Source organism: Pyxicephalus adspersus, chromosome 7 (assembly GCF_032062135.1).
Source record: "Pyxicephalus adspersus chromosome 7, UCB_Pads_2.0, whole genome shotgun sequence".
NCBI lineage: Eukaryota > Metazoa > Chordata > Amphibia > Anura > Pyxicephalidae > Pyxicephalus > Pyxicephalus adspersus.
Genome location: NC_092864.1, coordinates 67,960,936 through 68,033,024, shown reverse-complemented (window position 1 = coordinate 68,033,024; position 72,089 = coordinate 67,960,936). Strand labels below are relative to the sequence as shown.

General features: G+C 38.8%; 4 protein-coding genes across 4 annotated transcripts in view; 2 read left to right on the top strand and 2 right to left on the bottom strand.

Annotated features, from left to right (window-relative positions):
- CPSF4 (cleavage and polyadenylation specific factor 4) overlaps positions 1-3,334 on the bottom strand; it is a gene marked incomplete in the record, with an annotated part of 10,563 nt that extends 7,229 nt beyond the window's left edge. The window contains 1 exon segment of the mRNA XM_072418860.1: positions 1,869-3,334. Coding sequence (XP_072274961.1) covers positions 1,869-1,986 — 118 coding nt within the window.
- A 481-nt stretch (positions 3,335-3,815) lies between these two features.
- On the top strand, positions 3,816-17,627 carry PTCD1 (pentatricopeptide repeat domain 1). The gene is made up of 8 exons (XM_072418859.1): positions 3,816-4,364; positions 7,954-8,094; positions 10,725-10,943; positions 11,659-11,760; positions 13,129-13,782; positions 14,577-14,693; positions 16,107-16,289; positions 17,333-17,627. Exons 1-8 carry the CDS (start codon positions 3,969-3,971, stop codon positions 17,495-17,497), a joined length of 1,977 nt encoding a protein of 658 aa, XP_072274960.1. The 5' UTR covers positions 3,816-3,968; the 3' UTR covers positions 17,498-17,627.
- An 18,478-nt stretch (positions 17,628-36,105) lies between these two features.
- Positions 36,106-42,832, bottom strand: BUD31 (BUD31 homolog). Its single transcript, XM_072418858.1, has 5 exons — positions 42,686-42,832; positions 40,828-40,933; positions 39,755-39,877; positions 38,073-38,239; positions 36,106-36,289 (listed from the first exon to the last, which is right to left on the bottom strand). The coding sequence occupies exons 2-5, from the start codon at positions 40,919-40,921 to the stop codon at positions 36,239-36,241; spliced, it is 435 nt and encodes a 144-aa protein (XP_072274959.1). The 5' UTR covers positions 40,922-40,933; positions 42,686-42,832; the 3' UTR covers positions 36,106-36,238.
- Positions 42,833-43,150: 318 nt separating this feature from the next.
- PDAP1 (PDGFA associated protein 1) lies at positions 43,151-54,206 on the top strand. The gene is made up of 6 exons (XM_072418857.1): positions 43,151-43,244; positions 45,255-45,346; positions 46,999-47,103; positions 50,055-50,176; positions 53,248-53,399; positions 53,887-54,206. Exons 1-6 carry the CDS (start codon positions 43,232-43,234, stop codon positions 53,943-53,945), a joined length of 543 nt encoding a protein of 180 aa, XP_072274958.1. The 5' UTR covers positions 43,151-43,231; the 3' UTR covers positions 53,946-54,206.
- Positions 54,207-72,089: the final 17,883 nt, after the last annotated feature.

The window sequence follows — 72,089 nt, the reverse complement described above, 5'->3', positions numbered from 1 at the left end:
CATGATTTTCACTGTGCCAAACAAACCTTGGCAGGAACTTAAGGCCTGGAGAACTTTTATTAAGTCTAAATTATTATACTACATTGATTACACTACTACACCCTAGAAGAGGTTGAGAACTAAAAAAATCCCTTCTAATTAAATTTATCAGTTTATAGTGCCATAAAGGACTAATACTATTAATGTATGTCATGAGAAAATATTAGCCTCATTGGCGACGTGTTTCACCTGCTTAGGCTTCTTCAGGTGAGTGTGAGATCGTTTCATTTGGAAACGACCTTGATTAGAAGGTATTTTCAAAGGGAAAGTATATTGTGCCATGCCTAATATGTTTATGCTATTGGATATGTACTAGAACAGGGGTCGGCCAAATACGGCCTAGCCGGTAGTCCGTTCTGGCCTAACGCCCCCTGGCCGATCCGGCCTAATGCTGGCGGATAGGCCAGGGTCCATTTAGAACTACCAGAGCCACCCCCTTGCAGTTGATACTTCCTCCACCCCGGTAAATACGGAAAGCTCCCTGAAGGTAAATGCATTCGGAGGAGAGGGATTTAACTTCAGGGGGCTTTCCCTGGTGGTGGGCGGAGCCATTAGGGCGGGTCCGGCCCACTGTGCTCCCGCTCACCTCATAAATGGCCTAGTGGCCATAAAACTTTGCCGACCCCTGTTTTAGAATGAATGGTCTTTTGAACAAGCAAAGGAAAACATTCCTAATGTGGCAAGTGCTGAAAGCGTACCTAAACTCTTTTCACTTTACATAAAAGGGGAGATAATCTTTTATTTAAAGTAAAAATTTTGTTTGTGTTTTAAGTGCAACACCCTTTTTTCTTAACCTGTCACGCATCCCAGGAGGCTCTTGGCTGCTCCTTCAGCACATGCACAAGCATCTCAGGCATTCGTAGAAGGAGCCCTTTCATCAATAGGGAAACAAATTGCCGATCTTACACATGCACAATGAGATCAGCAAGTTTTTTTCCAATCTATGTCACCCGATCTCGCACCTGCACAGAGCGAGATCAGGTGATGTAGGAAGAAGAACATTAAAGAAAAGAAGAGAAGATGGCGGCGCCTGGCGCTCCCCCTGTGCTGGGCCGAAGAGAGATACTGGGTAACTAAGGAGTCAATGTTGGCCTGAGCCATGAATGATTCAAGCCTATGATTACACTTGTAGCAGTGAAGAGCTGTCCGCTGTTTTGCTGCTAGCTGTTGGAACGGTCATTCAGTAAACCAACTATATTAGGCAAAACACAATATATTTTCCTTCGTCCTTTAAAAATACCTTCTTATCAAGGGTGTTTCCAAAAGAAAATTATCTCACACTCCCCTGAAGAAGCCTAAGCAGGCGAAACGCGTCGGGAATTGAGTAATCTTTACTTATGATGTCCAATAACAGTATCAGTCCTATATGGAACTATGAACTGACAAATTTATTAGAAGGGTTTTGTTTAGTACTTGTTTGAAATGGTAATCACCTTAATTGTTACAAGGTGATTATTTATTGTTTGAATTGTATTTAAACACTTTCACTGAATACGTTGGCCAAAAAAAAAAAGTTTCTCTCTTTTTATTGTTTAAATATTTGAATATTTTTACTATATGAAGGGGTTGGCTTTGAGTTATCTATGATACTGTAAATAACGCTTAAGTACTTGGAGGTTACAAGCTTTCCCTAGTTTACATGTTATGGTATAGGCATTAGAAAGTTATAACATACTTTACAAGTAGTATAGAGGAAACAATTATTGGGCAGTTATGACACAAAGAACCGGAGCACTACATATGTTGAGTGTTGGCTGAAATAATGTTTCTGGGGAGAATATTGCTTGTATATCCTTATTTCACATAGGTTTCTACACAAACTTAATTACCTTTGCCACATGCTGATTTCAAGAAGAACTCACAAACAGCAGCCCCGGATTCTAAAAAGAAAAAAAAAAAAAAAATCACGTAATAAGTAAACGCCTCAAGTACAGTAAGTGGACCCATACCTAAATCTTAAAGGGCTGCTCTGATGAACACTTTGTTTTCTTTTGTCCAAGTATTACTTTCCAATGTCAGTGGTTTTGCACTCTAATGCAGAAATCATGATATAAAAATGTTAGCTATTTTGGTGACACTGGATGATGAAAGACAGCATAAACTACAATGCCCAGGCTTCAGGAAGTCCTAAGGTGTCAGTATTGGTATTCAATGAGCTGTGGTGGATCACATAGGACTATTTAATGTACAGCACTGCATAATATGTTGGCGCTTTAAAAAACCTGTTTGATAATAACTCACATCGACATGCACCTGTCACCATAAAGTGCAGGCAGCTAGAGGACTCTGAAATCAGACCAATACCCTCCCAGATCACTATAACAGACAGCCTCAGCAGCCAATAGGGCTGGACAAAAGCAAAGTCTGGAAATTACAATTTGGGTAATATAAGGTTTAACTGCAGTGTTCTCCCCAGCCCCTTTTAGCTGGGTGCACCGCCCGGCATTTTCAGTAACCGCCCGGCTGTTTTTGGGTGGTTATTGATGAGTTGGGTCATAATACAGGGCTGCCACCCACCTACAATTTCTTCCCACCCAACTTAAAAAAAAGTTGAAACACTGAACTGGATGTTATTTTGACACTTATGTGGCATTGAGGGGATTTTCTTTCATTTTCTGTCCTGTAGACAAAACCAGAAGTTCAAAAACATATCAGAAAAAAAGACTCCTTACACTTTTTCCTTAACAGCCTTGTGTCATTTAATGTGAATTTTGCACGGATTATATATGTCAGGTATATTATAGACGGCCCCTGGATTTCCAGGGATCCCAGAAGATCTACAAGGCAGCTTTGCTAGTGCGCTTTATAAATTTGTTATATACAAGGGTATTATTCATAAAACAAGGATTCACACATTCCCTGGTGGGAATCTTCCAGGTCTATGTGTTTCATTGATTCCTATCAGGAAATGTCAGATTCCTTGTGTTATACATACAGTGTTCTCCCCGGACCCTTTTAGCTGGGCGCACCTCCCGGAATTTTTTGGTCACCACCCGGCTGTTTTTAGGTGGTTACTGAAGAGTTAGGTAGGGCACAATAAAGTAGCTGCCACCTGCTTGCAATTTCTTACCACCCGGTTTAAAAAACATTTCTGGGTTCCACACTGTACATAGGGCCCCATATACATCTCCTGATTTTACTACAATTGCAGCAACTTGTTACCAGGAATGGCACACCATCCGATTAGCTGCAGTGTGCATGTAACAGCATTGGGACGTGTGTTATCCTGGCCAGGGTTCAACCCAGAGATTATTTTATAAGCCGGGGGGCAGCTCCCGTATTGTGACCCAACTCCTCAGAACCCAACAACAGCCAGGTGATAATACTGAGAAGTGCCGGGTAGTGCGCCCTGCTAAAAGGAGCCAGAGAGAACACCCCTATCTCGTTTGTAACCAGGGGACTAAATGTACATTAAAATGAGCAAAGCATAGGGATTGGAATGGCTGTGAGCACATATACAGGCAAATTGATGGGAATAATAGATGATAAATACACCGCACAGATACTTGTTGACATAGCATTAACATATATTTAGGACACCCAGGCTATAGAATGTTTTAATTGTTGTAAGTTCAAATAATCATTTTTTTTTAGCAGTAACAGTTGATTATATATATATATATATATATATATATATATATATCGTTCTCCCCAGGCCCTTTTAGCCGGGCGCACCACCTGGCCCCTTTTAGCACCCACCCGGCTGTTTTTGGGTGGTTACTGAAGAGTTTGGTCACAATACAGGGGCTGCCACCCACCTACAATTTCTTCCCACCCAGCTTAAAAAAATTTCTGGGTTGAGCACTGATATATATATAAAACAGTCAATATATAAAAGTTTATGAAATTACTTTTCACTTTATAATCTATTATTTTTATATTTTCATACTCCAGATTACATGAAGTGAAACATTAAGTGAAACCTCATCATGCTGAAGATCCTGTCCAAATTATCGCTGCGCTCTGTGGCTTCAGGATGTACTTTACACGTCCCGGCATACAGACAGATTTCTGTCAATCATCATCGGACTCATTCCGAGCACTGCCTTGTATTACACCAGCAGGGGACACATGTACAGACTAGAAATTATTCCGATAATAATAAAGCTGTCAGTGAACATTCAGAGGAAGATGTACATTTTGGGACATTGTCAGAAAAGTATTCTGCTAAAATATCATTTAAAAAATCTTCCCCTGACATTCAGGATTTGCAGTATGAGGACAACGAGGACAAGACAGCTAGAAATCAGAAAAAGTACATAGGAAGAAGGAACACTCCATACTGGTACTTCCTAAGGTGCAAGTCCAAAATAAAAGAAGGCAAGGTAACTGCTATTTGTTTGTTATTGTTTTCTCTGGCTAAATGAAAAACTTTTCAACAGAGAAAGGGCCTATTGCCCATTGGAACAAGAATCCCAAAATTGGATTTTCTTAGGTACTCGCTAAAGTATAGCGTTAGTCTCACAAACCTACAGATGAGTAGGTAGGAGTAACTCAATGCAAATTTGCCTAAGTATTTTAAATACCCCTTCACATGTTTCCAGACATTTTTTTTGCTGTGGTGTTTAACCTGGATGTGTTCCCCGCTTGGCCCACAGCCATGTGAGCTACCAATATTTATATATTCATTTGTGATGTATCTTGTTTATCTTCCTCTGCTTTGGGGATCTCTTACTTGTATGTTTATGGTTTTGTATGCACATCCTATATATATATATATTATATATATATTATATTATATATTATATATATATATATATAATTTTTGGTATTTATGTAGTCAATGTTCCTTTTTTTTAAATGTATACTATATCACCAAATTAGCTTTGCAGTACTCCTGAGGAAGCAGACTAGATCTGCGAAAACGCGTTGATGTACTAGGTTTGTGGGACAAAAGCTAAACTAGTGATAGTAGTAATTTTTCTAGTGGCCACTAACGGCCCGGGAGGCTCTGACTGCTCCAAGGTTAGGGCATGCGCAAAAGGGACATTTTTCCACCAAGGGGAAAGAGATGCCGATCTCACAAATGCGCAGTGAGATCCGCTCTTTTTTTTCCCTTTCACAGCGGCTATGTCACCTGATCATGCACCTGCACAGTGCGAGATCGGGACACGGAGCAAGAAGAAGACAGAAGAGAAGATAGAAGATGGCCCCCGGCGCTTCCTCTGCACCACGGGTGAAGAGGAATTCCAGGATGACGCGGGACCGGATCGTGGGAAAGGATCGGCGCCATGGAAGGAACTGCAGTATTAAAGGTAAGTGTAATTTTTTTAAATTTTATGCTAATAGTTTTGCCATCCGCCTACCTTTTTTGCAGCTGATTAAAGCGTACCTAAACTCAGGAAATTTCACTTTACGTAAACGGGTAGACAACCCTTTTAAGTAAGGTAATAATTCTGTTTTTTTTTTTTAGGGTGCAGCATGGCTCCCTAATTCTCGATCACCTAGACAATTGAGAATGAATGGGAGTGCAAAGCCTCCTGGGATACCTATGTCACACATCCCGGGAGGCTCTTAGGTGCTCCTTCTGCACATTCCCGAGCATCTAAGGCATGCGCAGAAGGAGCCTTTTCGTAAAAAGGGAAAAACAATTGCCAATCTCACACATGCGCAGTGAGATCGGCAATTGTTTTTTCCAAACTACGTCACCCGATCTCTCGCCTGCATCGGGTGAAGTAGGATGAAGAGGAGAAGATGGCAGTGCCTGGCGCCGGGACCTGATGGAAGACAGCTCAGGACCGAGCAACTGCTCTGCGGGATTAAAGGTAAGTGGATTTTTTTTTGTTCTGGGCACTTTTTATATTTTTATTAGCAACCAATAAAAACAGACATAAACAGAACTTAATCCATCAGAAATAGAAAACAGTATAAAATATAAACAAAAAGGAGGCATACATTCGGCCTGGACTCGGGACTATTCTCCCAAATGCTATCCCCGTAGGCAATGTGCCTACCTCCTACAGTTTTTAAATTGGAAGCCAATCTGGGTGATTTCTCTCTAAATTGCTCTTACGTTTGTACCCTCCAGAATTGCTAAAATTGTTCCTACTTGATTGCTGCATTGTTTCCAGAGCTGCAGTTCAGTAAGTTCTTACATTTGATAAGAGTGTGTGAAGGGTAAAAGTTTTGGGGCAGAGTGTACAAGATTATTTATAAAGTGACAAGGCTCACCATCCTTAAAGATCTGATTGAAGCTGTTATGAACAACCCAGGCAAGATGTGAAATCGATATGTATTGGTGTTGCACATTTTACTGAAGCTAGAAAGGTCATAGCAAAAGACTAGAGAACATCTTACTGTCTATAGTGGATGTTAAAAGTTAAGTTACGTTTACTTTGGTCTTTATTTGATCCAATCTAATACTTTGGCTAGATTTAAAAATAAAATTGACAGCCCTAAGTTGATAATTACTTAAATTTTCTCTTTGGGTCTGAATCTCTGACACTTTGGTTGGCTACTGATGATTTCTCGCTTTTGCTTGTCCAGAACGTTCCTCCTCCTCACATTTATCTTTACTTCCCTACCTCTGTTTTTTTCTATTTTCTTTTTTTTTTTTTGCTATAATATAATGTTAAACTCAATCACACATCAGCAGCTCAATAGAATAAAATAATATGAACTAAAAGAAAAAACTAATATAAAGTAGATATAAAAAACATAGCACTAAACATCTATAAAGTACACATGTACAAACATTAATCATATTTAGAATATCACTCTAAAGACCATAGGCACGTTAGCAACTACTTATAAGTAAGTATCAAACTGAACCATTGTGACCTTATCCAATTGGCCAGGCCCATGGGAATAGATGCAACAACACAACCTCCAGTACCTAGAGCATACAGAAAATACTTTGTTGGTAATATACCAGGTAGAGTATTGAAATGTTTCATGAATGGCAGACTTCTCAGGGGCGGCAAAGCCTTATCAATGAAGGCGTGCCATTTGCCCATAAAACCAGTGACAGCAGAATCTTCTCCCTGGTCTGCTTCCAGTAATTCCCTGTGCAAAATTTGTTTAAGAGCCTTTTGAACTTTGGTAATATGGATGGATGTGTGTAAATCCATGTCATTATGGGTCGTCTTGCCGCTAATAAACAGATACCAGCCTATCTTTTAGGTCCTCTCCCTATAGTGTTAGCATTGATATCATCCCAACTACCAAATATACGTAATAAAGGATTCTTTAGGAGTGTTAAGCCTGTGACTTTGTGTATAAATTGTAATGTTTTTTGCCAGAAAGGCGAAATCTGAGGATCGTGCCATAAATGTTGTTTCAAAGAAGGTCGATGTGCTCCGCATTTGTGACACTGAGGTTTAAACTGTTCCTTTGTATTTTCTAATGCGTCAGGAAAAATGTAACCACCTCATATGACCGATGTATATATGACAACTTAAAATTTTTGTTAATGATTGGTATCTATTTTAAAGCAGGAAAGGATGAGAAACTGATAAGCCATTGCATGGGCACATTTCCACAATATTATACAACATAGTATAAGATGGAAACATAGAGGATCTGAAATATTAAAGCTCTCCAAGGCTGGAGAGCATACACTTTAATGGGTGAAGCTGGGTGATTCAGCAAACATGGGATGGATTTCTTAGAAGTCATTTGCTATTTGTTAGCAAATGTTTTCAGCCCTAGACCAGATCCATTCCAGGTTTGCTGGATCATCTAGGTTAACTGATAAAAGTGTATCCTCTCCAGTCTTGGACAGCTTGAAAAATTCAAGCACAGAATAAGAAAACAGTCTATGAGATTCACCCATTTGTAAATTCTGCATGAGTTGTTTTTTTTAGCGATCAAGTGATTTTGGTTCTGTTGTGACATGAAGTAAGCTTAGGTCTATAATTTTCAGTTCCTACAGTTACTTTGTTAGGTAAATAGTATTTTCTTTTTTCTCTGCAGTTGGCGGAAGCCCTGGAGCTCTTTGAAGTAAAGATGTTACAGGAGGAGAAGTTACAGCCTGAAGAATATAACTACACTATACTTATTGGAGGATGTGGAAGAGTGGGATATGTCAAGAAAGCATTTCAGTTGTATTCAAATGTAGGTAGCACATTATTATTATTATTAATAAACAGGATTTATATAGCACCAACATATTACGCAGCGCTGTACAATAAATAGGGGTTGCAAATGACAGACAGATACAGACAGTGACACTGGAGGAGGAGAGGACGCTGCCCCAAAGAGCTTAAAATCTAAGAGGTGGGGAAAGTATCACACAATAGGAGAGGAGATATGGAATTATGGATGAGTAGTGAGGGTTTAGGAGACCGAAGATGTGTAGGGAAGTTTGAAAAGATGGGTTTTGAGTGTATTTATATATTTATATATTGTGTATATATAAGGCATAGTTCCTCCTTCCATGAAAAAGGTAAATTAAATTAAATTACACCTGGTGTCGACTATATCTGGTGCACTGTAAAACCGTGTAGAAAGGATTTGGAGATGCAAGTTTGGAGTTCTTGTCACGTTAATATGCATAATGATGCTGCTTAATTTGGTTTAGGCTTAAATAACCTCTGGCCAAGAAAGGATTAAGCAAATTTAAATGTTCTGTTTCTGTTGCTTTCTTATTTTGTTGTCAGCAAGAAGCAGATGAAAATATAGGGTCCACGCCTCCATTCATAATCTGGCAGTTGAATACTTTAAAAAGAATTACGAAAAGATTTCTAAGGGCAAAAATATTTCAAGCTGCATTCATGTTGATTGCCAAATGGAAGCAATATGTTTTGGAATTAAGTAGGTATACCACTCTGGTATATCCTTATCTGGTATAACACTGATGAGATTTAACCCCTTTGGAGAAAGCTTTGTTTCATTTGCATCTACCTTGAATAAATTGAAAACAATTTGAAACTAAAAGCTAAACTACAGAAAGAATATTTACCCATGAAGTAGGGTTCCTTTGTGGGCCCTCGGGATGATGAGGATGATATTAGTGTCTACATCTACAGGATAGCGCATAAAGAAAATAAGGTAAAAGGGCAGTGCAGGACAAGCTACACTTTAAAAGAAGTTTAAAGACTTGATGCCCATTTATTTTTTGCATCGACAACCTTTTTTTATATTTTTTGTAAAGCAGACCTAAACTTAAAATTTTTACTTTACAAAAAAAGGGTAGACAACCCTTTTATTTAAAGTAAAAATTGTGTTTATTTATTTTTAAGTTACCTCTTTATTTTTCTCCTTTCTGTCTTGATTGCCGAGGCGATCAAGACAGAATGGGAGCGCAGAGCCTCTCAGGATACTATGCAGATGTCACGCATCTCGGGAAGCTCTTGGCTACTCCTTCTGTACATGCCCTAATCTCGGGAATGAGCAAAAGGAGCCCTTTCATCAATGAAAAAAAAAATTGCTGATCTCAGTGAGATCGGCAATCTTTTTTCCACATCTATGTTACACGATCTCGCTCCTGCGTGGTGCGAGATCGGGTTCTTCTTCCTGCATCACCCTGAAGAAGAGAAAATAAGATGTCGGTGCCCGGCGCTTCCTATGCAGGGCTGAAGACAGATACTGGGATGATGCTGGCCCCCTCGGAGAAACTTCTTGACGCATAAACAAATCTGCAGGATTAAAGGTAAGAGTGTTTTTATTTTGGGTTTAGTTCCGCTTTAAATTTAAAGCTTTATTAGGTAAGTATAACATTCCCGAGATCCCCGGAACATTGTCCAGTAGAACCACCTTCGTCTGGTAGCTTTGTCTAGAGGGGTTCAAACCACTTGGCAATCCGAGGGGGCTCAAATTGTGCCACATGTGCCCTTTCTATGTCCATCAGTCTTATTAAGAGTGACCTTCAGTAAAGTTTACTCTTAAAGGTGTTATGATGGAGAAGGAAAAATCTGGCCTCAAGGGTTATCTGTTCATAAACATTTGGAGCAGTCTATGTACTTTCTTCCAAAAAGGACAAACCCTCGGATTGGAGATTCTAATAGAGATTACTTCACCCATTGTACTCTCCTTTCTTGTAAATGAAAACCATTTTTGTATGCACAAATTTGTATTTCTTAAAATGTACCTAAACCTAAAGAATTTTCACTTTACATAAAAGGGTAGACAACCCTTTTGTTTAAAATAAAAATTCTGTTTGTGTTTTTTTAAGTGCAACACCCTTTTTAAAAAAAAAACAAAAAAACGCATGCTCAGTGGGTTCGGCAAGGTTTTTCCCCAATCTCCGTCGCCCGATCCCACGCCTGCATAGTGTGACGTAGGAAGAAGCACCCAGAAGAAGAGGTGAAGATGGCGGTGCGGGATCCGATGGAAGAAACCTCCCGACGGATTGACTGTTCTGCGGGATTGAAGGTAAGTGTGAGTTTTTTAGTTTTGGGTTTACTTGCTCTTTATTCTGCAGACAGATATTTGCACCCTTCTCCAGCCTATCACAAACCAGATATATATTTTAAAATATATAATATTTATCTCAGTTAGTGTGTGCCCTTAGATACACTTCCAGCTGAAAGCTGATTAGTGTGTGTGGTTTTGCATTGTGAAAGTAAAGATGTGTTGGACATATTGAAAAGCTATTCAAGGGTATGACTGTTATGGATAGTGCATTTTTTTTATTAAACTGTCTAAATGTGATAACATGGATAAGATTGTGGTTATACTATACATAGTATAGTATTTCATATGCATATAGTATAGAATTTCATACATTGTTTTTTAAATGGTAGATGAAGAAGAGAGCTCTGATACCCACTGATGCCACCTATACAGCTCTTTTTAATGCATGTGCTGAATCACCATGGAAGGAGTCGGGTCTACAGTATGCTGCTAAACTGCAAAAAGAATTAATGGATAACAATATTCAGCTTAACCCAATAACATATCGAAGTTTACTTAAAGCATACTCAAAGTGCTCTGGATTTCAAAGTAGCTTGGAGATTTTTCAGGTAAGTCAGCTTAATGGAAAGCCATTTCTGTAAATTATCAACCAAACCTACCAAGTTTGGGATCGTGCAATCCTGCGCAGCTCCCGGCAGCAGGCAAGATTCTTAAAGAACCAGAGTCTACACATTTAGTAGCTTCTATAGTAATTCCTTCTACCTGACTAATCGCTCTGCATAACTGGAAAAAAAAGGTATGTCATCCTGACCTGGCCATTCGAGATGGGAGGGAACGGGGACATGAGTGTCATGGGTTTAGTTGTTCCACTTTAAATTAGAAATGACCATGTAAACTGTAAATTAAAGCTGAACCTTCCCCTAACCCCTTTCTAACTAATAGGCTTTATGGAAAAAAATAAAATGCCTGTCCCCTAATATGTCATATAATCAAATGACGTTTCAGACCTGACCCTTCTATCTTTTACTGTGTACAGAAGGAAGGGTGTTCATGTCACGCAAGCAGAGAAGGACCCTTCCACTTTCTTTTGGGTCATCCTAGCGTCCAGAGAAGATGTCAGCAAAAGGGGACCAGCCAGCAAATGCATTTTTTTTTGTCAATGTGCATGCACTGTGCTGACACTACTTTTGATCCAACTTATAATAATGAATACATTTCTTGAGATCACATTAGTGCTGGCCATGCTGATATCCCCCGACTTTAATCATTTTGTGTCTCTTGATTACCTAAAGACAATGAGCTAATATCCTTTGTGTTTTATAGGAAATTGTACAGAAATGTAAAATTACAAGTCCTGAAGCTTTCAATATCCTCCTCATGGGTTGTATAAAGGAAGAACAACTAGGTTTTCGTTTTGCCTTACAGGTACAGTGACTAAAGCTATTTTTCTATAATGGTGGCGTTCATTCAGGTGTGCCAGAAAGTTCTGAATATTGTATAATAGTAACATTATATTTTTCCACATTCTAACATCTAAAACTATATCAAGATAGTTAAAATGTTAATGTACAATATGATCACATCTTAAAAAATGTTTTTTTTTGCTCTATCTTATTTTATTGGCAAAATGTATTTACACTTCCCCTACTCTCCCTAATCACATATTCATATTTATTTAAATTAAAATATATATTTTGTTTGCTACAAGAGAGCAAGGATATGTAATAGCTCACTGGACAAATATCATAATAATGTTTACCACAAATTTCTGTACAAAGTGCACACAAAAGGAATTTTTCTCCTTGGTAGGTAATGCATATCAAACAATGTCATGTCCCTAAACAATCGGAGAAAAATAATAGTACTACTAGCCATAGGTGGACCCAAGCGTGAAATTACTGGCATACCCATATCAAAAGAATAAAAATTCTATTTTATTTCAAACATGTACTTATAAAAACACAATGTCAACATATACAACATACAATCAATAAAAATACCATCACATAGCTTTTTCTCGCAATTTGTGCACATATACAATAAAAGACTTTTCAAATTTATTTCCTCTGCATCACGACGCGTTTCGCGGCAGTAGCCGCTTTTTCAGGAGATTTGATTGCAGAACCACAAAGCAAACAGATATCCAAAGCACCAATGTCACAGTGTGGCTGTTGCAGGTATAATCCTCACTGTGACCCCTCCAGTGGGTCATATTAAATACTAGTCTCAGATTTTTTTTATTGCCCTCCTAATCCACACAATGCAGATAAAATAAAGTTGCTGTGAATTTGTAAGATGCTTTTCTTACCCTAGGAATCTGTAATTATTTTAGTATTATTAACCTAATCAACAAGTTAGTCTCTTGTACTCTTGTAGTAAAAATGTGTCTTAATGTTAGACTTCTGTAATCCTTTTCAGAAACTCTTATCCTGGGAATTAAAGGATGAGCATTATCGAGTCAGTGCATTGGGATGTCTTCATCTGTTTCCTGCTTTGTTTAGTCATAGACTGGGGCATGTCTAGGTTTTTTTTGCATGACTTAGGGGGTAATCTTCAGAATGGTCCAGTAGCTGCCTGGCAGTATTTGTCTTCTTGAATATAATTTCAATCTCTATGTCAGCTATAACTAACTATTCACAAACTTCAGCAATGCATGTCTGTAAAGCTTCTTGCACCTCAGGTGCACATTGCAGTTTGAGAGTAGCTTTTACATAATATGTTTTGTAATAATGTAACATACAGGGTAAAATGCTTTTTCAAAAAATATTATATCTGTTTATTCCTCTATGACAGGTATGGAGACAGATGCTGCGCCTAGGAATCAAGCCAGATCTTAACAGCTATAACTTGATACTTCGTACCACCAGAGACTGTGGCATTGGAGACCCTAATGAAGTGTTAAATATGCTGCAAAATTCAAATGACCTGAATGTGTTAAGGTTAAGTGCAGGCAAAACTCAGGAAGAGAAGGAAACCAGGGAACCAAAACAAAAACCTAATAAAAAAGTTTTACGTGAGCCGGCACTTCTGCACAGTGATTCTGGAGATTATCAGAACTATAATACAGATTTGTTATCTACAGTGAGTCAGAAAGACACGGAAAACACATCTCATGCTGTTATGCCCACCAATGCTGCCAGTAATGTACCAAACCTTTTAGATATGCACTTAAATACAGATTCACTAGTGTCTCTGACAAATGTCAGTACTCCTTTTGATAGGTTTGCCCTGATTGGTGATCTAGAGGGACTCATTCAGAAGATGAAAGAACACAATGTGTGCCCTTCAATAAAAACATTCACACTTATGGCCGAAGTCATGAAACCAGACCTGCAGTCAGAAGCTACACTTCTTGCCCTTATGGAATCATTCAAGATAAAACCTGATTTGATGTTTTTTAACACGTTGATATTAAAAAGGAGTGAAATGGACCTAAAATCAGCAATGGTAAGATAACAAAATGATTCTGCCCTCCTTGACTGTCTAAAGTATGTTCAGAAGTTAACATTAATTGTTAAAGAGTTTGATTTGGAATAATATAATATCCTTTCCATGCAATTTTCCATGCATTACAGTGTTCTCCCCAGCCACTTTTAGCCGGGTGCACCCCCCAGCACTTTTAAGTAACACCCAGCTGTTTTGGGGTTACTGAACAGCGGGGTCACAACACAAGGACTGCCACCCACCTACAGCTTCTTCCCAGCCACCTTAAAAAAATCTGGATTGAATACTGCTTTGGTCAGTGCAGCTGTCACTGTGGTGGGATCAAGAACTCCATCAGCATACATTGGAGGCATTATAGTACTTAAACTGCTGACACTTTTCAAACAGCACATCTATCATCTGAGTGTTGTCATATAAGGTCATTTCTTTTGATAGTGTAAAGATCAAGAAATTGAAAATAAATGGTTTGCATAAATCACACCTACCAACAGCCCTAAGCGTCTCAGTTGCTCTATTCAAATAACTAAAATAGAAGGGATTCCCATTTTATGTTGCCTCTTGAACAGGTAAAGAATAGTATTTTTCTGTTAATAAGAGAGGGGTTCTTTTACTTCTAAAAGCTCACCTTTCCCATTTGGTTGTGCCTCGGGACAGGAAGTAAATTCCCCAAAGGAGACTTGGGGGGGAAAAAAAACTTTGACTGAGGTTTGTTATTCAATACTTTACTATATATCCACTAATCTGCTGGACAGTAAATCAATTTTTTTTATTTACCTTTCTTATAATTATCTTTACAGGAACTTTTGCCAGTTTTAGCACAAAGAGGAATTGCACCAAACATCCACACGTTCTGCAATCTGGCAAAGGCCTGCTATAAGAAAAATGATGGACTACGGCTGCTTGAAGACATGGCGGTACAAATATGATTTAGTTATCAACTTTTTAGTTTCTGTGTTTAATGATTTGTGAACAAACAAGATAATTCTAGAGACACAGATAACTTGGAACAAACAATTGAAGCTTTTATACTTTTATTTTTATTAGATAAACCCATGTGCTCTTTACTCACCTGAAAATTTATTCTTGAGAAGTACATAGTGACTACCTCATAACTGCTCATCTGCTTCTCTAGAGTATTGAAAGCACCTAAACTCAACATTTTTACTTTACATAGAGGGGTAGACCCATCTATATCAATTAAAAATGCTATTGCCCCTTTAAGTCTTGATCGATAATGGATATATGTATTTACAATAATTTTATTGCCATTACTGTTTATACTCAAGTCAGTGTAGCTTTTCAGTTTTTTATTTTTTTTTTCAGGTAAAAGTGGTAACTCAGTTTATATTTGTGTGTATATACGGTATAGCAGAAAAATGTATATGACTGCACTTGGTCGTGACTAAAAATGAATTCTATGTGGGCAGAGCAAAGGAAAAAACTGTATATATTGCTACCTGACCCTGGGGAAGCTGATATATAACTATTCAAGATGGAGACACCCAGCACCAGTCTTGGGGTTTTTGGATTGCCTACACATGTTGTTGTTGTTTACAGCTAAATAGCACAAATATATACAGTTTATACACATATATTATTATAGGTAGACTGTTGATATAAATTATATGATGACAAGGTCTCTTAAAGTCACAAGACCTATTTAGGCCTAATGCAGGCATGTCCAAAATACGGCCAATTGTGGCCCGTGTTCAGATTTCCACCAGCCCGCAGCCTCTGTCATCACAGGGAATCCCCTATGTTATTATAGTGGGCGTGTGCTGTGCGGGACCTGCACAAACCACGCCCACTCTGATTCCAAGAACGTGCTCTGCAGGGAGCCTGCACTGACACCGGACTCTGTGCACAGGGAATCGCTCACTGCACCCTGGTGGGCATGTGCTGTGCGGGACCCACGCAAACCATGCCCACACTAACCCTGGTTAGTGGTCGACACCCACACATTTTCACCTCACCAAATCTGGCCCACTTTGCACAAAGTTTGGGCACCCCTGGCCTAATGAAAAAAGATAAAAGAATACTCTATAAACAAGGATTAACACAGGAAACCAATCAGTAAGCTGAAATTAAGTCAAAAGGTTTGCTAAGTTTATTTTACTCTGACTGTCCTGCAATTTAGTACTGGGAGATGTGTTTGTGAAGCCTGCTTTCTAAAACACATATCACATTATGGGTTACTCCAATAAAAGATGCTATCATGGAGGATTTCTAGCTGTCATTCTGATCCTTTGGCTTCAGTGCTGCTTGGATTGCATGTTCTATTTCTAGAGTACAATACATTAAGTAGAGGCTTGTACTTTGTTTTACAGGTTGCTGGTTTCCAACCCAATAACCATGTATACAGCACCCTGATCAATGTCGCCCTAAAGAGATTAGATTACATCTACCTAACGGATATTCTGCGGGACATGAAGTACAGAAACGTGGCTCCAAATGAAGTTGTTATACGCCAGCTGGAATTTGCAGCCCAATATCCACCAAAGTTTGACAGGGTATGTTGCATATTTGAATACAAAAAACATTTTCTATATCATCATAAAACATTATTGTGGAAAATTATACATATAATTTTTTTGTTTGTTTAAGCTGGGGGACAAATGCTGCCACCAGGACTGGTTAGGTTTTATTATTATTACACAGTATTTATTTAGCGCTGACATATTACGCAGCACAAAGTCCATAGTCATGTCACTAACGTTCGCTCAGCTGGGCTCACAATCTAATGATAAGGCAGATATTTTAAAGCTGGTCAGACGCTCATTGTGAAAATCACAACCAAAAAACAACAATGAAAAATAAACAGTATAAAAAAAATAAAAAAATAAAAGTGATCACAATAAAGATTCCAAATTGACCTATAAATAAAAAAAACTTTGTGCTTTCACTGCTTTAACAACAGCTCACTAACTTTCTTGATTCTTGAAGACACGAGGGAACACCCTCAGATCATTTAAAGGTAGACCAAAAACATTTCACTTAAATGGAAATCTCATACATTCTTCAATGACCTATAATATTCAATATTCAAACTCTCAATTGTAAAACCATTGGATACTTTAATAAACCTTTTAAAAGGAATACAACTCAGTGTATGCCAATACTTAAAGTCAAACTAAACCAAAGTTATTGGTCAGTCCCTGTTCCCTGGCAGGTACCTGCCATTTTCTTCTTTTCTGGTAGACTTACTTTGAGAACTTGATTGGCCAAATAGGGACGACGTAATAATTTCCCGTCAGGCACAGAGAAAGCAGCTCAGCTTTTTACCAGAAATTCAAAGTGATCGGGCAGGTAGGGGGGATTATTGCAGAAGGGACATGGCTTGCAATATTGACCTGCCTAATTGTGTATTTCTAAAATTGAAACTTTAGTTCTGATTTACTGAACTTTATCAAGCTCCAAGTATGATTTACAGAGAACAGCATAAGTGTCATAAGTCAGTCAAACCAAAGTTGGCGTGTAATGACATAATCTCATCCAACCCTACATACTTCATGTGCAATGCTGTGAAAACTAATATAATTTTCATTGCCTGTAGTACCAGAAAAAGAATGTATTCTTAGAGAAGATTGATGGCTTCAGAGGTTACTACAACCGTTGGCTGCAATGGATGGATGCAGAAGAAACTGAACATCCTTGGAAGAAGTATCAGACCAAGTCAGAAAACTTGGAAGAAGTATCGGACCAGGCAAAAAATGACTAATGTCACCACAAATACTATACTACTATCAATACACAGATGGCATTTAAAAAGCGTCAGACATCCGATAAATTGGAATCATTATTATTTTAAGCCCTGATTTTGCTTAATTAAACCAATTTTTTCAGTTTGAGTTGTTTGTGTATTTGGTATTCTTGTGTTTTCTTATTTATATTTTTTCTATTTCTTTACTTTTCTTCCCAATCAAATTATAATATATGTGTAAAAGCAACATCAGACAGCTGATCAACATTGAGTATAGTGTCCAGGCCAAGATTCATACCTGGGACTTGGTGTTGCAAAGGCCATAAAGCAAGTCACTGAGACTCTATGCAGCTTCTGTAGTTCTAATGAATTTCAGTAATATACAGAACAGTTATAAAAACATACTGTGCGGTTATCTGGGTAGTCGTAGACCGTTTTTCTAAAATGGCCCACTTTGTACCTCTCCCAGCTTTGCCATTGACTCCAGCATTGGTGCCAATTTTCATTCGGGAAATTTTCCTACTTAATTGTATGCCCACTAATATTGTGTCAGATCAGGGGGTGCAGTTTATCCTGCATTCTGTGCCCTGCAGAGGGACTTCAACCATATTTGGGCAACATCAGAACACCTAGAGCAGTCGGCTGCCCGTTACAAGAAGTTTGCGCATCGGCATCATTGTAAGACACCTCTTCTGCAACCTGGGGACAAAGTCTGGCTATCCACCAGGAATATTCATTGCAAGGTGCCTTCTCTATATGTTGCTCCACGTTTTATTGGACCTTATGTAATTTCTGCCAAGGTTAACCCATTTTAATATAAGTTACGCCTTCCTCCATATCTCAAGCTGCCCAAAGCTTTCTAAGTCTGCCTACTTAAGCTGATGGTCCTGAACCGCTTTTCTCATTCCTCTCCACGGGCTACTCATGCAACCTCTTCTTTTCAGGATCATAAAGTCCATCAAATTTTGCATTCCAAAATTTCTTGTAAAAAGCTCATGTATCTGATCAACTGGAAAGGTTTTGGACCTGAGGAGAGATTGTGGGTTCCAGCTACAGGTGTGTACCTCTTCTTGCCAAGAGGTTACATCTTCGTTTTCCCCTTAAACCCAGACCCCGGTGGGTGGGGAGGCCCCGTAAAATGGGGGGGGGGGGATGTCACACTTACCTGTTCCTCAATAAAACACAAGCATCCCTGTCCTGCGCATGTGGGCAGTTCTGATACTGGGCGTGCCTCTGTTTCCAGGCTTTATCAACTCCGTATCCTGCATTCTGTGCCCTGCAGAGGGACTTCAACCATATTTGGGCAACATCAGAACACCTAGAGCAGTCGGCTGCCCGTTACAAGAAGTTTGCGGATCGGCATCATTGTAAGACACCTCTTCTGCAACCTGGGGACAAAGTCTGGCTATCCACCAGGAATATTCATTCCAAAGTGCCTTCTCTAAATGTTGCTCCACGTTTCGTTGGACCTTATGTAATTTCAGCTAAGGTTAACCCAGTTTGGTATAAATTACGCCTTGCTCCACATCTCAAGCTGCCCAATGCTTTCCATGTCTCCCTACTTAAGCGGCTGGTCCTGAACCCCTTTTCTTATCCCCCTCCACGGGCTACTCCTGCAACCGATTCTTCTCAGGAATATGAAGTCCATCAAATTTTGGATTCCATCATGTATCTGATGGACTGGAAAGGTTTTGGACCTGAGGAGAGATTGTGGGTTCCAGCTACATATGTGTCTGCACCTCTTCTTGCCAAGAGGTTTCATCTTCATTTTCCCCTTAAACCGAGACCCCAGCGGGTGAAGAGGCCCCATAAAAGGGGGGGGCGATGTCACACTTACCTGTTCCTCAATAAAACACAGGCATCCCTGTCCTGCGCATGTGGGCAGTTCTGTGAACAAGTTCCTGTATACCTGCTGCGTAATCCAGTGTTTTCTGTGTCCAGCTCCTTTGTTAACCTCGTTGTCAAGTCCATTGGTTCCCAGCCAACTTCCCTGTGCTGTTTCTGTCTGCCTGTGGATATCCCTGCTTCTCCTGTGCCTCCTGCTGTTTCCAGTGTTCCCTGTGCCCGCAGTGGCCCGTGTCATGGCTGGCTATTGACCCCTGGTGTGTGACCTGACCTCTCTTGCTTGCTGCCTGTCTCTACCCCAGCTTTCCTTGACTATCCTCGTGCCTGGTGATTTGGTACCGTGCCTGCCCACCTTGGTGTGCCCAAAGACCTCAACCTGGCCATAACCAGCAGCGCAACATCCTCACCATCAGAGGCTCTGGAGAAAACTGGTAACGGCTTAGACTCTGCTCCTTGGCCCTTCTTGGCCCACTCTGTAGCAGAGAAGGGCGCCTTGGCCCTTCTCTGCTACAGAGTGTCATTTTGTAATATTTTTGATTTGTGTGTAAAAAATGTGCCTTGGCTCAAAAAAAGTTGAAAAACACTGCATTAGGGTGTCATTCATAAAGAACTGCACGTTACCTCACGTGACTAGAATGCAGCAGTGTTAATAGGCCAAAAAAGAGGTTTATACTGGAAGCTCATAAAGAGTGTCATTGCCAACTTCCACAAAACAAAATGTTAGATGTCTGATTTCATTTGTATTAAATAGTATTTATATAACGCTAACATCTTATGCAGCGTAGTTCAGAAAAAAGGGGTTGTAAATGACAGGAGGAGGAGAGCACCCTGCCCAGAAGAGCTTACGCTGCTGAGTGAAACAATGCTCAGTTACCTACAAACAGCACTTCGGGCTTTCTGACGTTACTTAACATTTCCTGGTACATTCTAGTCATTGGCTCTAAAGGCAGAGCACCCAGGTATATATAAAACACAAAATGATCCCAAAGTTGTAGTCTGTGTTTCTTGCACTATATGTATAAATGAAAATACTGGAATTATTAATGTACACATTGCGGCAGACAAGCTATCTATAGTTCTGCCTGTCTGAAAATACAATTCGAATTGATGATATTGGCGATATTAATAAAGAGTTAGTTTTTGTCGCTTTTCGTGAAAATAGTGTAAGAGTTTAAGTTCAATAAGTAACCTTAAGAGCTGGTAAAGGTGATATTAATGTCTTTTTGGTTGGAGGCGTATAGGACTGCCCTTTGGGGGCCCTGAGCCGCGTGCCCATCAAGTTGGTGGGGGGAGAGGTAGAAGCCGCGAGCTGACTTGTTATCATGCCGAAAGGAGGTGAGGAGATTTTGCGGGAAATTGGCGGGCTGAGTGCTCGGGGGAGGTCCCGGTGTATATTATGTTCGCATGTGTGAGGTGAATGTGGGGTGGCAGCGGTAAACACAGGCGGTGGCTGTCAGAAGACTACAGAAAGTTCTAGATATATGGCTGAGGTGATCTGCTCCCGGGACTAGGCCGCTTCCAGCTGGTTGCTATTGGCAACCCTCTCCTCTATTAGAAGTACAATGTGTGATATTCCCGGTGTGGACGATCCATTGTCTGTATTGTGGCCTGTGTGTGTCACATGGAGATCCTAGGAGTGTTTTTATTTTGTATTCCCTGTGCCTCTATTTTTATCCTGTTCCTCAATAAAACACAAGCATCCCTGTCCTGCGCATGTGGGCAGTTCTGATACTGGGCGTGCCTCTGTTTCCAGGCTTTATCAACTCCGTCCATGCTGCTGGCCAATCAGAAAGTAGCCTCTTAACCAGCCCTGGCTATTTAGCTTGCTCACAGACTCCATTCTGTGTTCGTGCATTAAGTTACTAGTGGCGAGCTCGCTAGTTCTGTGAACAAGTTCCTGTACATCTGCTGCTTAATCCAGTGTTTTCTGTGTCCAGCTCCTTTGTTAACCTCGTTGTCAAGTCCATTGGTTCCCAGCCAACTTCCCTGTGCTGTTCATGTGTTCCTGTCTGCCTGTGGATATCCTTGCTTCTCCTGTGCCTCCTGCTGTTTCCAGTGTTCCATGTGCCTGCAGTGGCCCGTGTCATGGCTGTCTGTCACCTGGAGCCCTGGCTATTGACCCCTGGTGTGTGACCTGACCTCTCTTGCTTGCTGCCTGTCTCTACCCCGGCTTTCCTTGACTATCCTCCTGCCTGGTGATTTAGTACTGTGCTTGCCCACCTTGGTGTGCCCAAGGACCTCAACCTGGCCCTAACCAGCAGTGCAACATCCTCACCATCGGAGGCTCTGGAGAAAACCTGGTTACGGCTTAGACTCTGCTCCTTGGCCCTTCTCAGTGCTTGCATCAACTCCATACGCCCCCTAGTGGTCCTGTCTCTCCGTGCGTGACGACATCCAGACAATGACCAATCTTTAGAATGACAAGCAATCAGTTCACACTCTGTCAATTACAAAAGTTCATCTTCAGGGTAAATCATATTTTTCCTTCCTGGCCTCAAAAAGCATGTGGATCAGGAGTTTCTTTTAATTTGATGACTACATCTTAATTTTAATTTTTCTTTTAATTTGATGACTACATTTCTATTGGGTTTCATAAACTATTGGCAGTTGGCTTGTAGTTTTACATAATGACGTTTAAGATTTATGAGTATAATTGTTTACAAGTAAAAAGAAATAAAATTACAAATAAAACAGGTTTGTTCTTCAAGCCTCGTTGCTCTGCCTATTTACATTTACGTTATTTACGTTTCTTAGAAAGTCCTGTATCCTTTCCTAAGGATTTTTCAAAACAAGTACTCACAGAATAAACACATTGCAATGACCAGAATTACTCCTGCATTTGTTGAGCCTTGGTATTCTAATTCAAATATATATATATATATATATATATATATATATATATAAAATCATCCTACACTACAAGCTGAGAAATAAACGATCACAGAATGCTACTGATATGGAACTCCGTAAACGTAAGCAACGCAGTTATAAGAAAAGATAAACATTCTACGTGCACATCATTCATACATGTACAACAGAGTTCACAAAGCCTCATATTTGTCTCCCTTTATTAATGATTCTTAGCTCATGAACTGTGTCACCATCACGTCTAAAATAAAGGCAGTTAGTTGGAATCAAGGTAATTGGAGGTAATGGTAACAGAACATGTCTATTGGTGGATAGCATTGTCCATCACCATGCCTGTGCTTTGTCAGGTAATACAGCCTTCATGAATAAAGCTGCTTACCTTCATTGCCAAAAAGCTTTGTTTTTTCAAAGTAATATACCTGGACCTATTTTTCTTCAAAATCTGACACAGATTTGATAGACATGTGCATAGAATCTAAAAATTGGTGTGAAATGTTTTATTTGAGTTGTAATCACTGACCTAAAAACAATATTTTGGTTGTAATTCTGTAGCAATGCATACCAGATTTTATAGATATAAAAAATAAGTATAGGCAAAACTCATAATACCTGTAATGATAAGGTCTTCTTTTCACAAACAATGATTGGGCCTGAAACAGGTGGCTCATTTGTTGAAGATTCTGGAGACCTGGATAATGTTCAAGGACTTCCTCAGGAGACTAACATCATAAAAAAGTTATGGTAACTTCTGTTAAGGATGTGATCTTAAAAAAAGGTTTTAATTTTTTTCTCATCACTGCCAGGCTAAAAGAGCATTTATTTAGTCCTGTAGTGGGGGTCTAGATTCTATGTAAGGATAATATTTAATCCTGCCTGAAGTTAGGCTTTAAAGTGTCCCAACTCTATTTTTATAATGGGTGTATATATTTTCACTTATTTATTTTGTGTGGTCTGCAAATGCATGACAATGGACTAATTAAAACACAGGCACCGTTTCTTTATAATAACCACAATGCACTGATAAATCACATCTGTGCATTGTGATTACTAAACATTTATAGCAGTACATGTGTTTTAGTGTGTAGCCGGATCATACATATTACTGTACATAAGCACAACACAAGGCTAAAAACCTCATCTTAAAACAGTGTATTGGCACAATTTTAATCTTATCACATTTGACCTGTCACAATTATATATAATTTTTTTTTTTTTTAACACAAACCTAGTTTTTTAAACTTGTGTGAACCATTACATATGATCCATTACCATGTGCATTACAACATGTTTAGGTTTGCAATAAAGCAGTACATGGGTACATGCCAACTATTGGTGATAGTTGTTTACAATGGCATCAACTCACCTACATCAGTGGGCAAGGCTGCCTGAAACAGTAAAGATGCTGCAAGCCTTCATTCATGGTAATGTGACCGTATCCTATAGAAATCATTGACCTTCTATGATAAAGCTATGGAATGTAATTTTTATCAGCATTTATAGATTTGTGTTGTCCATCTTAATGTGGGGAAAAAAATTCATTAGTTGTCGCTGAAACAATATGTCCATTGAAATTATTCTACTTATTTTTTGCTCTGCTAATGACTCAAAATACTGGATTTTTGGAGTTAATATCCCCATGCAGAGGCATAGACAGCAAAAAAACCTGACAGAGGGTCTGGTCTAAGGCTTCTCATCACTATGGCAGAATAAAATAACTTTATATACAATTGTTGCACACTAATGAAGCTTTAAAAGTGACATGCACTGTTAATGAATCAATTTTATTGCAAACACATTTCTATGTGGTATGTTACCTGCTGTGAATGTAAAAATGACTGCTTTACTGCCAATTGCAGATTCTATCTAACTTCTCTAGTGAAATGGAGCCACAGATAGCAGGGGGAAAATACAGCTATCAATGTCTTCCTTAGAAAGTACACATGCTTGGCTTTTTGCTGTCTAAGTCACTGGCAAAGTATAGCAAATTAATTGTAAAATGAAATGCAGTGACATACGTCCAAAGTCTTCAATTTATATGATGTATTGCTCTTTGGTCCTATTTTTTACCATGGTGTACACCAATCCGTTATACAATAATAAATGCCCATGCATTTGTGGGCTACATTTGTATAAAAAAATTGGTTTAAAATTATACATTATCGACGACACTCTAAAATTAAGTACATACTAAACATAGGATAAAGTCATGAAAATTTGGCATAACCCTAAACCTACTAATTCTGTGTTACCTTTATTTCTATACAATACCCATTGCAATTTTGAAGCCGGATGTTATTAATGGGCTATCTACTGCACCTAAAAATGATCATGTGCCATGTTGGTTTGAGCAAAGCATCAGTCACTGAGGTGCATTAGAGAAGCGATTTTCAACCACTGTGTTGTGGCACACTAGTGTGCCGTGGGCGATCTTCAGGTGTATCATGGGAAATTATCCAATTACCATTGTCGAGTGTCTGTGCTGTAGTGACTGGCAGAGTAATGTAATACTCTTCCATGTCAGTGGGTGGCAGTAGGTAGCCTAATTTCCTTGTTTTTTCTTAGAGATAAGTAAATTTGCTACAGAGTGTCATTTTGTAATATTTTTGATTTGTGTGTAAAAAAAATGTGCCTTGGCTCAAAAAAAGTTGAAAAACACTGCATTAGGGTGTCATTCATAAAGAACTGCACGTTACTGCACGTGACTAGAATGCAGCAGTGTTAATAGGCCAAAAAAGAGGTTTATACTGCAAGCTCATAAAGAGTGTCATTGCCAACTTCCACAAAACAAAATGTTAGATGTCTGATTTTATTTGTATTAAATAGTATTTATATAGCGCTAACATCTTATGCAGCGTAGTTCAGAAAAAAGGGGTTGTAAATGACAGGAGGAGGAGAGCACCCTGCCCAGAAGAGCTTACGCTGCTGAGTGGTTCATATTATTACCCGAGACAATCCCGACTGTTCATATTATTACCCGAGACAATCCCGACAGTTCATATTATTACCCGAGACCATCCCAACTGTTCATATTGGGCGAAATCATCTGTTGTGTACATAGCCTTAGGCTGATTTGAAATGTTTTTCTAAACTGTAAAAATAGGTAATGGTCAAAGCTTTACGTCTCTTGGCCCGATGCGTTTCGCCTATCGGCTTCTTCAGGGGATCTACAGAGATCGTTATGTACGTGTTTTGGTTGAGTTGATCGAGGTATATACCAGGAATGTCACAACAATTAGTAATAATGTAAATTCAATGTAATGTTTCTTGATTACAAACAAGAATGAAGTCAAGACTTTAAAGCGGAACTAAACTCAAAAAAAACAAAAGAACACTTACTTTTAATCCCATTGATCCGTCGGGAGGATTCTTCATTTGGGTCCCACGTCAACTCACAATAGAGCTTAATACATTTCTGTAACATCCACAGATATTATAAAGAGGTTAAACATTTTTCACATTTTTGCCATACACTTTAATCCAAAAGAATGGGCTAGATTTATTAAAGTTCTCCATGACTGGAGAAGATAGACCTTCATTGGGAGAACTTGGGTGATCCAGCAAACCTGGAATGGAAAACATTTACCAATTTATAGCAAGATAGAGAATATATAGAGTATTATAGCTATATGATGAGGCTAAACATTCACCTGGTAGAACTTGGAGAATATGGGAATAGAAGAGCACTTTGACACGTTTGGTATTACCAGTACTTATTCATTGTTGGATCACCCAGGTTTACTAATGAAAATGTATCCTCTCCAGCCTTGGAGAGATTTAATAAATCAGGCCCGTTGTGTTAGACGTTTAAACATTTGAGTTTTGAAATCATAACATTTTATGAACCAGCACTGCTGATATAACTATTCTGAACATTCTTTTTGGCTCTACTACTAAAGAGAAATTGTGTGAGAAAATAAAAAAGTATATTTCTTCTCAGAAAAGGGTGAAGAATAATTTTCAATCTGCTTTGTAGCCTTCATTTGCCTAGGTATAAAAGGACTGTTGTTTCCACTAGCATTGATAAAGCAGAACTTGCACCACCAGATTAGGAAAGCTGCCATTGGTGAACACATTCACCAATGGCTGTTTGCTTGGATGTAAAGATGATCTTTTGTTTTTAGCAGTTACATGCCGGAAACAAACGTGTGGTTCACTGCATAACAATTGCACCTATGCAGGGAGAGATTGGGTGATTGGGGATATGAAGCCACACATGAATGGAGTAAAGACCTTTTCTGAAACAACAATATAGATGGGAACGCTTAATAGAACCAGAGAAACCTCCACTGATATTACAGATTCTAGTAGCAGAATGCACGATTCCTGACCACAACCATTGGCACTGTCAGTAAGTGCACTGCAAGACCCCCATGTGGGCTTGTTAGTGAATGTGATCTAGATGTACCCAGTACACTGGCACTTGCTCCCCTTGTATATGTGACCGTGTGTTGGTTAGTGCTCAGGTACTCCAAAACCCTAACAGCCTCCAGCAGATATGGGTCAGACAGCCAGAAAATACCAAATCACTGCAGGTGGGCAATAGAAATAAGCTATATATCGATGTTCCATGGGCTCTAGCATAAGTAGTAAAGTGCTTCCTGTACAATGAACAGTCAACACAAATTGTTCCACAACTAACTAGTACCAAAACCAAGTCAGTTGCGGCCAATTGATGTGATTTAAAAATAAAAAAAGCAAAAAACGTAAGCACAATGCAGAAAGATAACTATTCTCCCAAAACACTGGAAAATAATGAAACCATGCTTCTAATAAGAGGGATTACCCTAGGTTGGCCTACAGTTTTATTGTTGTTTTCCAATTTATTGCTAGCCTCCCATGCAGCTGATATTTTTCTTGAAAAATAACTATAAGTTTAGCTTTAGGGCATATATTTATAAATCATTCCTCTGTCAATGTGAAGGTTTGCTGAAACAGTTCCTTCTACATTTCTCAACTTAATGCCTATTAAAACAATGACTCGTTCTGCCACCTAGTGGCCACTCGTCTAAAGTGCACAATAGTAAATGTTAAGTATTCAAGCGAATCAGTGAATGAATTTAAGTGGAATTGACAAGGAAATCATTTATAAATAAACCCCTTGGTATTTTATTGATTTTCCTTCAATATTTTTATTGATTTTGAATGAAATCTTACAACATACAAATAAACAGGGTACATGTAATGTAATGTTAACAATGTAAACAACCAAGAGCTAAAAATATAGAGTAGAGAACCCTGTTTCAATTGGGGTATATTAAACAGTGGACTCATATCACAAAGCCCATAGGGGCTAGCAAAAATTTCACATACCCGTCAGAGTGAATGTCAATCAGTTTTCTAAGTCTAATTATATAAAGGTAGACATGGGGTAGCGATGCGTTTAAAATATTTGAGTTATCTGTGTGTGTTCGGTTTTCTTTTAAATATGGTTAAGGTTCTCTTTGACACAGTTTAATCCAAAATCTAGCTTAATTTAGTTAGTGTATATTGTGATGCCTTTTTTATGAACAATTTGTCATTTACAATATGCTTTGTTGTTTATATACGCAGCACTAGCTGTTTATAGTGTGATTAAACATATGTATGAGATCTATATGATCTAAAAAGATTTCTTCTCACTGCTGTCCCACCCAGCATTCTAGTGCACTCTAGTGCCCGACGGGATACCAGTGAGAAGAGGAGACACAGAGCCAGATGATCCGCCATACAACACACCTATTTAAGATTTATTAGGAGCCTTTTGTGAGCAGATTATGTAAATCAGTGGATAACAACAGTGTGTGTATATAGCCGAATTACTTTCAAATTATCAAGACATTTATTGCATCTGAATAGAAGTTGGGCATTTGTATCAGAGAAGTTTTTGAGACATTCGAGATGTCATTTGGTTGCTGCTTATATCAAATAGTCCTTAGATTGCTGTTCTGTCCGCCCTTTATCAGCATATAGGAGGGGCGCTGCATGTTCCCAACCAGATCTCTTTGCTCTCCTGAAAAAAAATTATCTCTGCGAAACGCGTAGAACTGGGTATACCTTTGTAGGAAAACCCCCAGGAGTATCTAGTTTGTGATTTTAGATTGTTTTTAATATGGGATTTTTAATGTTATTTAATATTATACATAAAAAAATACCTTTTTCTTGTTCGTTAAACAATTTGCTATGATGTAAGATTGGTGTAAGTCCCAGAATCTAGTGGCTTTCCACAAATTATGTTTGTCTATGTATAATAGGGATGTGTCCATGATTAACTAGCATAGGTTGGGTACCCCGTGGATAATTATGCAGTGAACTAGTCACAAGTGCCACAGGATAGCCTATTGTCAGTAAAGAAAAAAAACATAACACCCTTGTACCATATTGGGCATTCTTTTGACATTTTAAATTGTGCTTTCGTCACACACATATACACACAGATATTTAGTATTTAGTGTTGATATCTATAGGAGACAGGTCTCTTCGTTGGCTGGCACATTTAAAGCATAGTACAGCAGTGCTCAATATATGAGAAACATGTCTCTACACTAAGATGATTCTATGCTGTGCTTCCAAGTGACCCTGTCTCGTGAAGCGTTTCCAGTGACCCTGTTATACCTGTGTCCCCCTGTGACACCCTCAGTGTGTCCTGTCATTCATTGTTCTCTGTGCTTTCCTGGTTATCACCCTCACTTGGGCATTCATGAACGTGACTGTTTGCTGCTCGCTCTTTAACATTATCACCTTTCAATCACTCCAAGACTTCCAGCTGAATTAGTACCATTTTAGCTGTTTATACAAGTGTGCAGGTGAGCCAAACCCTGGTTTCAGCGTGCAGCGTATCTTCTTGGAGGAGACCAGGTTATTTTGATAATCTACATCTCAGTTCTTCAACTATGCTAGCATAGGGAACTAGTATGTAAAAGCAGAGGGCAACATTTTCACTGAGAATAGTAGGAGCATTTTAAAACATTAAAAAAAAACACATTTAAAAAAAAAAAAAAACACAAACGTAAGGTTTTTTGTGAAACTTTATTTATTATTTTATTTAGCCAGACAGACACACAGACACACCGACAGACGGACACGTGGACAGACAGACACGCGGACAGACAGACACGCGGACAGACAGACACGCGGACAGACGGACACGTGGACAGACGGACACACAGACAGACGGACACACAGACAGACGGACACACGGACACACAGACAGACAGACAGACACACAGACAGACAAACTGACCTAGTAAATAACTTAACTTAATAAATAACTTACCTTAATAAATAACTTACCTTAATAAATACCCTAACTTAATAAAGAACTTACCTTTTTTAGTTCATTTGTTGAGGCCAGTTTGTAGATGCAGGTCCCACAGCAGTTGTTATGGTGTTGACATGCTCGCCCTTCATCTTCTTTATCCCCGGAGTCAGCTTCAGAGTCTTTGGTGTTAAACGCTTGCTAGGTGACTGTTTTCTTTTGTCCTGTTTTTGCCTTGTCGTTTACAAGCAACTTCAAGGCTGTAGTTTTCACAAGGCCGGAGTAGAAGGAACTCTCTTCTGGATTCCTAATGTCATTGTTCACACCCTTTGTTCTCCAGGTTAGTTCTTGTAAGGATTGCACTTCATTCTCCATGGTCCCACGGCTGTATTGTCCCATTAGCTGTATTGCAAGTTCTTGAAGCAAGTGTTGTGCTGTATAGGCTCTCAAGGATAGTTCCTATAAAAGTTGCACTCATCCGCCTGCGTTGTTATTGCACCTGTGTTCTGTTGCAAATCTTTCATTTCAATGTTCAAAATGACACTTGGAACATAGGCTGGTGACTGCTCAGATCCATCCTCTTCGCCTGTGGTAGTCTGTGAGGTTGGATACAATTCTTCCTTGATCTCATAGCTGGATTCGCAGAGATGTTTAAGGAGACCATGTACAGCTATGGTCAGAGAGGCTATAGTGATAACAAGCACTAATACTCCCAGCATTACAGTTGGTGGTACCCAACCTCTCCTCTGAAGGCAAAAGAAAAAGAGCCACATTATGGAGAAGATTGGAGCTGCCATGGACACGTTCACTGCAGCTTGGTGTATTCCTCTGTGTTGTCTAAGTGTATTATGCACATAGTTAAAGTTGTACATGTCTGTAACATGCTTTAATAGCACATAGAGTAAACCGCATGGTACCACCAGGGGGTAAATGTTGCTGTATGCCATGACAACTGTGATGACGCAAAGCATTCTGGCGTACATTTCTCCGTATAAAAATTCTTTAGCCTGGGTCTGCATGATGTGTATTCTGTCTCTGGTGGTTTTTGCGACAGTCATGCGTGTGATGTACCAGAGGAATTCTGGAAATCTCAGCAAATCCAGTGCGTTGGAAACAAAGGCAGACATGATGACATAATCAACTACCAGGGCCCCTTGGTGAGGCCAAAATATGCATTTTATTCTGCTGAAGCTGTTGTCATCTTGCAATCCTGCATACACCCATAGGAAGAAATCATGTAAGCTGGCAAGTCCAAGTGATGGTGATATTAGGACCATAAAAATAAGGAAGCCGAACATCTTGTAGAGCATCATTCTGTTCTCAGCAGATTTTTGCCAGTGTGCCTCGTAAGGGGTGGAATAATAAACGATGACCCGAAGTATAGAGGCGAACAACCACAGCGGCAGATTTGTAAAGTATTTGAGAGCCTTGGGATTCATATGATGGAAGGATTTTGTTATTTCCCACTTGTCCAGGATAGAAACAATCATTTCTGGTGTTGTCAAGTAAAATAGCAAAGTGAAAAGCATTGAGTTAATGATGAAGAATCGGGCCCACCACTTCCAGCCATGTACGGACATGTTACCCCATAAAATATCTTGTGGATGGTGGGCACCAGAAACAGACCAACTGGAGATTTTCAGTTGGTCGCTTACACTGGAGGGTTTTCTGTAACACATGAAGGCATTAAAGTCCTTGAGAATCCGGTTGGCCATTGTCTTTTTCCGAAATGTCACATAGCCCAGTCCAATCTTTGATCGTCTGGCGGCTTTTAGCTCTTTTTTATATTGTTTCTTCAGTTTGTTCTTCTTGCCTTGATAATACTCTAGAGCGTCTCTTGGTTGACATCTGGGCATGGAACAACAGCAGAGGCAACTGAACGGTGTTGGATTCATCCTGACTTGACATCCTGACGGTGGTCTGGTGGACGTGGGTGTTGTAAGCCAAGTTATTACGGACTCTTCTCCTGTCTTTTCTGATCTTTATCAGCTTGGAGACATCCTGGCACAACTCAATCTTATTCACTATGCAGGCAGGATAGGCTTCACTAAAGTGCTTCTTTATGGTTTTCTTATCTGCAATGAGGGTTAATCCATTAATAAAAATGGTCTTGTTTACCTTCTCATCATCCTTATAGCGTATGGAGATTGAATGTTTTCTTATGAAGTGCCAAAAACAAAGACATAGAATGACTGCGAGGACAACGTAAAGCCACAACGAGTCATCTTGTTCTTGTATATGTACAATTGTTGTCCGCAGAAAATAATCTGTTGTGTTGTTAGATGCAGTCACGTTCAGAGGTATCAATAAGCACAGGGAGATTAGGGTGGCAACACTTAGAAAGTAAATCAAGTGTCGCTGGAAGGATAAATAATGTTGGGCATCTTCACCACATCGCTTTTAGATGTTGTTATAGCGCAAGTGGAAGACATCTTTGATCCATGAGCAAAAGCCTTGGTCCTCATTGAGTCCATTGGTGACATCCTGGGACATATGGCTTGTGCTGTTTAGAGGGCTGTCAACATCGTACACTAGGGCCACGCGGCCAAAATGCCACACCTTCCGTACAAAGTTGAAGGAGAACAGCAAAAACATGGAAAAGCAGACTGCTTGGACGGTCATATGGGCAATTCCAAGAAAGCCATTGTTATCAAGCTTCGAGCTGCTTAGGTTGGTAATAGAGCAAAAGGTACCTACCTCAATGGTGTTGGAGGTGGTATTGGTAAAAAGTTTCAGATAATCCTGAAAAGGCATTCTGACAAGTTCTGGTTGTCCTATCATTTATAGTGAGCCTGGGCACAGGACAGTACCAGTGTGGAGGGGTTGTTAGATGGACTGGTAAATTTAGATTGTACAAAGTGAACTATTGATGATATCTGAATTACAACTATTGCTTTTTAAGCAGTTTTTAAGCAACATATTTGTTTTTTTCCCGATTTGGAATCAATCTAAAGGAAATTAATAAAATGTGACCATTGTAAGCACCCCTTTTAGTGTTGACCAGTTGGTCCCAGCCCTCTACCTTGTTGATGCTAAATAATTTATAGCGTGCCTGTGCACAGGACAGCACCTATGTAGAGGGCTTGTTAGATGGACTGATAAATTTAGATTGAGCAAAGTGAACAATTAATATGTGAACTACGACTATTGCTTTTTAAGCAGTTTTTAAGGAACAAATTTATTTTTTTCCCAATTTGGAATACAGCTAAAGTAAGTAAATAAAATGTGACTGTTGTAAGCACCCCTGCCAGTGTTGGGCAGTTGGTCCCAGCCCTCTACCTTGTTGATGCTATGTCATTTACAGAGTGCCTGTGCACAGGACAGCACCAATGTAAATGGGTTATTAGATGGACTGATAAATTTAGATGGAGGAAAGTGAACAACTAATGATATGTGAACTACAAATATTGCTTTTTAAGCAGTTTTTAGGAAACTATTTTGTTTTTTCCAATTTTGGAATAAAGCTAAAGGAAATGAATAAAATGTTACCGTTGTAAGCACCCCTAAATAGAGCAGCTTGGCTTGTTAATGTTGGGTAAAGAAACTTACAGTGGCTTCAGAAAGCATTCAGACCCCCTTCAGTTTTTTTTTTCATTTAATAAATTTGTAAATTATTAAAAAACTGAAATATCGCATTTACGTATTCAGCACCTTTGGCAGCAATTACATCCTCAGATTGGGGGATTTTTTGCCATTTTTATTTGCAAATGTTTGCCGGTGTTCAGATATAAATAAATAAAGGGGTTGATGAGGAGGGGTGGCTATAGGTCATTTGTAAGCCTTCTGTGCTACTGGACGCTTAAACACAATACCTTGTAGGAATAATGGCTCACTTCTGTGTATATCACAATTTTCTTTGTGTATATATAGCCAAAAGAGTGATTTTTTTTAGTTAGGATTGAGACAGGAAAGGTTAGAATTTTAGTGTCTGGGGGAAAAAAATCCCATTTGTTTAACTTGGAAGCCATTGTGACCTGGAAACAAATTTTAGGATTAGTGTAACATTTTTACAGTAAAGTATAAAACTACACAGTGTGGATCAATTTGCAATAGCTTCACCCGGACAACTAAAATTCAAGTCTATTTCATTGTAGTGATAGATAACCAAAAATGTTCAGAATGCACGTCAAACACGGGTCATAGTCAGCACAGGTCAAACTACCATGACAGTTCAGAGGTGTTTTACCTTCTTCTCCTGCAGATCAAGCATATGTCAATAGGACATACTGTGTCTAAAGAAATTCTCAAAGCAGGTCCAAGACCACCTCCGAACTGCCACGTGCACTGCCAAGTAAAAGTCAGGAGGATTTTGATGATGCCTGTTGACACTTATACTAAATTAAAACAACGATTGTATATTTCATTTTAGATTTATTATTATTAATGACCATTCTAATAAGCTTTCCTTTGGGAACTGTTAGGTTTGTTGGTTTGGTTTCCTTTTAAGGTTTATATATTTTTTAATGCACACAAGCATGTAATTTATTAAACAGATCTTGAATTACATTGTAATAGAATCACTAACAGCTATGCACTAGAGGGCATAGGGAAAACAAAATTATTTGTGGAGGTATTTGTGGAATCAATCACTGTCTAGACACCGACATCATATGTAATATGTCTTCCACAGTACGCAGTGGGTTTTGCACTTGGCAGAAGCTTTGGCATTCCGACAAGAAGTAATCAACTCCACTCTGCCATTATTACAAGGCCTTAAATCCGGGGATAAATGCAATGTGGAACCTGAACTCATCAGCAATTGTGAGAAGGTGCAATATCTGTACTATGATTGTCCTATTGTGTTAGGAAGCTGCAATTCTTTTTTAGCTTGTTCTATGATGTGTTCAGAAAATAATCTTTGTTGAAAAGATAAGGAAAGGATCATCGTTTCATACACTAGGTATGGCACATGGTAACTTTGTCATCTTTTTTTCTTTACTCTTGTATAACTTTTTATTTTACAACTACTCCTCTCTGGATTTGGCTTTCTTTTCCCCAGGCAACCCAATTCACTCATCCCACTCTGACCTGTACGACTGTTTATTCTGCAGCCACAGTTCCCTCCTTGTATGATCTGTTGCCTTAGTAGGCATGCCCATTTCTCTCTTACCGGTTCCCTTCTAATGTCATCTAAACTCTTTTCTTTATTGTATAAATGCCACCATGATTCAGACATTGAGCCATTTAATCAATATACATGATTTCCTGGCTGCATTCAATAGTCATATATAGTAATTTGTCTTACACCTTCCTTTACTTATTATTATTTTGTATTTATTGCCATTGCCTGGTATGGTAATAGTAAAACTAAAAATTAAAAAAAAAAAATATTTGGTCCACAGCCTAGGCATCTAGAATTGGTAACAGGCGTTAACTGTTTTTCTACCTTACTACCAGTGTGAATTCAGCCTAACTTCAGATGTGGCGGTGTAGGAAACATAAAATGTATGTGAAATTGGGGGACACATGCCTAAACCCCTACAAAATTGAATTATGGCATCATTAGAACATCTAAAACTCTACATATCAAAATGCCCTGCCCTGTTACACACATCTGTTCTCTTCCCTACCTTGAACCATAATTTCTCTAGAATGGAGAGGTGCAGGTAAACACAAATATAGGTACAAGTGGAGAACATTCATGACTAACACCCCCCAAACTTTCCTCACGATGGCATCATTACAACGTAAAAATCTCTACCCATCAAAACACAGCTCCCTGTTACACATGACTGTACCCTTACAGTACCTAAACCCCAAATTTGTTTCAGTGGGGAGAATTTCAATGTTCTAATGATGCCATAGTGATGGAATATTGGAGGATGTTATCCAGAAAGGTTCCCCACTTGTATGTACATCTTTTTTTTTTTTTTTGGACATTGAGCATCACCTCTTTGATTTGTTCAGAGGATAAGAGCTGCTGATGACAGGTGGATGAGGGAGGCACAGCTGCCAGGTGCTTTGCCCACCAGATAGGGGCTGGGGAGATTTACGAGTTTCTTCCATTGGCATAATTATATAGCCACAGGGAGGTATTTATCAAACATTGCTTTGCTTACCTTGATTAAATGCTAGAGATCCTTTGTTGTAATGCTAGTATACAAAGGTTAGATTCATTTTTTTTTATATTTTTATCCCTTTAGGTCATTTTGCAAATAATGCGATGAATATTAGGTACAAACATACTTTATCTTCTTTTTATATTCCTAGTTATTCAAGGTTTGATTGAAGCAAAATCTCCTTACCTTGAAGAGTTCTGGACTGTCCTGCTCTCAGTCAGTGTAGAAACCACATCAAGGTTACCAGACACTGGCCCAGCTACTGTTGTGACTTCTCTACTACTGCAAGAAGAGGAAGAGACCCCAGAAAAAGAAAGAAGTTGGCAAGTAGATCTAAATAGCGCTAATGTGCTTCAGTTGTCTAGGCTTGTATACATGTTTATGTTGAGGTAACATCAGCATTATTGCTCTGTAATTCTGTGTTTATTCCAAACTTTAGGTAAAAAGTTAAACCCATATCTGTGAACTGCTTTACCTGCCAAGGTATGTGTAATTGTTTTAACACTGAGACGATGGATATGGAGAGCTCACCACTGCATTTACAGCAATACAGCTTAGTCATTTACTGCCCCATCTTTATTTGGATAATAAATAATCAGCTCACTGACAGCAGACAAAAGTATGGACATCATTTTTATTAAACATAGAAATTAATAGCATCAACATATCTGAAAAAAAAACAAAAAACATTTACCATCTTAAAATAACACAATACATGAAAAAAATGATAATGTAAAAAGAACAAAATGGTCTTTATCCAGAACATCCTCTGCAGCCACAATGTGTGCATTCAATAATTCTCCCCTGAAACAAAGAAATATTGTGTTACTTTACAAAACTTTACAAATTGTAAACCTACAAATATACTAATTTTCTGCCATAGAAAAATTAAATGAACTGGATGGGCATTATTATTTCTGCATGGAAAGAATAAACATACTTTATTACAAATATAAGCGAGAATTCCCATAATCTATCATTCTATCACCATCAGCTATGAAGTTACATTATCTAACATTGAGAAGATTGGTTTAAAAATGAGTATTTGCAATGAGTGCATATTTAACCGACCTATCATTTACAGTATATTCACAATGCCGAGATTTGAGCCTCAGTGACGTGAACATAAGGGTAAATCTACCCCAGGATAGCACTTTAACTGGTATCAAAGTGTAACAAAAATAACACTACAGATATGGTTCTAACCAGGATTGTCAGCAAGTTAGGCCACAATCCTGTGAGGGAGGATGAGGAGCAAAGTATGTAGGTTTTTTGAGGTGTGTCCTTAACTGGCTAAGTAACCATGTTAAGCAAGAAGTGGCCTTGAATGGCAACAAACACCAGGCAAATTAAAAAATTAAGGCAGGTTCACATCTGCTGATCATTCTCCATTTTGTATCACTCACTGCAGCTCTTCTTAATTCCCTAAACGTTTAGCATCTCCCAATGTGGTAGCATTTTCTGGCATGAGGATGCAATAAACGCACCACAACCTCACTGCCCCTGTGATAAAGCCTTTAGGTTCTATCTAACTGACAGCTGTGGGCAGCACAGATAGTCCACTCAAAGAACAATATACAAAAATTACTAATATACTATTTAAAGCCTGAAAAAAAGACAGACTTTACACTGAACAAATCTGGGAGCAACATCAGTACTGCCAATACCTATTAGACTGATGTCTCTTCTCATATGGCGATTCTAATTATCACCTTTAATTCCAAGCCCAACCAATGTGGCATAAGGACTTTTTGACTTGCACTACGCAATGCTGTACATACACACAATCTATTGTATGCTTAGGGACTGGTTAGGAAGACCCTCATTGGGATAAGCAAAGAACCAGAGGTGAGGATGTCCATAGAGAACAGTGCTGGAGAGCAAACCTAACCTAGGCTGTATTTACTTTAATAGTTGCTACCCTGAGGTACCCTTTAAAAGTTGCTAGACTGAGGCAGAGATTGGCTATTGTATAATGAAAGTTCAAGCCTGAGAACACGACAGTAGTCCTAACTCTTCTATCTAAGGATGGGAAACAAAATGTGCCTATTACTTAATTTAGAGGAACATAAGGCTTAAATCATGTTTATTCAACAGTCAGATGAGTGGGCAGCACAGTGGCTCAGAGGTTAGCACTCTTTGCTATCCTTTACAGTGCTAGGCAGTTAGGTTAATTGGCTTCCCTTAAACTTGACATTAGACTGTAATAACATATGACTATGGTAGGGACATTAGATTGTGAGCTCCTATGAGGAACAGCTAGTGACATGACTATGGACTTTGTAAAACGCTGTGTAATATGTCAGCGCTATATAAATACTGTGTAATAATAATAAAATAATAAAGAGTGGAATATTTACACTGCAATTTCTTGTCAAATTGAACACATTCTGAGCTAGTATAACTTTATGACTTTACAAATGTAAAAGTAGCTTAAATGGGCCATAAAACATATTGATCAGATGAATTATATCAACATTGCTCGATTTTACATGTACATCTTAAAAACTTATTTCAAAGACACATTCCGTTTCACAAATAATTTAATTTAAATATTTGTAAAAAATGAAAAGGCAAAAGTTCTTACCACTTCAAGTTTGCTCTTGGGGACCCGACAAATGCAGTTGGTTCCAAAATTTGTGTCTCTAGTCTGTATGCAACGTAGGCAGCACAAGTTCTCATATCCTTGTTTTTTCCATTTTGCAATAAGATTCTTGTCAGCATACCCTTCTCTGATACAATAATCGTACAATTCTAAAATACAAATAGCAAAGAAAGTATTAATGTTTCTTATTTTAACAATGCAAAGGGCAAAAATTTTACAAGAACGGACACTTTTATTGTAGTACTTGCTAAATGAATGCTGAAGCTTAAAAAAAAATACTCGGTAAAGTATTCTTTAGGACATTTCCAGACAGAAAAAAACTCTTTAAAAAGACCTCATCCCCATTACCCTACTAACCATTAGCAATTTATTTAGTGGACAAAACATTTTATCTGACAAAGGTGGGCTTGTTCCTAATCACCTAATTTGAAACAGGGTTTAATTTAACACACAAACATAAACGTTCTCAGTTCTGTGGATTTACAAGTCATGTATAAACATAGAAATTATTTCTCAGGTTACAGACTTTCACATGCTAACATTTCAAAGTTGTAGTTTGTAGAGCATTTATTTTTTTATTTTATTTTTTTTACAAATTACAGGTAGTTCTCTGCAGCTTGCTATTAGGTTAATCATAGGTGGAAAGGGTAGTGCAGAACACTGGGAAGACCTTGCCTACATTAGAGAACCGCATACTTAGAAGCAACCTGATCTAAATTAAAACCTCAACAGCCTCATCATTGCATAGTGAATAAACATCCTTGGTCCTGATTTATTAAAGCTCTCCAAGGCTGTAGAGGTTACACTTTCATCAGTGAAGCTGAAGGATCAAGCAAACCTGGAAAGGATCCAGTGCAAGATTGAAAACATTTGCTAACAAGAAGCCTTCTGTTTTCCTAAGACGACAACCTTTAAGAAATCTATTCCAGGTTTTCTGATGAAAGTGTATCCTCTCTAACCTTGGAGAGCTTTAATAAATCAGGTCCCTTAGTTCAGTTAGGTAGTTTCTCTAGGAAGCAGTAAATAAAGCAAAAAATGCTAAACTAAAAAGTAGTAAAGTGACTCTGTAGAACATACACAATTGTGTTTACATTTCTCTTGCAGTCAATGCATTACAACTTCATTAAGCTATGATGGTCAGTAGTGGTCTGATTCTGACAAGGAAACCAAGCAATCTGATCCAACATATGATAGTTTTGTTTCCTGTCAATGATAGAATTATTAGGTCTGACCCAATCCGGCCAAGATATCAAAGCGCTCATCATCCAATCATCCAGGGGTCAGATTGAGCTCATCCGATCCAGCCGCCAGATTATGATAGCTGTCACAGTTGGACAAGGAAAATCAGGCATAGGTGTGTGCTCACTGCAAAGGTACATAAGCGTCTGATTCTCCAACAGCATTCTACTAACAGATCCTATCACAATCATTACTGCAGCTGCACATTATTGAAGACCCACAATGGCAGCTGTATAACCCCCTCCCCATGGTACCTGAACACCCTTCTATATGCATAACTCCCCTGCTTTCATCACTGTGCCTGGCTTCCATCCTCCCCCAGCTATTACCTCGTACTCTTACAAAATTACCCCAAATGTTATTTCACAAGAAAATGTAAAATTGTACAAATAATAAAGCAAACACTTTAAATGGAACATTTATACCTCTGCTTATGGCTTTTCTTTTGTAAAAGAGGTCAAAAATATAACGTGTTTTCTGATGATGAATACGAAATATAGGCCATAGAGATTCCACTTTTCTTTTTCCTTCATGAGGCTCAGTCTCCGCTGGAAAAAAATGCATATTTGTCAACAAGTACCTAAACATTGTTTACTCCTAAAACGTCCAGTGAAATTTTGAATGTGGCACACCTCAAAGAAATGGTCTCTAAAATACCTTTAATATGTTGTTGTTGTTGTTAAGTATGTTGTTATAGCAGTAATCACTCTATCCTAATATTATTTTTGTACAACTTACACATTTTTATAAGCTTGCTCTTCTATGTTCCATGTCATCGGATGTTCCCCGGATCAACATTCTTTGTTATCTTTACGTTAAAGCCTTAATCCCCAGTATATTCTGTGCTTCTAGAAATCATCCAGCTTTTTCATATAGCAATCTATAGTAGTTGCTGAAACTACTTCCTGAGGGAGCCTATTCCACATTTTCACAGACATTACAGTGAAGAATCCCTTCCTTATCCAGGGCTTAAACTTCTTTTCTTTTTTAAACTTCGTGGGAAGAGAGTTCTCTATATGGACCATTTATTTATTTATACAGGGTGATCATATCCCCCCTTATACGTCTCTTTAAGGGTGAAAAGATTCAGTTCAGCTAATCTCTCCTCATAGCTGAGCTCCTCCATTCCTTTTATTAGTTTATTTGCCCTTCTCTGCACTCTCTCCAATTCCACAATGTCCAATTTAGATATTTTAGAATAAGCCACTTGAGAAAGCTCTAAGTGACCCACTCCACTAACCCTATCTCTAACGTAATAATTATTAAGACAAGCTAATGCAGCACAAAGGTTGTGAATTGCTTTTGGTGAGTCAAACTTTATTATTCCTCTCACACACAAGCTTGGTGTGCAAGAATGAAAACATGTACTGTAATTTGGCTTCTGTTGGAACAAAAAAAAAAAAAAAAAAAAAAAAAAAAAAAAAAAGGATGATAGGGGTCCTGTTGTTCTTCATTGAGGGGATGTAGAAACTTCACAGAGCAGTCTGCATTAACTCACCTTCTCTCATTTTCTGATCAAGCTCATCCAAGGTAGGTTCGATAAGTTCCCATCCATCAGGAGGAGCCTTTCTGCTTCTCTTTACTTTCGGCATTGTTCTGACTACCTGCAAAACATTGGATTTCTGTTCAGTTTTTACTTTTGAGCACACTTTGAATGAAATATTTCATTCAATCCTAAACACAAACACAACACAAAAGTACAAAAAACACAAAAACAAAAGCACAAACATTTTTAATTCCTTGAAATTGCTTTTAACTTCTTATATCTGTATGGTATGAATAACCCTGCTCCAACCATCTTTAATGAAGCTGTCCTTTAATAAATAACCCCCCCGACCAAACCCCCTGAGTGCAGACCACCAGGTAGGTTACTCACCTTTAGCTATGTTTTCTCCAACATGCTCCTGGCCAACTCTCTGCTTCTTACAATACGCAACCTACATCATTCATATGTATAGGTAAGCTGTACGTATCAGGGACTTATGCAGGTTGACCATATGAATTAGTGGGGACAAGAACGCCATAAAGAGAAGCCAGCCAGAACCATGCCAATATAAAGATAGTGAAGATTAGCCTACGTGGGCTGCATTTACAGGATTCAGAGTATTTATTAAAGCACAAACTCTAAGGACTCTAATGTGACAACAACTATGAACAACTTGTTGGTGAACTTATATCTCAAATGTAGATATGTAGTACTCAAATGTAGTAATGGCAATAGCTATAAACGGCAATAGCTATAAACACAACCGTCAGACAAGATGATGTTCTTGTGATAACTGCTGCAAATATTAAGAAGTTAAAGGTCCATAGGACTGTAACCAATCTCCCTGGATATGGCCACATGAAGAAAATCTATCCCAATATGAGCAGAGCATTTTACATTTTAGGTCAAAGTCCATCAATGTCCAATCACTCTATTGGTTGCCTTTCCAAGTTTTGGGACTGCTTGCTTTTGCTTTATCTGACGCATTTCATTCTAGAGAGTCTGGGGAGCTCTAGAAAAGTCTTGTATCTGTGCGTGTGATGAGGTTATGAGTGAGGAAGTCAATTAGTAGGTCATTGGAGGAGTGGAGAGAGCGGCTAGGGGAGTATTGATGGGACAAGAACTGTGTAGGGATTTGAAGGCAAAGCACAGGAGCTTGAATTTGATTCTAAGGTGAAATGGAAGCCAATGGAGAGATCTACAAAGAGAAGCAGCGGAAGAGGAGCAGAGGGAAGGATGGATGAGTCTGGCTGCAGCATTCATAATAGATTGTAGAGGAGAGAGTCGGGTTAGTGGAATACCAGAGAGGAGGAGGTTACAGTAGTCCAGACGAGAGATGATAAGAGCGTGTACAAGGAGTTTGGTGGTCTCAGGGGACAGGTAGGGGCGGATTTTGGAGATGTTGCGTAGATGAAAGTGACAGGACCTGGAAATGTTCTGAATATGGGGGGTAAATGAGAGGGCAGAAACAAAGGTGTTGCCAAGACAGCGTGCCTGAGGGGAGGGCTGAATAACAGTGTTGTTAATATGTCAGGGGGCAAAATGGAATTTTTTTGGGGGGTGACCCAGGCTCTTGAAGTTCCCTATACATTAGGAGCTGAAGGATCAAAGTGACAGAGTTCACCTAATCCGTCCTCTGCTTTACACACTAATTACAAGCTTGGGAAGGGAGAAGACTCTAATGTATAAATCTGATTTCTGGGTCACATTTCATGAATTACAAGCTTTACCACAACACAGATAAAGCAAGACCCCTCATGAAACTAAAGTTCAACCAAGAGAAAGGCTCCAGGCTACACATATGAGACCCGAGTACAAGCCTACCTGCACCTGTATATAATTATTGTATAGATCTACAACGCCGCCTTACCTGAACCAAGACGGAGCCTCCCAGCAAAGCAGCTGTATGCACCGGAAGTGAACACTATTACTACTTCCGTGTGAACGCTGAGTGATGACGTCAGTGCCCACCCGAGGTCCTTCCCGAACTCAGGGCTTTATCTAAAGATGTCATAATTATTCGCCCTGCCTGTCTGATAACATCTGTCCTGATCACACGGACATGTACCGGGTATACAACAAGTATATGTCGGAAATAAGACAAGCCCGGTATGTTGAAGATCCGACAGGATGGGGGGGCCATTGCGTCAGTCAAGCTGTCTACTGTTCTGCCTGTCTGAAAATACAATTCTAATTTATGATATTGGCGATATTATTAAAGACTTCTTTTAGTTTTGTCCCTTTTTATGAAAATAGTGTAAGAGTTTAAGTTCAATAAGTAACCTTAAGAGCTGGTAAAGGTGATATTAATGTCTTTTTGGTTGGAGGCGTATAGGACTGCCCTTTGGGGGCCCTGAGCCGCGTGCCCATCAAGTTGGTGGGGGGAGAGGTAGAAGCCGCGAGCTGACTTGTTATCATGCCGAAAGGAGGTGAGGAGATTTTGCGGCAAATTGGCGGGCTGAGTGCTCGGGGGAGGTCCCGGTGTATATTATGTTCGCATGTGTAGGGTGAATGTGGGGTGGCAGCGGTAAACACAGGGAGTAGCTGTCAAAAGAATACACAAAGTTCCTGGCGCCAGATGTGTGGCTGAGGTGATCTGCTCCTGGGACTAGGCCGCTTCCAGCTGGTTGCTATTGGCAACCCTCTCCTCTATTAGAAGTACAATGTGTAATATTCCCAATGTGGACGATCCATTGTCTGTATTGTGGCCTGTGTGTGTCACATGGAGATCCTAGGAGTGTTTTTATTTTGTATTCCCTGTGCCTTTTTTTTTATTTATTTATTATATTTCCTTTAGAAGGGTGACAACGCTTCATTCTGCTGTCACTTCATGCAATAGCGTTGTCACCTGTTGGGCACAGTAGGCTTTGTTGGACTTGTGCTAGCTTTCACAGGTTGCTATTGTGTATGTATCATAACCTCATAGATCCAAATCTGCTTGTCCAGGCAAGAGGAGCTTTTGCCCCTCCTATACCTTTCCAGTTTTTTAATACAGGTAAATGCAGGCAAAGATCTGATGTACAGTTAGCATAGCATTTCATTTTTTAACTATCTCCTGCAGTGTTATCAGCCTTCCCCAGCTAACTCTGATAACGACAGGCCCTCCCTCCTTATTATTGAGGGTGGAGGTTGTCTGTAGTCTGTTCCCTTCCTGACAATGATAGGTTTGGGCTATGTACACACGTTCAATTATTGTTCCAGAAAATGATCATTTCCAGTGACCGATGAACAAACATGTCCTTCTCCACTGACAGTGTCTTTCATCGTTCATGAATCCATCAGGTGGCTGCTGTACACAAGTCGGATTATTACCTGAGACAATCCCGACCGTTCATATTATTACCCGAGACAAATCCCGACTGTTGATATTATTACCCGAGACAATCCTGACCGTTCATATTATTACCCGAGACAATCCCGACTGTTGATATTATTACCCGAGACAACCCTGACTGTTCATATTGGGTGAAATCATCTGTTGTGTACATAGCCTTAGGCTGATTTGAAATGTTTTTCTAAACTGTAAAAAATAGGTAATGGTCAAAGCTTTACCACTCTTGGCTCGATGCGTTTCGCCTATCGGCTTCTTCAGGGGATCTACAGGGATCGTTAGTTACGTTTTTTGGTTGAGTTGATCGAGGTATATACCAGGAATGTCACAAAAATTAGTAATAATGTAAATTCAATGTAATGTTTCTTGATTACAAACAAGAATGAAGTCAAGACTTTAAAGCGGAACTAAACTCAAAACCAAAAGCACATTTACCTTTAATCCCGTTGGTCGGTCTGGAGGTTTCTGCATTGGGGTCCCACGTCATCCCGGTATCTATCAGCCTAGTGCAGAGGAGGCGCCGACATCTCTCTTGTTCCGGGTTCTTCTTCCTATGTCGCCCGATCTCGCAATGTGCTGCCGCGAGATTGGGCGACGTAGATGGGGAAAAAGATTGCCGATCACACACGTGCAGTGAGATCGGCAATTTTTTCTTCCATTAATGAAAAGGGCTCCTTCTGCGCATGCCCGAAATTAGGGTATGTGCAGAAGAAGCAGCCAAGAGCCTCCCGGGATGCGTGACGTAGGTTTCCCAGAAATCGCTCCATTCTGCGGCAATCAGGACAGAAAGGGGAGGTGCTACATCCCTCTTTTTATTTTTAAAAAAGCGTGTGACACTTAAAAAAAAAAAAATATATATATATTTTGAATTAAATGGTTGTCTACCCTTTTATGTAAAGTACAAATTCTGAGTTTGATACGCTTTTAAGTACATTCTCCTTTGCATATAAAGATTGATAAATCAAGCACTTTCCTTAACAGAGTCACTTGGCACATTGTTTATAAATGTAACCCTGTGTGTTACAACTATATTCTTTTTCATCATTTATTATTATGCCACACGAATTGATGTATGTGTGTACCATTTGTCTTGAACACTTTTGTGCAGGAAGAAAAGGTGGTCACAAGGGTCGGGTGAGGCAGTATACAAGTCCAGAGGAGATAGATGCTCAGATTAAAGCTGAACATGAAAAGGCTCGGGTATGTTTACAATAAGCGATTCCTGTATTTGTTTTTTCTGTCTTGAATTGTTATTTTTACTGTTACTTGATTGCTTTGTATCTTTGCCACATTCCTAAAGGATGTCTGAAAAGCTTTCTATACCATTAAATGCTTTTATGGGGGTTTCCACTTTGTATTCAAATGAATCAATCATAATAAATAACAATATTACTATGTAGCTGCTTTGTATTAGTATTGGGCACCAACATTGTGTGTTTAATAAAATTGATCAGTAATTGAGCATTTCCTCATCCATAGCATTTAGTGGGCTGCACATCAGCCAGACAACTTACAGTGGATGCCTACTAAGCTCAATCTACATATTAGTCTTCAGTGTTCTCCCCAGCACCGTTTAGCTGGGTGCACCACCCGACACTTTTCAGCAACCACCCAGCTGATTTTCAGTGGTTACTGAAGAGCTGGGTCATAATACAAGGCCTACCACCCACCTACAATTCCTCCCCACCCGGCTTAAAATAATTTCTGGGTTGACCACTGTCAGTCTTGCACTGGAGCTCCATCAGAATGCTTGTCAGCAGTTGGATGTGCATTTATGGAGCTTTTACTTTCCCTTCCTGGGATCTGGTATTCACAGGACATAGCCCTTTTTGAGTTTTTGTGACACATTCTAGGATACCCCCTAAGGTTACGGGGTGGAAAATATACCCTTAGCCAAGTATTGGACTGTCAGTGGGTGCATCCACATCTGTTGACTAGCCTGCAGTCTTCTCCTTTTCTTGCATGGTAAAATAGGCTGAATTTGGATTTGACCTTCACAGATTCCATTTTAGGGCGGATGTGAATACTGCTCACAAAGGGGTGCAACACTCTTTGCACACAGCCACCTTAGTGTTTCCCTAGGCAGTTTTTGACAGGCTGATCAAACAGCTAATTTTTATTTTCCGCCCTGCTGCAGCAATCTCCTCAGGGTTTTTTTTTAAGCTGGATGGTAAGAAGCTGTAAGTGGGTGGTGGCCCCTGTATTGTCACACGCCTCTTCAATAACCATCCAGCCAGATGGTTACCGAGAGTGCTGGGTGATGCACCCAGCTTAAAGGGGCTGGGGGGAACACAGTGCTGGCTGTCCTCACACAACTGCTCCGTCTGTTCTTCCTATAGAGAGAGCGGTCAGTGAGAGTCTGAGCAGCCTGCCAGCTCTATGCATTCAAAGCCTTAAATTGGCGGCTAGGTGGTCCCAGCAACTTTTTCTGAACGTGACATAAAGATTATTGTTGGTGAATGCTGCACAGAACACTTATTAAACAAAATGGCATTAGGCCTGAGCTATCCCAATCTAAGGTGGCAGAGTTGTGATATGGTTGCCCTCATTACAGACGAGTTCTTCTGGTGTACTTCTGGTGTATTGGTTATCTTCAGTAAATGTTTTTAACTATGTTGGTTTGCTGGTTAAAAGATAGATCATCAAAGGTTGATGGATCAATACCCTAGCTTGCAAAACAGTGACTAGAAGAGTGTAAACTGAAGCAAAACTGATTACATCATTTGAAACATGATGTATAGAAAAAAATACCTCTGACATTTCATGACCATGTTTAACTAAATATTTAGGTTTAGATATATGTCCTAATAAACATGGAGCCACTTTATAACAAATTGGACATTTCTATACAGGAAGCAGAACTTGAGGAAGGTGGTGAAGGAGTCCCCAAAGACCCCACTAAGGAGAAGAAAGATCACAGTTCAGATGAGAGTGATGAAGACGATGAAGACTATCAGGTAAGCACCTTGTCATTACTTCCTATTAAAATCGTATCTGCTTCTTTGTGGTGTCATGGTATTGATTTGTTTGTGGAGACATATAGAGGTAAAAAGCCAAAAAAATTTGAGGTTTTCCTAAATAAAACTTTTCTTTGTCGCCTCTAGTCTTAAGCTGCTTACACACTTGCAATTTTTGTCGTTGGAAAGGATCTTTCATGATCCTTTCCAACGACAAGGGACTGCACGATGCATGAACGGTGCTGTACATACAGCACCGTTCATGCTCTATGGAGAGGGGAGGGGGAGAGCGACGGAGCGGCACCCTGCTGCGCGCTCTCCCCTTCCCTTGCATTAGGATCGGCTGTTGTCCATCGTCCGTGGATCCGGCAGGTCGGTCGTCCGGACGATGGACGACACCGACTGTACACACGGCAGATTTTTGCCCGATAATTGGCCGATGCCGATTATCGGGCGATAAAAATCTGACGTGTGTACGTAGCTTTAGTGCTCCAAGAATCTGCTTCTACCATATGTGTACCTTTCTGCCCCTTGGGTCTATTTGGTGTTTTCAGAGCAACTAAAAGTGGGAGTGTCTAGACCAACTCCCCTGTCTCAGAAAAACACAAATGTTTTCTGCCAAAAATACATTTAGTCACCCTGCCTTCCTTCAGCTTGCTGGCATGCAGTAGCACTGCAGAGTTAAATACAAATGCTCAAAAAATGTTTGGTTAACCCAATGTGTCACATGAAAGGTATTTTCTAATTAAAAAACTTAGAAGTAGAAACTGAATGTAAAGGAAAAATATGTAAGTTTTTGCATCTGTATAGTTTTTTCAGATTACAAAAATTCTTTACTTTGTCTACAGAACAAGTGTTACTATTCAAGGATTTCCCCTCCTTTCATTTCCTGTGACAGTGGTCTCCAGGAATAATAGAGTAACCCTCCCAAGGAAGGGAGCAATAAAAACTTACTTGAACACTCCTCACGATTGCATTCAGTCAAACTGGAGTGTTCTGACTACTAAAATTGTGCTCGTAAATAACGAATACTAGAGGTGTAGGAGAATCAGACAGAAATTTGCTACAGAACATTAAAAGCTAAGCTTCCAATATGTTAACAATTTCCTTTTAAATGTCAGTAAATTATTATTCAAGGTATATTCACCTTATGATGTGTGTGTGTGTATTTACTGAGTGAAGATTGCTAAAAGTCATTCAATGGTATTTTTTGCTAAAATTAGCGGTTTATAAACGATTGTCTGATATTTTATGACATAAAAAACAAAATTGTAAACCCTTGCAGGTACTTATATTTTAAGAAGTAATTTAATAGTAAAAAAGAGTAAACTCAAAAGTGCCTGAAAAAAAAAAAAAAAAGACCTCTAATTCCGCACAGCAGCCGATCGGTCCGGAGGTGTCTTCCATTGGGTCTCGCGTCGTTCTGGTATCTGTCTCTGAGACGGCGCGCCAGGTGCCACCATCTTCTCTCTTTCTGGTTTCTTCTTCCTAAGGCACCCGAGATCGGGTGACGTAGTTTGGGGGGGGGGGAATTGCCAATCTCACTGCGCATAGATCGGCAAAAGAGATCGGCAAACTTTTCTCTTTTCAGGAAAAGGGGCACCAAAGAGCTTCCCAGGATGTGTGACGTAGCTATCCTGGAAGGCTTTGTGCTCCAATTCATTTATCATAGGCGATCCGGAATTAGGGGGCAGTGCTGCACCTTGTTACACTTAAAAATAAAACAAAAAAAAACACACAAACAGAATTTTTACTTAACATAGTAACATAGGGTTTTCTACCCTTTTATGTAAAGTGAAATTTCTGAGTTTAGGTACACTTTAATTATTTATTTCTCTTTCTATGCTGCTAATAGAAATGAGTGACTGAAAATCCACAAGAAAAGGCAGAATTTTTTTATTCTTTATCTACTGTTTTTTTTTTTATAATTTTTTTTTTTACCTCATGTCTGGTACCACGTCTACAGGACAGGAAGGACAAGTTCAGGCTAGCAATATTTTACTGCTGCATCTACCGCCCCTGGGTGTCTACTGTCAAACAATAGATACTGGAGCCATTGCCGTTTCACTGCTAGGTCTTTTCATGTGAACCACCTGTAAAAAGCCTAGTAGAGCAGATTCTTTTTTTTTTTAATTTATTTTATTTAAACAACAATTGTTTTAAAAAGTGTTCACAAATGTGTTTAAGCATTTGCAAGCAGTACAACCACACAAAACTGTTTACAAAAAAGTACTATATAAATAAAACAAACCTCAAGGGGATTCAGTAGAGTGTCTGTGGCATACGTACAGTTCTTTTAATCAATGGTTTGCAAAGTGTACAGTGTTACTTTGTGATTGTTTGTGGTCCGTTACGTACAGAAAACAAAGATTCTTGCTACTGGTATAAGAACGGAATGCATTGAAGAGCTTAGACACCCTAAAAGCATCTAGCCTGTTGATCTACAAGTTATGCTGGAATATGAGGAGACTTGTCGCTGGTTGGACTACTCCAGTGGGAAAGCCGCTGTGGATACATTAATGGGCTGTAGTTGTTCCTGAGGATGCGGACTGTATGATCCGTATGATCCGAGAAATGCGTTGAACTTTCTCAGCCTGTTTGTACTTATCTATACCAGCATTGAGATCTGTATATTGATTTTATGATGTTTTAATAGTAGAGTAAATAGTAGTAAAAAATTCTGTTAACTTTTTGCAATGGTTATATGTATATTTAAACGCCTTTAAAGTCTATGACCTCTTTTGTGTATATTGTTCCAAAAACCTCAGAGGGGTTTTACCTCTTCTATGTAACAAAAAATTAAATTGCAACAATGTAAAATGTTAGTCAAAACAAAACATTATTATATATAAACATTGTAATACCTCAGAATATTTGACCTTTCTGGTCTGTGTTTAACAGCTGCTTTGCTAGTCTCTGAGTAAAACATTCTATGGTTTTTCTCATTTTAGGCAAAGCGTAAAGGAGTCGAAGGACTGATTGATATAGAAAATCCCAATCGAGCTGCACAGGCATCTAAAAAGGTTACCCAGCTTGATATGGAAGGTCCAAGAGAACTGTCAAGAAGAGAAAGGTAACTTCAACCTAATTTATATTTTATGCTGCACATTCAGGTTCTGTCATTCTGATCTTGGCTTCAGTATAAGTGAGTCATTTACCTGGGAAAAAGACTTTGCCTTGCCTCATGCATTTACCACATCCATGTGTCCATAAAAACTTTAACTCGAGACTCATTTATTTTCACTATACTAAATATGCATTTTGTATATTGATTGAAAACACCCAGCATACAAGGCATTCCATCACTGTCAATGACAGTAAGTGGTTGGTGTTTAACACTCTGCAATCCAACAGCTATATGAAGCCTGATGTCTGCATGGTAAAATTTGACTGCACTTTATATGTTTAGCACTATTGCAGCTTGACCGATACAGAAAACACTGTTACCAGTCAAATTTTTGACACTGGGCCAATCAGTTCTCTCCAACCCTCATACATTTCTCACCTATATGCTGTGCTTCAAATAAGCATTCAGTACCATGCTAAAGTATACCCTTACAGGCAGAAGCAATTGTGAAGAGCATAGGTGCCTGTTCAGACGTTCTTTGTCTGGGTACAGCCCAGGACAATGTGTTTCTAGTCTGTGGAGAATCTCCTCTCCTCATTGTCCCTGTTGAATAACTGAAAGGTTTGCAGGAGATCAACAAAACCTCAGATTCACTGTGTTTATGTGGAGAATGGTGGTCCTAGATAACCTGACTTAAATTATATAAACAATAAATAAAAATTTAATAATCAACCTGATATGTTTCAGAGTCGTAAGTAAAATGAGTTTTAATTCATATTAAGTTGGTTTTGGAGCTGCCCGACATTGGCTACAAAAGAACTGGTTTAAGCAAATTTAAATCCAAATTAAAGCACAAATTGTCTATTTGTTTTCTTTACTGTCTAAACAGCTCGGAGGCCAAAAGCTCAATACATCTCATTATGCTACCACTCTGAGCAAAAAGTACAGCTTATTTTAGATAAACATTCACCTATGCTGATATACGAAAGGACTCTGAGACAACCATTGAACCCACAGACATTAAATCTGTGCTGCTTTTTTACTTCCCTGCAATTTACCTGAAAGAAGATGTGCTCAGGGCCGATATCGGACGAGAATCTGGTGTGTACAGCGCCCGTCGTCCATCGTCCGAATGACCATCCATGGACGATAGACGAACAATCCTAATGCAAGGGAAGGGGGAGAGCACGCAGCAGGGTGCCGCTCCATCATTTCTCCTCCTCCCCTCTGCTTTAGAGCAGAACGGTGCTGTATGTACAGCACTTGTTCATGCATCATGCAGTTCTTAGTCGCTGGAAAGGATCATGAAAGATCCTTTCCAACGACTATAATTGCATGTGTGTATGCAGCTTAACTTTTGTCACTGTGATAGTAGGTGAGTGGAGCCCTCTGATAGTAGTGAAACCAAAGAGATCACGAGTAAGACACACATTTCTGACACAGAGCTCTTTGATGTTTTTACCTCGAGTCTGCTGGTGCTCTGAGCCAGCTCAGATACAGATGAGGGAATATATCTCCCTAATCTGCATCTTTTAGACACAGAGGAGACACCAGGTGTCTAATAGACATGTTTTTTTTCTTTATAAAGAAAACCTGTGGTCACAATAAAATAAAGATGCTTAAATGGTAAAAACTAGTGTTGTATCTTCTTATACTTTCCATTTCCCCCTATGCCTTAGCTTTTATTTAGGCAAGTTGCCCATGCAGCCGTTGTCACACTTACCTGTTCCTCACTAAAGCACAGGCATCTCTCTCCTGCACATGTGGGCAGTTCTGATGCTGGGCATGCCTCTGTTTCCAAGCTTTATCAACTCCGTCCATGCTGCTGGCCAATCAGAAAATAGCCTCTTAACCAGCCCTGGCTATTTAGCTTGCTCACAGATTCCATTTGTGTTCTTCCAACAAGTTGTGTCTCCTGTGAACTAGTTTCTATACACCTGCTGCCTAATCCAATGTTTTCTGTGTCCAGCTCCTGTGTTATCCCCTCATTGTCCAGTCTGTTGGTTTCCAGCCAACTTCCCTGTGCTGTTCCTGTCTGCCTATCCTTGCTTCTCCTGTGCCTCCTCCTGTTTCCAGTGTTCCCTGTGCCTGCAGTGGGCCTTGTTATTGCCGTCTGTCTCCTGGATCCCTGGCTTTTGACCCCTGGCGCGTGACCAGACCTCTTTTGCTTGCTGCCTGTCTCTACCTGGCTTTCCTTGACTATTCTCCTGCCTGGTGATTTGGTTACCGTCCTTGCCCACCTTGGTGTGCCCAAGGACCGCAACCTGGCCATAACCAGCAGCGCAACCTCCACACCATCAGAGGCTCTGGAGAAGACCTGGTTACTGCCTAAACTCTGCACCTTGGCCCTTCTCAGTGCTTGCAACACCTCCATACGCCCCCTAGTGGCGCTGTCTCTCCGTGCGTGACAGCCGTTATGGGATGGCTGCTGAAAGATATAATATATGATAACTGCCCAGGATGTCACCATGCAGAGGGGGTGGACATTACTGGAATTGAGCATTGTTGAGTTTGCTCCACAGAGAGTACAGGTAAACGGCAGTTGGTGTGTTTTAGGCTTTGCTCAAAACGTGCAGCATCTCGTGTGCTGTTTTTGATCCCCCTTTTCCCTCAGTTTACACAGAGGACATGACAAAAGAGAAGTTAACTCAATTACTTTACTACTCTTTTGAAACAAAGATCTTACCTGGTACTTCCTGAAATGAAGAGGCATTGGTGATTGACTTCATCAGGACTTTTTTTTGTGTGGGGCTGGGGGGGATGTCGGGACAGTCCTTACATCTACGTAACGTCCACTAGAGTGACTTGGTGCTGTGGAGCTAAAGAAGACAGTAATGTAGATAAAGGGAAGCAAGTTCCCTTCGGGGAGGGTGGTGGTAAAGTTAATTTTTTGCTCTTTTTAAAACACGTTTCCTTCGAGTAGAGGTGAGGTTTTGGTGTGCAGATTACCTCAGCCGAGTTTGCTTTCCTGTGCATTTTTATTTTTTTGCAAGCTGCATACCAGATACAAGTTTAATTATTAGTGTGTGACCAGTTTATATTGTTCTGCCTTATTATTTTGGCTTTTTTCCCAACAGGGAGGAAATAGAAAAACAGAAGGCAAAAGAACGTTATATGAAAATGCATTTAGCAGGAAAAACAGATCAAGCAAAGGCTGACCTGGCGCGTCTAGCAATCATTCGGAAACAGAGGGAAGAGGCAGCAAAAAAGAAGGAGGAAGAAAAGAAATGTGAGTTTATTTCCGTTATTATTTGCATATATGAACATGCATATATGCATATTTGTTTTATGATAGTTGAATATAAGTCTCTAAGTTACAAAAGCAGATTTTTTTTTTGCAAAAGCAAAAAAAATCATTTTTTTTTTTTTGTTTTACTAATACTCAGCCTAAATAGTGCCATACATTAATCTCCGGTAACAGATGACAAGATATTTTACCATCCTTAAAAGCTTTGGAAATCTGATTTGACCATCAAAGGGATGGGAGAGTAGTTAGAAAATCTCCCTAACAAGCATCTTTGACTGCCTAAGGTGTTTGTTATAGATGCAGTTGTAAATCTGTTTATTAATCTTATCTGATGTTTAAAATCTAGATGATGCCTTTCTTATTTGACTGTAATGTAGTCTAGGCAGATAAAAAAAAAATAAGCATAGTATGTTTGTTTTTTTTAAAGTTTAATAATGCAAATGTACATTAATCTATATATTTGTTACAGTAAAAGATGGAACGGGAGCAGCAGTCAAAGGATTGCAATCAATGTCCCTGAATAAATAACTACTACATCATGGAGACCACAGCCAGAGGATCCTTGGGCCAGGGCAGCTTTATGGTCTTGTAGACTATTGTCTAGCCATCTATCTGGCCCCTTGAGTGTCCACAACATACTATCTCTGATAAAGCTGGTGCAGCATTTCCAGGCTGAGGATACTGTTATGAAAGACTGGACATGCTATGTGCACGTATTTATTTTAATGCTGAGTGTTTGTGGAGATTGGGTCCTGAAGGAGGGGAATAAAGGTTGGAATTCAAAGTAAATTGTTTTTGTTTTTTTTGTTTTTTTCTCTTTTCTTTACCTTCATTAAAGTTCTTTTAACTGGAAAAAATAAATAAATAAGTGGTGCTTACTTTGAGTACAAATCACATTTTAAAATGATCATATTATTTAAAGATCCTAAAATCTTGAATAATTCTGTAGAGGTAAAACTTGTCAATAAAGGAAATGAGTGGAGGTATGGAGAAATTAGTATATATGTACAATATTATACATGTAAAACTTATATAGCAATATCTTATCTATAAAAACACTGTCAGTCTTGCAGACTGCTGCGCCATTGTATCTTACCTATTGTGAGAAAAGCACAAGGTATTGTGAGATGTAGACCTCAAACACCTACTGTCATGAGAAAAAAGAAGTAACCCCTTTTCAGTTCTAAGTTTTTTTACAAAAAATGTGATTACTTCAAGTTATTCCCGATTAGGAATGACCTTTGTGCTTTCCAATATAGGAGACTGCGGACAGTGACAGAGGTCCTTCTGAGCCAATTTTGTCCTAACATTTGTTGTAACCCAGGATGTTACAGCTTTTTTCTTACCATTTTTTTAGGAATATTCAAAAAGCCACATGGAATTGTCATTTTTTTTATCTGTGCATCCATGTCCTCAGTGGCTTTCTTCCATTACTTTTTTTGTCATTTTGATACCAATCACACGTTATCTAAAAGATTAAGAACAAGATAATCTTTAAGATGACCCACATGGGAGAAAAAAGGTTACCTTATACTTAGGTATTGTAGTGATACCCAGCTACAATCCATAGTCTACTTTACAAGAGGCATCTTCAACCATTGTCCTTCATGACACTGGTGGGAAAGCTCCTCCGCAGCAATAAAGACAGAATGGGAGTGCAGAGCCTCCTTGGATACATGCGGCACACATCTCAGGAGGCTTCTGGCTGTTTCTTCTGCACATGTCTGACTTTTGTCATGCGCAGAAGGAGCTTTTTCTTCAATGGGGAAAAAGAATGTCGACCTCACACATGCGGAGTACGAGATTGGATGATGAAGGCGGAAGGCGAACGCAAAGAATATGGCGGGGCTCTGGGTTGGAGGATTCTAGGATGACACAGGACCCAATTCAGAAAACCTTTGGAGTGATCGAGGGATCAGCGAAAGTAAAGGTAAGCTTTAGTTCTGCTTTAACGCACACTCTGACTTTCAAAAATAATATGTTAATAAAATTTGTTTACAGCTATTCGAAAGGTTTCCTTAAATCATTCTGTACATTGAAAACGGAATAGCTAAAGTCTATAAAAAAAAGCCGTAGGGGAATCTTTTACTTGCTGACAGCTTTCCTCCATGGAAAAACATTTTTGGACGACATACAAATTTGCTCTGTGAATGGAGGCGCAGAATGTTTTTTGTGTTTTGTATTATCTTTTACAGCCTACTTACAGAATGCACTATCATGACAAACCATTTGTTATTTTGTTTTTGTATGTATTTTGTGGGCATAAATTTGTAAGGGTTTTCATCTTAATAGAGGCTGGTTCTCGTGTGTCACACTTTTAGGTAAGCTTGTTCATGGTATAATCATACAGTTCTGTTTTTTGTTTCTAATTACTCACAGCGAGACCACACAGTGTTGCTTTTACCCTTTATCCCAAGTGAACTCAATCAAGATCTCAGTGATCAACCATAGATCAGCTGCTCACAGAGCAAGACTCCATTGTAGACACTTCAGGGATTTGCATTATTCCTGCAGTGCTTAGCAACCTGGCATTACCAGCTGCTGCACATCTACAGATGTTATAATGGCTTTGTCTGCCTTTCCTATGTAGGTATACACCATTCACTTCTTAACAGCAAAGTTCTTCTGATTGTCACCAACACCCTATATATGCATCTAACTTTTAGTAACAATACCTCTACTGCTAGCCCCTCACTCCTACCTAATTTCTAAGGCATATATTTATTTTATTTTTTTGCCTACAGTAGGTAAATTGATCAAAAGCATTGCTATTATAAGGCTGGGTAGATACATGCAAACAGTTCTCATCCAATAATTGGCTCAGGGCTGATATCAGACGAGAATCTGGCATGTACAGCAATCGATATCGGCCCTGAGCCAAATATTGGACGAGAATCTGGCATGTGTACAGCGATTGTCGTCCATCGCCCGAACGACCGTCCTGGTGGATCTAGGGAAGATGGACAATGAACGATGAACGATCCTAATGGAAGTAAAGGGGAAGAAAGTGCAGCAGGGTGCCGCTTCGTTGTTCTCCCCCCTCCCCACTCCATAGAGCAGAGCGGTGCTGTATGTACAGCTCTCCTTCATGCATTGTGCAGTTGTTACTTATTGGAAAGGATCATGAAGGATCCCAAATTATAAGCGTCTTTTTATCCAAAATGTATATATTTTTACAAATAATGTGTGGATCAAGTTTTACTAATGATTATTACATTTTTAACTTGATCTAATATGGAAAATATGTTCCTTTTGGGTGACACAGGGCCTACAGTTGTTTTATGCAGCTGTCTATGGAGGTTAATATTGCAGCTAAGTAATATTCCGGGATTCATGACTTTGACATTGGGTTATGTCTTTTACCAAAGCCCCAAAGAAGGGTTGTTTATTTCTGGAAATGTAAACTAAATAGAGGATTATTTTAAGTATTAATAAAATTGTATTGCAATATTGGAAATTTTGTAGTGCCACAGAATATAAACTTGTTTTTTTTCTTTCTTTCATTGACATTTGACAGCCAATCTCGCAGTGTTATAGATGTTTACCAGGCCCTCTCAGGGCTCTTGGACCCAGTCGAGGAGTCCTGGTCCCAGTCCCCTTCAAGCATTTAATTCTAAACCATTTCATTTTTTTTTTAACCTCAAAGCTCTTAAAGTTCTCTTGTAGCTTTCATTCATTAGATGGATTTCCTGAATTTGGTGGACGGCCAAAATGTGTATTTGCACATACCTATCTTGCCAGATGCTGTCTGTGGTTTGTGTAGGGTCTCTCCAGTACTGGTTTGTAGCAATTCCATTCATCCTTTCCTATGTGCCTTGGGTGTTTACCAATGTGTTAGCACTGGTTCTGGTTCCATTGTGCTATTGGAAATTCTGATACTGGCTTACCCGAACGATCTCCTGTAAGGACAGGTCTTGAAAGCTCCAGAAGACAATGTGCCATGTTACTCCAAACACTGCAAGTTGAGCTTGATCCTAAAGTTTCAGAAAATTTTGGGACCTGTGTCGTCCCTTGCTGCTTTTTTAGCCTTAGTTTCATGTGCTCCAGTCTATGAACTATCCAACTTTCATATAGAAGTCCTGGATTGGATAGTAGCTCCTTCTGAAGTAATCCCATTTGCAATGCATTCCAGAAATCTGGAGCGCACCATTCTATCAACATTGGATAAGGCAATTGCTGATCCTCTAAATATGCAGATTTGTCAGGCAAAAAGGACCGAAATCTATGATTTTATTGCTTTAGGATCTGTCTCTGACATCTGAAGCTAATTGTTTCATGCTAAGCAGGAATATTTATTGTTTTGAATAAGGGTTAAAACCCTATTAGCTTATTTTTTTTTTGTCCCCACCAGGGAGAATTTATTTATTTCCTGACCCAATGCAAAAAGAGAACATTTCTCTATTTGAATGCAATTTTCATATCGGAGTTGTCATAGGAACGTGTACTGTTCTCATGTACATGTACTCATGACAGCTAAACAAAAAGTTTTTATTTCCCCTGCTTTCTGAGCTAATGACAATGGTGAATAAGAGGCAAATCTGCCCAATACAGACAGCAAAAAAAACATGATCAAAAGGTCACCTTGACATACTCTATATAATCACCAATTTTAAAAAAAATATGTTCAGGGTCAAGTCAGAAAATGCCACCAGTGAGGGATATGTCAATTAGAGAGAAACAAAAGTCCTGCTACAGCAAGAAAAAGCAAATTCATCCTGATGTCTGTCCTTACATCCTGTTTCAGCTCTCCCAGCCTGATATACATTTTTCTTGGGACGAACTCAGCTGCTTTTTTTAAATGTACAGTGCTATGTAATATGTTGGTGCTATATACATTTATTTATATATATATATACTGTCTAATATTATTAATTTTAAAAATACTAATAGTACACTGCCCTGGTGAGGGTACTTGCCGCTCTGCTAAATCATCTTGCTATCCTAATGACCTATTTGCCATCCTTCTAACAGTATAGCTGGTAAAGCTTAAAATTTGAGGTAGAAATACATCATGAAATCAGTCAATGATACAATGGGTTGCAAGTTCACTTCTCAAGGTAACCCTTCAGATATAGATATGTGGATGGTGTTTTGGCTTGGCAAGTTTGGCAACTGGTGATGCTGTTTTCCAAGAAACCTTTCCTGGTGGTTCACTCCTAAACACAAGATGGTTTTGAAGGTCTATGCCATTCTCCCAGAAGGCTTCCACTTTCCTTTAGACAGGTGAGACAAAAATACAGCTTTTTGTTAACACACATCATTTGAGTGTTTATAAAAAAAAAAAACATTCAAAGTAAAGAAAACGGGCTCTACAGTCAAACATGAAGGAGGTTCACTTATGTTTTGGGGTTGCTTTGCTGCTTCAGGCAGTGTAGTCTTGACTGTTTGCATAGCATTATAAAACCTGAAGACTAACAAAGAATTCTGGGGTGCAATGTAGGGCCCAGTGTTAATAAGCTAAGCTGTGTCTCAACTGGAGGTCATGGGTCTTTCAGCAGGAAAATGACCCAAAGGATACTTCAAAAAGCACCCAGAAATCATTTCACAGTGGTCCCCAACGTTTTGGAGCTTGCTACTAAAGCTACGGACTCTGGACCACGCATGTGCCAAGAGCTGTGTTACTTTAAGGGGAACTTTCCCCAGAGTGACATTGTGATGCCAAAACCTGCCCACTATCCCATCGCAGGCTCAGACCAGAGATACAACCTGCCCATGAGGGGAGCATATTGCAGCAGCACTTGTCATTTAAATATAAAATGTAGTAACATAGGATTATTTTAGTTGATATGCTAATATAGTATTACCTTGTATACTTATAAAAGATTTGTATTTATTTCTATCACTATAAGTCAAAATTAAAAAAAAATGTCTTCTGTCTATGTAATACATTCCTTCTTCCTATTTTAAAATTATGCGTGCAATTATTCTGCAAATGCAGAAAAGCCGACATTTCCTTAGCTCTGATGCCTTCTAGTGGTTAGCTAGAATATGTGAAAACCACCAGCACCATCTACACAGCACTGACTGCATAATAAAACTATTTAAAAAAAATATGTATTACTGATATATAAGAAAATCAGAGATAAAAACTGAAATGAAAGAAAGATTAAACTTGCATAAATTTCTTCAGAAAAATTCAAAATAAAGCACAGTAGTGTGTATGGCCCCACATTGACCTATAAAGTCTGTGTGACTTATAGGAGTCAGATACATCAATATTTCATGTCCCAGAGGGTCACTATTGGGTTCAGATCTGAGAAATGTGGGGGACAGACAATGAAAATAATGGGGTTGATTTATTAAAGCTCTCCAAGGCTGGAGTGGATACATTTTCATCAGTGAAGCTGGGTGATCCAGCAAACCTGGAATAGATTTCTTCAAAGTCATTTGCTATTCGCTAGCAAATGTTTTGAAACCTGGACTAGGTAAATTCCAGGTTTGCTTGATCACCCAGATTCACCCAACTCACAGTTTAATAATGTGGTGGTCATGGGGATAAATGCCTCTTACACTGTGGGCCAGTGGGAACAATGTTATCCTTACAGATAGGAATTACTTGCAACCTCCAGAGCAGGGGTGCCCAACATGTGGATCACAATCTACCAGTAGATAGCAAAGGCAACGTGAGTAGATCGCGGAGCCCTGCCTTTCAAAATAAACTCTACCGCACACAGGAGTTTTTAAAGAGGAACTATACTCAAAACACACACAAAAAAAAACACACATCTTCAATCCCACAGGGCAGACCGATCATTCCAGGGGGGTCCGGCATCTGGTCCCGCGTCGTCCCGCCACCCGACCCAGGTACGAGATCAGGTGACGTAGGATGAAAAAAATTTTTGCCAATCTCACTACATATGCCTGAGTTCAAATTGTTCTCTTTGAGCAAAAAGGCTCCTTCTGCACATGCCCTAGATGCTCGGGCATGCGTAGAAAGAGCGCCCAAGAGCCTCCCAGGATGCCTGACCTAGGTATTCCGGGAGGCTTTGCTGTCCCATTCATTTTCAACCGCCTAGGCAGCCGAGAATTGGGGGGCAGTGCTGCACCCTTTATTTTTTTAAAAAAAAGGGTGTTGCACTTTAAAGAAAAAAAAGGATTTTTCCCTTACATAAAAGGGTTCTGTACCCTTTTATGTAAAGTGAAAATTCTGAGTATAGGTACGTTTTAAGTCCAAATACCGTCCCACTATGACTGACGATCATTTGGAAGTCTGTTTGAGGCTAGCAACCAGCAACTTCTGTCCAGACCATGCAACTGATTGCAACTCATTTTGAATTGGTCATTTTAAAAGTAGCTTGCAAGCCAAAAAAGTGTGGGCACCCCTCCAAAAGACTTGGACCACCTTCCCCCTGGGCCATCCCTGACCCACTGCCAACTGGTCATGCTGGATGATGTAGACAGCATAATGTTACCCACAGCTTCTCCAAACTTTTTCACGACTGACATTAGGCAAATGTTAACCTTTGATCTGTGAAGAGAACAGGGTGCCAATATGGAACCTGCCTATTCTAATGTTCTTTGGTGAAGGGCAATGCAATGGCAATGCTGGGCTGTGAGCAAAGGTCCTAATGCAGGATATCAGGCCCACATTCCACCCTCCTTGTGTTTCTTTCTGACAGATAGGTCAGATATAGGCACACATGTAGCCTGCTGGAGGTCATCTTGTAGGGTTCTGGCAGTGGTCCAAATGTTCCTCCTTGCACAGATGCAGATATCAGTCCTGCTTTTACATTGTTACCCTTCTACGACTCTATGGCCCTGATTTATTAGTTCTCCAAGGCTGGAGAGAATACACTTTATTCAGTGAAGCTGGATGATCCAGCAAACCTGGAATGGATCTGGTCCAGGATTGAAAACATTTGCTAACAAATAGCTTGATTTTAGGAAATCCATTCCAGGTTTGCTCTATTACCCAGCTTCACTGATGAAAGTATATTCTCTCCAGCCTTGGAGAACTTTAATAAATCAGGGCCTATGTCTTCTGGTATCTCCTCTTCATTTCTGAATACCTGGCCAAAATGTCTCCAAGGTTGTATGAGCATTGTTATGACCTGGGGAGTCTTCATTTGGTATAATATTATTAATATTAATAATAATAATAATAATAATAATAAACAATATTTATATAGTGCCAACATATTGCACAGCGCTGTACAATAAATAGGGGTTGCAAATGGCAGAATAAAATGAATAACCAGGTTTTTCCAACAAAGCTAGAAATCATCAGGTTTACATTGTAAAATAGTGGTTCAGGAAGAATGAGACATGAGTTTTACACAATGATGGGCTACCATAGAGTCTATACATTTACTCAATTGTGAATCTTTTGAATGTACCAAAGAAAACATTTTACAACGGTCCAACTCTCTCATCATCAATACAAGATCTTTGTGAAAACTTATCACAACTCTAGATAGAAATCAATTTTGTGACATTACATAAGCCCTATTGAAATAGCATAGTGAATGATGTAATCAGGCATATTTGTTAAGTATACCTATTATAGAACCTTTCATTAAACTGAATTTAGTTGAAGGTTTTCATTTCAGGCACAATAATAGATTGTTATTGCAGGACAAATATACTTGTGGTTTTGGGTATTGTATAAAAATAACACTCTGTCAAGCTAACACACTATCCAACTTTACAGAACGCAGGACGTAAAATATTCAGACAAACCAAACTTTTAATTAACCTAATACGTTTTTGAGGGGTGGGGAAATTATAATTTATCATGTTTAAAGTGGAGATTACTTGTGTGTTTTATATACAGGCACTTGTAACCTTATTTTAGATCCAATCTAAGATCACACTCTCAGATTGCAAGCTTGACTAGACAGGGCACAAAATACATTTCTACTGGGGACATTAGTTCCCAAATAATATTTGTTGGGTGAGTATTGTGGTGTACCTGTACTTTTGTCCCTTACAGGGGTGTAAAACTCGAATACACAGGGCAAAAATTAAATACTTAGACCAAGTTGCGGGCCAAACTTGAAATTTATTGAACAAAATTAGGAAGTTTTTTCCCCTCAATAGATATAAAACCTTTTCATATGGAAACAAAGAGGTTTTGCTTGACATTCAATCTGGAACAAGCCTATAATAGAGAAAGAGGTCTAAGAATTAAAAAAAAAAATTATTTAAGAAAAAAATCTTGCCTCTTTCTCTATTTGTGACCCTCTGAGTTAAATTTCAAATGGGTTACTGTGCCAAGGAACACATTTAGATCAATCCACTGCATATTACTGCATTCTCATGTGTTCTTGTTTCTTCCTATTGAGATTATTTGTTTTACTTTGCCAGAGAATGCAATGTGAAACCCAATGAATTGCTGCATGCAATAGCTCTATAATAATTCCTGATTATTTCAACATTTTGTAATGAGCTTACCTATCAGTATAATCTCCATTGCGGGACCATGCATAGGCAGAGAGCTGTTCTATAAACGCGAGTGATGCCGCTACTACAATTCCCGGCATTACTTGCATCCATAGAACAGTCCAATGCGGGGCCACGCATAGGCCGCTAGTCTATTGACACGAGTGATGCTGGGAATCGTAGTAGCAGCATCACTCGCTGCAATCCCTAGTAGCCGCGGGCCAGCTGCAATTCATATTAAGAAATCTTTTAGGGGGCCAAAAAAAAGGACGTTTCGGGCCAGATTTGGCCCATGGGCTAGGGTTTGACACCCCTGCTTTACAGAGACACAATACACTACCTTTGTGGTGTTGTTTCCATCGTGCCACTATAACATGCTAGAATAACAGCACTGTCCTCCATCTAATGCCTCTTGTTAGCTGCCATATTGACAGCTCTGAGATTTTCCAACTGTGTTAATAATATTAAACTTTATTTTTAAAGATGAGGACCAACAGATGAGGACCGGAGAGAACGAAAGATTGGTCTAGCTGCAGCAATCATAATTATTTTTGGGTAGACTGTTTGGCTAATGGAAATCCAGACAAAAGGATGTTGCAGTAGTCGAGTTGAGAGATGATAACATTTGATATTTGTATGTCCTAGGAGTTTTGTGGTCTCTGGGAACAGAAAGGGGTGAACTTTATAAAAATTTCCACCCCAATCTGATCACTCTAGGGCGAGATATGTAAGCACGTATACACACATAGATCTTCAACCTCTTTATAAAGCCTATTTTGTACTTAATATTGTCTTTATTATATTGTCATCCTATGTTATATTAGCAACAGTTTTAGTAACATCTATCTCAAGGACCATGTCAAGACCAGCATTTGTTGTGGGTGAAATGTTCATCTTCCCCATGGTTGATCCACCAGCTTTGTGTTTTTAGAAACTACCCTTTATCATCTCTATCCTCCAAATCTGAAATCATGAAGACGGAACTCAACTAAAAACAAAAACATTATACTAACCTTTAATCCCACAGTTCCCTCAATGGCGCTGGTACTTCCCAGGATCCATCCCGCGTCGTCCTAGAATTCCTCTTTGTCCCAGCGCAGAGGAAGCTCCAGGCGCTTCCATCTTCTCTCTTCTATTCCGTCTTCTTCTATGGCCTTTTTTCTTTGTCACCCGATCTCTTACTGCGCATGCGTGAGATCGGCATCTCTTTCTCCTAGGAGGAAAAATTCCCCTTATGTGCATTAAAAAAAAAGGTGTTGCACCTAAATAAAAAAAAAACAAGAACAACATTTTTACTTTACGAAGAAGGGTTGTCTACAAATGTTGAGTTTAGGTACGCTTAGTAGTTAAGTCACTACTGAAGGTGTATATAAGAGCTCTTCTGTGGATGATTTGATAAATGAAGATATTATATTGTATAATAATTATTGTTGTTCAATGTATAATTATATGTACCATCTGTTATAGATACAATAACAATTTACTCTCCTAAGGAAGTAGCATTTGCTGTGAAACATAGAGAAAGTAGAGATAAAAGTGTGACCTGAAGTCCTTACGATATTTGATTGCTTCTTTTCTTCCTCAAAACAACAATTGTGGTGTCAGCAATATTTCCACAACGCTTCTATTTTTTCCCATGTGTGGGATTATTTTTTGCTTTTTTGATTTGAAGGCTATATTTTTATTTTATGTTGAAAGTCTATCTATTTTAACCTTTTTTGAAATAGAGTTAAACAAAAGACAGAACATACACAAGATTTTTTTGGCTAAATTATAATGTAAGAGTAATATTAAACCATAGTACAATGCAAATGGCATACTTTAAAGTGCGACATATAATTAATTAGGCAATTATCCCAGCCTCATCAAATTATGTGAGGTTGTTGGGATATTGTTCTATACAAATACTTCTATTAGAAAGATAAACCATTCTTATTTACACATGGGTGTGCGGAGTTACTTGAAAACTGTACACGTGTCATCCGTTTTTTTTTTTTTTTTACATCCGATGCGTTTCGCCTTAGCGGCTTCTTCAGGGAACTTGAGACAGATATACTATTGGTCGAAATCATATACAAGTAAGATAATGAACAAGGGTTGCATGTTTTCACATTAGAACAGAATATAAAAATTCATAGATAAATGCAAACATAATAATATAGGGTTCTCAAAAATTAACATATCAAAAGGTATGAATGACATAAGAAATATGTATATGTAAAATTATATCAACAAAGATTTACTGCGTGTAGTTTCGAGCTGAAAAAAACAGAAGCTTATTGTATGACTTTTTTTGTTTTTCCTTTTTTGATATAAAATAAAAATAGTTGCTTTTATAAAACTTTTTTTGATTTATGTGTAAGCCAAATTTAGAGTTCTAATTGATTTGGTTCCATAGAAACCTTTTATTGCTCTTCACTTCCAAATTTGGGATGTGTGATATTAACTGGTACAGCCTAAACCTCTAGGTCTTCCTATCCACACTAAAAAGTAAGGTGTTTTCATAACAGTTGGGTACTTACAGATGGCTCCCAGAGTTGATTAATAGGTGAGTCAATAGGAGGAATCAACACCATTTTTCACATACCCAGAAGTATTTTAGTTACCTTGATCAGTAGACAAACACAACTGGAGACTGGTAGAGGGATAGGCCATTAAGTGATCCTAGTTTTTTTTTATTGAATTAGTAAGTTCAGGTTCACTTTAAAGATTGTTAGTAATTATTTGCATGGAATGTGATCTGGGTAGTGTAGGAGTTGTACCTGGTAAATTCCTTCCCTGCATCTAGAGATTCAAATAGAGGAGAGTTTTTTTTAAAGCTGAACTCAAGGCAGATATAAATACAACAATGCTGTTAAATTTTATTTTAAAAAAAAATAAAGAATACTTTAAGTGCATTGGCCACAGTTTCCCCAACTGAGTTAGTAAGTACTAGCCACTATAACCCAACTATATATCAGTTTAAACTTTTAAATAAAATCTTATACCTTCTTGGGTGCTATAAATACTTTAAAGTGTTTGTTGTTATTCCTTACACTTAAAATAAGTACAAGAAAGATTTAAGTGATATTACTGAATTTGTGCACATATCAGTGACAGAAGACTTTTATATCAGGTATTGTGTATATAAATGACATCACATTACCCAAAATCCTTTGAAGTCATGTAAACCTAAACCAAAGTGGCAAGTTTCCATTTAAACTATGACATATTATCCACTACGTGAACTTCCCATGGTTACCTTTTTTCATCATTGTTCTTCTTTTATCTACAGTAAACTGTACATTTCCAACAATACTGACTTGTAATGAGGACATTTAATCTGTTTGTAACAATAGATGGGTTTTGCTTGTTGTTCTAACAGGTGTGTCTACAAATAGACCATCATAGCCAACAGCAGATATGTAACACAAAACTTTCAGGATTTCAGATGTAAAAGTTAGGAGAAGAAACAAGAGGAATAGAACAAAGCCAACTAAAAGTTTATCTTGTTAATATTTATAAATTGATCGTGCTGTAAACTTTTCAGTTTAAATAAAGGAACCACCAATTTAACCGCCTAGAATTGTAAAAAATTAAAGAGAATCATTTTTTCTTTTGATTTTTTACCTAGTTCTTTTTTTAGGCAGATCCTTAAATCTTAAATTACCAGTGGGCATTATTTTTACTTATGTTTCTTAAACTGAAAAGACCAAACAGAAGCATTTATATTCTTTACAGGGCTTTCGGGTATTATACAACACAAAGTGTAATGTATATGTTATGTATTATATTATACAAAGGGTAATGTACCTTGGATGTAAATCTTAGATGTGTTCAGGCCATATATATGATTACATAAGGATGCAGGTCAGTGTACTTCTAACATTTACTAATATGTGAATGCATCTAAATATTTTTTGTAGTTTAATGTAGCAGATACATATTTCCTAAAATCGACATATTTCCGACATATTTCCTAAAATCGACAAGCAGTATCTGCTACAGGAGGACTTGAAATTAACACTAAGGCTACGTACACATGTGCAATAATTGTCCTTAGAAAACGAATGATTAACGACCAATCAATGATTGAATTGAATGATTGTATTGTGCACAATTCTGTACATGCTGAAAGAATATGATCCTTCAAATATAATCCACCAATAATGTACACACGCTAGATACGATGGTTTGAACGACGCAGGAAGTGACATGTACCGGAGAATATGTTTTATAGAACGATCTCTGAACCTTTGTACACGCAATAGATAGCGAACGATCGTCACCCAGTTAGATCCATGGGACGTTCGTTCATTTCCAGCGACATTCCTCGTTCATCGGCTTCGTCGTGCACTTTTTTTGTTAGCGATTATTGGACGATCGGTCGTTAGTCATTCGTTTCCAACGATAATTATTGCATGTGTGTACGTAGCCTTAGACCCTTAAAATTTGCAATGCTAAAAATGACCTACTAAACTACTAAAGGCAGAATGGTTAGGTGAAAAATTAGAATCCATTCATGTTTTATGGATCACCCAGCTTCACTTCTGAAAGTGTATTCCTTCCAGCCTTGGAGAACTTAATAAATCAGGGTCATTATGTTAGCACCAGCCATGCATTTAGTATGATGCTTCCAATGTAAATAAAGCTTTGGTTTATTCCTTGTGTAAATTACTTTCAAAATACACTTGCTCTTACGCATGCGCATCCGATTGCTCCCTGTAAAGCTTGTGTTAGCTCTGGAAATGTACTTTCTGTTTAAATATTTTCAAAAGTATTACAAAGTAAAAGTATTATTATTTTGCCCATTTTAGACCTAAAGTTATTTGCATTTTCCCCATTATTAAAAAAATCACATTAGTCATTGGTCACTACTTTTTGGTTTACAAGACGTTTATTGTCCCGCAGAATGGTAAAATAGTAAAATTACATATCATATAGGTGTTGGATAAAAGGCATATAAAGCCATGCATTTGTTGGTAGGTTTAACTTTTACAGTAAGAGTAATATCTCAATAACAGGTTTGTCATATACACCCAAAAAGTCAGCATATATTTCAATGTTCTACCTGTTAAACTGGCAGCTAGTTGATAGAGATTTGGTGTATTCATTGTAAATGTAAATTGTGTGTATGTTTTAGGGTAGGGGGCAATAAAACGTTATTTACTATTGTTAATTAATAATGGACTCTGGAGTCTGCGCACTAGACTAAATATCCAATGCCCAATAAAAGTGCTATGGCTCCAGTCCCAACCCTAATCAACACTGGTAGGATGGAAAGTCAGTGCATTTTCAGAGGAAGTTTGCTTACTAGCTGTTGTAATTATTTCAGCCGGTATGTCAGCTCAATTACCTTTGCATGATGTATTCATATCCTGCACATAAATAATAGGGTTTGAGATCTACTTCTATCCCAAAGGGAGTATACGTGTGAGCCACCCTCTTTGTAAAATGTACAACGTGAGAAGTTAAGTAGGAGAGAAAGAAAGAGGTTAAAGGTTCTAGGTCAGGGGTGTCAAACTCTGGCCCGCGGGCCAAATCTGACCCGCAACGTCCTTTTTTTGGCCCCCAAAGGAATCCTAAATATGAATTGCAGCTGGCCCGCCACTGCATTGAAATAACGCCGCTACTACAATTTCCGCCACCACTCGCATCTATAGACCAGCGGGCTCTCTGCCTATGTGTGGCCCCGCATTGGACTGTTTTATTGATGCAGGGAATTGTAGTAGCGGTGCTATCTCAGTGAAGAGGGAGTTCCAGCTACTCATAAGCTTCACATTGGACTGTTTTCTTGACGCAGGGAATTGTCATAGCGGTGCTATTTAAGTTTCAAGTTTGGCCCGCGACTTTATCTAAGTTTTTAATTTTGGCAGTTTGACACCCCTGCTCTGGATTTTTTCAAGTTAATTATGTATTGACATATTTCATATTGATACACAATTATACAATAATTATTTCAAACATACAGAAATTGTATATCCCCTGTTCTGCTAATAGTCACAGAACTAGGATAATAATTGCTTAACAGAGTATGCGCTACCACAAGAGGTTTGGTACGACTGTGTTTCCGTTTAGGCCCCAACGCGTTTCGCCTTGACTAGGCTTCCTCAGGGGTACATTACTATATACAAATATTGGTATTTCAGAGATGACTCATACTGGTAATGATGTTTTTTTAAATGAGATTCCAGCTGAGAGTACTGAGGGTTGTGTAGAAATCAATAAAGACATGGGTATTATACATTAGGTTTCCAGGAATCTCAAAAGTAAGTTTAATCAAATCATCCAGTGTACATTTGGTTGGTAAGTTTCCAGCTACATTGAGCTAGGACAAACTTGAAATAACATAGACCCTCCAACCTCTTTCTTTCTCTCCTACTTAACTTCTCACATTGTATATCCTGCACATGTTCGAGTTTGAAGCCTTAGTTTGGTGATTGCTCTTTGTGACAGATTTACTAGTTGACATGATTTAACATGTCTGTCACAATTTGTTTGAAAAGTAGTGTGAACTTCTCTGTTTCCCGTTGCATGTCTGATCTGCCAGAAGTTTTCATCTCCTTCATAGGCTTTTGCTAACTTTTGTGTAGGGTAAATGCAATTTATTGAGACATTTGTTACGCACACACAATTCTCTCATTTTGTAACAATCACAAATCACATAGTCTCTGGCTAAATTTCTGCCTGCTGCAAACTGTTCATTTAGTAGATTTATTCTTAGGGGTCTATTTATATTTATATTTTACTTGCAAATCCACATTTTCAGCTTGGACCCATTTTAAAAAATGTGTTTTTATAATTTCATATTTAGTTTTATAACTTAAGACTAACTTAAGGAACATAAAACTTGGGTGTAAACTGAATGACAACTTTTACAAAGAGACTCCTCAATATTCTGTTATTGGGATTGAATTGGGGGTCATAAATTCTATATATAATAATAATAAAATTATATTTAAATACTGTGAACAATACACAGAGCAACACCCGGCAATAAACTGCCAACCTTGATTTTTAGATTAGACTCTGTGTGGATAGGATGTGAGTTTGATATCCAGGGCTGATCTGAGTTTTAGGAAATGCTGTCAGTGGCATCTTGGTACAAAATGCAGGATTGAGAGAACTGTGTCTCCAGCTGCATACCTTCCACTACAGCACCCAAAACATTTGTCCACCATTAGTGTTATTATTATTGGGGTGTAAAACACATTTTTAAGAACTCTTTTCAACTTTACTACCATTTAAGCCAAGCATATGTTAGGCTACGTACACACGTACAATAATTATTGGAAACGAATGACTAATGACCAATCGTCCGATAATTGATAACAAAAAAAGTGCACAACAACGCCGATGAACGAGGAATGTCGCTGGAAACGAATGACTGTCCCGGCGGATCTGATTGGGCAACAATCGTTCGCTATCTATTGTGTGTACCGTCGTTCAGTGATCGTGGAGTGTTCTGTGATGCACTTTCTCCGGTACACGTCACTTCCTGCATCGTTCAAATGATTGTATCCAGTGTGTGTATATTACGCCGATTATATTTGAACGAACATATTGTTTCAACATGTGCACAATACGATCGTTCAAAAAATAATCATGCATTTTCGTTTATCAGTCATTAATTGTTTGTTTTATTATGATAGGTATTGCACTTGTATGTAGCCTTAGTATTAAATAGCAGCATGGTGACTCTATGGTAGCACTCTTGCCTTTGCAGTGCTAGATCCCAGGTTCGAATCTTGGCCAGGACTCTATGTGCATTGAGTTTGCAGGTTCTCATGTATCTGTGTGGGTTTTCTCCCACATCAGTGAGGTTGGCTTCCCCCTAAAATTGTCTTTGGGCTGTATTAATGACATATCACTATGGTAGGGACATTGGATTATGAACCCCTTCGAGGGACAGCTAGTGACATGACTATGGACTTTGTACAGCGTGGCATAATATGATGGTGCTATATAAATACTGTAGTATAATAATAATAATAATAATAATAATAATAAACAGACAGCATGGTGGCTCAGGGGTTAGCACACCAGCCTTCGCAGTGCTAGGACCCAGGTTCAAATCCCAGCCAGGACACTATCTGCATGGAGTTTGCAGGTTGTCTGTGTGGGTTTCCTCCCACATCCGAAAAACATGCAGTTAGGTTAATTGGCTTCCCCCTAAATTGACCATAGACTACATTAATGACATATGACTATAGTAGGGATATTAGATTGTGAGCTCCTTGGAGGGACAGTTAGTGACATGACTATGGACTTTGTACAGCACTGCATAATATGATGGTGCTATATAAATACTGTATAATAATAACAGTACAATTGCTCCACCCTGCACAGTGGATGACATTAAACTGAAGCAATGACAAGGAGGAAAGTAGCAAAGCTTTACTTTCTGCTGCAATTTATACAGGTAAACAGAAGAAAGTCTACAAGGAATGTATACATAAAGACAACTGTCAAAAATAATTGACGTTCTTTGTTCCGTATCAATGGCAAGTATGTTCAGATCTGTTTTTTGTATTGGAGTTGCAGCACACAGCCCAAACTGCTCAGCAACAAAAATAAAACAAATAGCTCCCATGGAGCTGGACCCTTCTCCTTTTACAGGTGATTGATAAATATAATCCCTGGGTAGATCTACCTGTTTTCAGAAGAACATTGTGCACAAAGTCTCTCCTGATTGGTTGGCAATAACTTTTTAAGTCAGCAGCTGACTTTTATCACATAGCTTGCTGTATTCCAGAGGAGCTCCCCCACCTCTTTAATCACAGCATTTGTTTATGAGGTTTGACAGCCCTTAGGAAGGAAGAATGTTTATAAAATCTAATTTGTAATTTTATGCAGCAGCATGCTTGGACTTTCCTAGCCAAGTATTAGTTATTTATGGACTTCTGGAATTTTTAAAGATATTTAGATAAAATAGTATTGTTACTTCCGTTATAAATAATAAATGTCACAACTGTTTTATGGTTACGGGTTGTTCTGTGTATTTATTTATTAAAACTTATTTCTTTATGTTGTTAGGAGGTGTTGGTTGCAGTTCTGTGTTTTACACCTACTGCGGTGGTCATGCTGAAGGCCATATTGCGGGGAAAGTTGTAGCAGGTTTATGTGCAGAAAAGGCAAAGTAATGCCGGGAAAGCATGAGCTGGAAATGAGGTTACTTTAATAAGATGTACTTAGCAAGATTAAAGGTAACAAAAAAGGTGATTTTATATTCTGTTTGAATATTCAATCATGTACTTTGCTTGCAGAATAGGATATTATTAGTTGGATTACTATTATTACTAAACAGTATTT

Excerpts from the sequence above, each read along its gene's own strand:
- PTCD1 (XM_072418859.1), top strand. The coding sequence starts at position 3,969 with ATGCTGAAGATCCTGTCCAAATTATCGCTGCGCTCTGTGGCTTCAGGA. Across the intron at positions 8,095-10,724 it reads CATTTCAGTTGTATTCAAAT|ATGAAGAAGAGAGCTCTGAT; the intron begins GTAGGTAGCACA and ends TTTAAATGGTAG. Across the intron at positions 16,290-17,332 it reads ATCCACCAAAGTTTGACAGG|TACCAGAAAAAGAATGTATT; the intron begins GTATGTTGCATA and ends CATTGCCTGTAG.
- BUD31 (XM_072418858.1), bottom strand. The coding sequence starts at position 40,921 with ATGCCGAAAGTAAAGAGAAGCAGAAAGGCTCCTCCTGATGGATGGGAA. Across the intron at positions 39,878-40,827 it reads TGATCAGAAAATGAGAGAAG|CGGAGACTGAGCCTCATGAA; the intron begins GTGAGTTAATGC and ends ATTTTTTTCCAG. Across the intron at positions 38,240-39,754 it reads AAGAAAAGCCATAAGCAGAG|AATTGTACGATTATTGTATC; the intron begins GTATAAATGTTC and ends TTTGTATTTTAG.
- PDAP1 (XM_072418857.1), top strand. Across the intron at positions 45,347-46,998 it reads CTGAACATGAAAAGGCTCGG|GAAGCAGAACTTGAGGAAGG; the intron begins GTATGTTTACAA and ends ATTTCTATACAG. Across the intron at positions 47,104-50,054 it reads AAGACGATGAAGACTATCAG|GCAAAGCGTAAAGGAGTCGA; the intron begins GTAAGCACCTTG and ends TTCTCATTTTAG.